This window comes from Dipodomys spectabilis, unplaced genomic scaffold (genome assembly GCF_019054845.1).
Source record: "Dipodomys spectabilis isolate Male_0828 unplaced genomic scaffold, ASM1905484v1 ptg000177l, whole genome shotgun sequence".
In the NCBI taxonomy this organism is placed as follows: domain Eukaryota; kingdom Metazoa; phylum Chordata; class Mammalia; order Rodentia; family Heteromyidae; genus Dipodomys; species Dipodomys spectabilis.
The window spans coordinates 1,158,062-1,230,150 of record NW_024870854.1 but is presented as its reverse complement, the minus strand read 5'-3'; positions in this window follow the sequence as shown (position 1 = coordinate 1,230,150).

Here is a 72,089-nt window from a genome sequence, read left to right as displayed (position 1 = left end):
GGAAAAAGTATTCAAGGGATTTATCTGTGTTTTTATAACAGCATAAAGATCCATACTAATCTCATATCTAGAAAACAGAAGTCAATACTGAATGTTTACATTGACAAATATTGTGGGTCCAAGCTTGAGATGAAATATACCTTGTTAATTAGAAGGCAGCGATTTAGAAGACTGATATCAGGGCCAGTTCTGAAAAATAAAAATTCATGAGAAACTACAAAAACAAAGAAAGCTAGATAGAGTGTAATTTCCCTGTTTTCTCACATTTATGGAAGCCATAGTTAAGCGATCATTGCTCAAAGATGGCTTGGCCTGAAAAATCAGCTAAAGTGGTTAGAACCTTAGCAACAAAAATAATTCTGTCTCGTGCTTCACTTTTAAAATTAAACCCACCACTTCTCTTTGTCCCAACCTGTTAAAACAGGAGTGATTATAAACAAAAGCACTGGTCTGAAGCCTCAAAATCAGTCTGTGTGGACCAAACAGTCTCTAACATGAGGTTTTATTTAAATTAACAAGCATGATTTTAGATTTTGCAGAGTGGGATGATGCATAGTCACAGGCAATGTCTGATTTGTCAGGTAATCCAATCTACTCTTTCACAAATTACCCAATAGCCAGGTTTCAACACAAATGACTACAATGAGATTGTACAAATAAGACTGAGACTTTTCCCTCTCCTGAATCAAAATTCTGTCAATTGATTTCTGTATTCCACCTGTTTACATATTTCTCACAATCTTTTCTATTACTTTGTCTTCATTATTGATGTCCATATTACCTTTTGTTGTTGTCTTATGTGTATATGCCATTTTTAGGGATGGAACTCAATGTTTAATGGTCTTCCTTGAAGTTTTTGTTCATGGCTGATGACATTCTATTCATGAGCAACATTCTCACCTTCTGGTTCTGGCTGGATAATTGGAGATAAGTTTTCATATTTTTGTCTGTTTGGGCTGACATTGAACTGAGGTATTCAGGTCTTAGCCTCCTGAGTTTCTAGGATTCAACACATGAGTGGCTAACACAAATCTTTGCTTTACTGTTATTTTAATTATGTGATAGAGGAAAGTGGAAGTATATTTGTGTTAAGTGTGCAATTTTCAAATGCAAATTTGAATCAACTAGATATAATGTAATTGTTATTCAATTTTAACAGTTAAATCAATAACTATTACACATTCCCACAGAAATATAATTGAAAATAAAAGGCATAATTTTTTTTCTTTTTGCATTTTTTTTTAATAGGATCAGTCATAGGGCCTGAACTCTGGGCTTGGGCACTGTCCCTCAGCTCTTCAACTCAAGGCTAGCACTCTACAACTGAGCTACAGTGCCACTTCCAGCTTTTTTCTTTTTGCTTATGTGGTGCTGAGGAATCGAACCCATGCCCTTAGGCATGCAAGGCAAGTGCTCTACCACTGAGCCACCTTCCCAGCCCTCATAATTGTTCTCTTAAAACAAGTAATAGAACCATGAATTTCTTTCACTTTACAAATCATGTTTTATAAAACTTTAATTAGCAGACTTCTATGATTAAAATAAATCTATTAATTGTATACCACAATTAGCAAGGCGATTATAGTTAAGAATAGCTATTTCATCACAGCCAGAAGATAAGTTTTTGAGCATTCTCACTAAAAAGGAATGTTACATGCAGAAATTAATAGATATGATGTAGCTTGATCATTACACAACATATAAATTAAGGGGATTACCACTTAATACTTCATGAATATGTAAAAAATAATTATGTAGGTAGGCGCCAGTGGCTCATGCTTTTAACCCTAGCTACTAAGGAGTCTGAGAGCTGAGAATCATGGTTCAAAGCCAGCCTAAGCAGGAAAGTCCCTGATAAACTTATCTCCAATGAGCCAAAAGAAAACTGGCAGTGGCTCAAGTGGTAGAACACTAATCTTGAGATGAAGAGCTGAGGGACAGTTCCAGGTCCAGATTTCAAGCCCCACAACTGACAATAATTAAAAATAAACAGTTACAGATAAACAATATTTTGACATAAATGTTAAAATACATATTCTAAAAATTTTCAAATCCTCACTAGATATACTAGTTTATATAAATACATAGAAGTGTTTTCTGGTTTTAGTTGTTATTGAATCAATTGTGTGAATCACACATTTCTCATTCAATTCATATTTGTAGGTTTATATACATATATGACACAAATGTAATAAGTGATACGTGATAGGCAGTGCTGTTTTAGGAATCCCCCTTGGCATTCTAACATTAACACTTCTCCCCAAAAATCGATATGCCCTCCAACCTTATAAGAGGTTTCATCACATTGGAGCAGAAAAGTATAAGCCATAATCATCGTTTGGAACAACTGTAACATTTTACATGTATTACACTTAGTTTAACAATGGAAACATTCAAGGCATCTTAACCATGTCAATAATAGCAAAATGTCTTCTGAGCTTTTCAGTCTCTTAAAAGATGAAAATCTTTAATTATACATCTATTTTTTTCTACCTAACATCCTATATCTTAGGAAGATTTTTTTGTGTAACCATGTGTTCCTAATTAGAAGACCGGAACAGAGGAAATAATGAAAATAGTGAAGGAAAATACTTGAAAACAATTTAAAAAGCAATCAGAGACATTCTTTTTTTCACCAGTTTCAATGAAAATATACGTTAAAATATGACGTTTTGTCATCATTTAAAGAACCATAATTAAACTTTAATTAGCAGTGAAGAAGGGAACAGAGTAACCTCCATACTGATTTCCAAAGTGGTTGAACAAGTTTACACTCCCACCATCAATGAAGTAAGGTTCCCTTCTGTACACATCCCCTACAGCATCTTTTGTTGTGAGAGTACTTGATTTTTGCCATTCTAAATGGAGTGAGGTGGTATCTCAATGTTGTTTTGATTTGCATTTCTTTTATGGCTAGGGATGTTGAGCATTTCTTCATGTGTCTATTGGCCATACTTCTTTCTTCTTCAGAGAAGTTTCTCTTCAAGACTTTAGCCCACTTATTTATTGGGCAGTTGTTTCTTTGAGAATTTGTTGTTGAGGGATTTAATTTTTTGAGTTCCAAGTATATTTTAGATATGAGACCCTTGTCCGTTGTATGGCTAGTGAAGATCTTTTCCCAGTCCGTTGGCTTTCTATTGATCTTTTGAGCTATGTCCTTTGCCATGCAGAAGCTCTACAACTTCATGCAATCCCAGCCTTTCTTTGATTTGTTGTGTTTCTGGGTCTCTATTCAGAAAATTTCGGCCTGAGCCAAGGAGACCTAGGGTTTCTCCTATTCCATCCTCTAATGTTTTCAGAGTGTCTGCTTTGACTTCGAGGTCTTTGATTCATTTGGAGTTGATTCTGGTGCAGGGTGATATATAAGGATCTAGCTTTAGTTTTCTACAAGTAGTTAACAAAATTTTGCCAGCACCATTTACTGAAGAGGCTGTCTTTCTTTCATTCTATTTTGTTAGCTCCCTTATCGAAGATTAGATGGCTATAGGTCTGTAGGTTCATTTCTGGGTTTTCAATTCTATTCCATTGGTCCTGAGGTCTGGTCTTATGCCAATACCAAGCTGTATTGATTACTATAGCTTTATAGTAGAGTTTGAAATTTGGTATTGATATTCCTCAGCAGTGTTCTTTCCATTGAGGAGCGTTTTTGCTCTTCGGTGTCTTTTATTGTTCCATATGAATTTTTGGATTGCCTCTTCTATTTCCTTGAAGATTGAGGTTTGAATTTTGATAGGTATTGTGTTGAATTTGTATAGAGCCTTGGGAAGTATTGCCATTTTCACGATGTTAATCTTTCCAATCCAGGAGCATGGGAGGTTTTGCCATTTTCTAAGTTCTGTTTTGATTTCCTTTTTCAAGATTTTAAAGTTTTCATCATAGAGGTCCTTCACTTCTTTGGTTAAGTTAATTCCTAGGTATTTCATTTTTTGTGGGGCTATTACAAATGGAGTTGCTTTCCTAATTTCAGCCACACTTTTCTCATTGTTGGCATACAGAAAAGCCATTGATTTGGGGGGTTAATTTTATACCCTGCTACTTTGCTAAGGTTTTTAAACAGCTTGAGTAATTTGGGAGTGGAGTCTATAGGATTCTTTAAATACAAGATCATGTCGTCTGCAAAGAGGGTGTGTTTTATTTCTTCTTTCCCTATTTGGATCCCTTTTATGTCTGCATCTTGTGTTATTGCTGTAGCTAGGCATTCTAATACTAGGTTGAAGAAAAGTGGAGAGAGTGGACATCCTTGTCGTGTTTCTGAGTTAAGAGGGAATGGCTTTAGTTTTTCATCATTAAATATAATGCTGGCTGTAGGTTTGTCATATACAGCTTTTATAGTATTGAGGAATGTTCCATGGATTCCTAATTTTTCCAAAACCTTCATCATAAAGGGGTGTAGGATCTTGTTGAATGTTTTTTTTTGCGTCTATTGAGATAACCATGTGGTTCTTATTCTTGCTCCTGTTGATGTGATGAATAATATTAATTGATTTGCGCATAATGAACCAGCTTTGCATCCTTGAAATGAATTCTGTTTGATCGTGTTGTATGATTTTTTGGATGAATTGTTGAAGCCGATTGGCCAAAATTTTGTTGAGAAGTTTTGCATCAATGTTCATCAAAGAAATGGGTCTATAGTTCTCTTCCTTTTATGAGTCCCTGCCTGGTTTTTGGATGAGGGTTATGCTGGCTTCTTAGAATGTGTTCGTTAGTGAACTTTCTCTTTCAATTTCATTGAAGAGTTGGAGGAGTATTCGTGTGAGCTCTGCTTTCAAGGCCTTGTAAAATTCTGCTGTAAAACCATCTGTTCCTGGACTTTTCTTAGCTGGGAGGTCTCTTATTGCTGTTTATATTTCAGTGCTTGATATGGGCCTGTTAAGATGGTTTAACTCATCTTGGTTTAGTTTTGTCATGTCACTATTTCCTAGGAAAAGGTCCATTTCTGTCAAGTTCTCAAACTTATTAGAATAAAGTTTTGAGAAATATTCCCTTATAATGTTCTGAATCGTGGTTGTTTCCGTGGTGATGTTTCCATTCTCAACTCTGAGTTTATCTATTTGGGTGTGTTCTCTTCTTTTTCTGAGAAGATTTGCTAAGCATCTGTCAATTTTGTTAATTTTTCGAAGAACCAACTCTTTGTTTTGTTGATTTTTTCCATAGTTTTTTTTGGATTCTAATTCATTTAGTTCTGATATAATTTTAATTATTTCTTTCCATCTACTGGATTTGGGTTTATCTTGCTGCTCTTTTATAAGGAGGTTTAAATGTGTCATTAAATTGTTGGTTTCAGATCTCTCCAATTTGTTGATGTAGGAGCTCAGAGCTATAAATTGCCTCTGAGTACTGCCTTTGCTGTGACCGAGAGGAGCTGGTAATTTGCGTGTTCATTTTTTTTTGAATAGCATGAACATTTTAATTTCCTTTCTAATCTCTTCCATGACCCACTCGTGATTCAGCAGTGTGTTGTTCAGCCTCCATGTGATACCAGACTTTCTTTAGTGGCTTTTGGTGTTGAGTTCTAATTTTATTCCCTTGTGGTCAGAGAGATTACAAGGTATAAGTTCAATGTTTCTGAATTTGGACAAATTTGCTTTGTGGCCTTTAATGTGGTCTATTTTAGAAAATGTTCCATGTGCTGCTGAGAAAATCGTGTATTCTGATGCTGCTGGGTGAAATGTTCGGTAGATATCTGTTAAATCTAGTTGTTCTGTGCAGCTGTTTAGATCTGTGGTTTCTCTGTTGAGTTTTTGCCGAGTTGATTTATCTAGTGGGGAGAGTGGTGTGTTAAAATCCCCAACAATTAATGTCTTTGGATCTATATGGGATTTGAGGGAAAGTAGTGTTTCTTGGATAAATTTGGGTCCTCCGTTTTTTGGCGAATAGATATTTAGAATTGGAATATCCTCCCCAAGGAGAGATCCCTTAATTAGTATATAGTGACCTTCTTTATCTCTTCTCACGAATTTTAATTTGAAGTCTATTTTATCTTATATTAGGATTGCAACTCCCGCCTCTTTATGGGGACCATTTGCTTGGTAGATATTGTTCCAGCCTTTAACATTGAAAATGTGTTTGTTTTTACAGGCAAGATGTGACTCCTGAACACAGCAGATAGAAGGGTCTAGGGAGACAGTCTATACAGTCTATGTTGTTTAATTGGAGCGTTAAGTCCATTAATGTTAAGAGATAGGACTGAGAGGTATTTGGGAGTTCCTGCCATATTATCCCCCTTCTTGGGGGCTGCGAAAACTGGGTTTTTCCTATGGTTCTTGGATTCTCAGTTCGGGTGCAGTTTCTTGGCCTTATTGTGGTCTTGTTGGTTTTCTATGTGTAAGACATCTTTAAGAATCTTTTGTAGGGCTGGTTTGGTGGAGATGTATTGTTTTATTTTTTCTTTGCTATGGAAGGTTTTTATTTGGCCTTCAGTTATGAAGGAGAGTTTAGCTGGGTGCAGTATTCTTGGTTGATAGTTGTTTGTTTTTAGGTCATGGCATACATCATTCCAGGCTCTTCTTGCTTTGATTGTTTCTGCTGAGAAATCTGAGGTGATTCTAATTGGTTTCCCTTTATAGGTGATTAATCTTTTTTCCTTGACAGCTTTAAGGATCTTTTCCTTGGTCTGAGTTGATCCTGTGTGGATTATCATGTGACTGTGGGATGTCCTATTCTGGTCTGGTCTATTTGGGGTTCTAAAAGCTTTTTGTATCTGAATAGGCCTATCTTTTTGTATGTTTGGGAAGTTCTCTGCTAGGATCCTGTTAAACAAATTTCCTAGACCATGAACTTTGTTTCTAGGTGCTCCTCTACACCCATTACCCTTAGATTAGGCCTTCTGATTGTGTCTTCCAAGTGTTTGATAGATCTATCATATTTCTTGGACTTGTCTTGCATGATTGTATGTTCTTTCTTTATAATATCTAGGCTGTCTTCAATCCCTCAGATTCGATCTTCTGCATGGTCTAACCTGCTGTCAAGACTTTCTACTTTGTTTTTTTTTTTTATCTCTTTTCCTTCTAATTGGTCAGCTTTGATGGCTTCAAAATCTTTGTTGAAGCTTTGTTTTAGATCTTGTATGAATTTCTTTACTTCCTTAATTTGGTGTTCATTGATTATTCTCAAATGACTTATTCTCAAATCACTTATTCTCAAATCTATTTAGAGAAGAACGTGAATATATTGAGAGAAGGGGATGGATATAAAGGAGATGTGAAAAACTTAAAAATAATAATGCTTAAAATATTATATAGCTATAAAGAGGTAGTACTGCTATTAAGGAATTTAAGTCTCAGAGGTTTTGAATTGAATAATAAATTTGAGGATTAAGTGTGTACACAATGAGGGATAGGGTCTAATAGTCAATTATGGGTTTATCTGAGGATGTGCAGGACAAGAGTTAAGTCACATAAAGAAGAATGAAAGAGAGGAAAAGGGGAAAAGGATGAGAAAGGAAGAAAAAAGATCAGAAGTTCAGTAAAGCTAAACAGAAAACAAAAAGATAATTAAAAAAGAAAAAAAGAGAAAGAAAACAAAAAAAGAAAGAAAAACACACACTCACGTATCCCTAAAATAAAAATTATAAGAGGAAAAAAAAGTTACTGGAATACAATTTTTTTTTCAAAAAAGGCAAAAATTAAAAAAAATGTTTTAGAAAAGAAAATTTTTCTTTATATATAAGATACAAAATAAAGAAGAAGAAGAAGAAGAAGAAAAAAGTTCTTCGATTTTTTTAGGAGGAGTGGGTAAAACCCTGTATCTCCCTTGTTTTGTAACCAGCCTCTGGTTGGAGTCTCTGGTCTGTTTGTGGTCCTGTGGCTTGGTTGGTTCTTAAGTCAGTTTGTTCAAACAGGCAGAAAAATGCTCTGCTTTACCCAGGATTTTGTGACCCTCTTCCCAGGCTAGTTCAATGGGAGGCAGATCTGCTTTGAGAATCACAAAAGAGGTTGAGGCAGGGATGAGGCAAGGTTCTGGGTAGAGTTGAGGCCTTTCAACAAACAGTAGCTTTTCCTGGAGGCTAGTTTGTGAGAAACTCACAGAGCCCAGCCTGGAGCCATTCGCAGGGTTTCTGTTTACTGATTTTCAATTGATTGTCGAGGCTGCTAGAGGCTGCCTGTGGCTCTGATTACCCAATTAGGAAAGCCACTCCTAGGGCTGGCACCGGAGCTGGGTGACTTTTCCCTGGGTGGAGCTGAGTCTGGCAGGTCAGGCAGCCGTTAAGTTCTTGTGACCTGCTAAATGACTCGTTTTATTATGTGAGAGCTTGTTTACACTCCAGCTTCTCCTCCATCATCTTCGTGGAACTCCGTAGCTTATTTTTATATTTAATTTTATTCTCAATTTAATATATAGAAGGGGTTGCAGTAAATGTAAGGTAGTGAATATCAAACAAGTCAAACTTCTTATGCCCTCCCTCATATTTCTCACACTTTTCCTTTACCCTAATACCCCTCACAAGTTGTAAATTTCCTACATGTTGTCTTGTGAGTATTGCTATTGCATTGGTTTGCCCTTTGTCCTTTGTCTCACCATTTTGTTCTTCCTCTTCCATTGCCAAATTAAGATAAATGTGTATATAATACACAGGATACTGAAATCAAATACAGCAGAGGATAAACCATAGGGGAAAACACAAAATAAAAAAAGAAATCACATAGTACTTTAAGAACAACAACCACATAGAAAACCTCTGTTTCCATATCTAGGAGTTCATTTTGCTCAGCATCCTCTTATATGGTCATCTATACATAGCTATTGAGCAATTCTGCTCATCTGATAGGACTAACCTAGACATTACTTACTTATTACACATGAGGGAAACTATGGAATCTGTTTCTTTGTGTCTTGCTTGTTTTCTGAGTAGCATTTTCCCAAGTCTTTCCATTTCCTTATGAATTAGAAGCATAGAATTCCACCATTTGTTTGTTTAATTGATTCGTTCATCTTTTGAGTAGCATATTAGTTTAAAACATGATTGCATGTAAGTATCATTAGGGTCATTAAAAATGACAGTTTTCTAAGTAAGATTGTATGTTGGTACAAGTGTTGACATATCTGGATAAGCCTAATGTATTTCTTGAACTGAGTTAGGCAGGAAGATATCATATAGGATAAAAATATTAGTGACAAAATATTCCCTTGAGAAAGGTTTAGGAGGCTGCCAGACGTATGAAGAAATACAGATAATTTTAAAGAATTTAGAAATGCAAGCTCAAGTATGTCTTTTTAAATAAAAATTATGTAAGTGGAAGGGCAAAAGAAGGGGAAGAGAAGAAATAACTGAAAACATATCATTGTTCCAAGTTAGAGTATATAAAGACACAATCTATAATTTCCCAGGTAAACAGAGACCAATAAAATACATCTCACTTCATTTAAGTACATGCAAAATATTTACTTGGCTGTTTCCTACTTTAATGCTCCAAAATAAATGAAGAGTTATAAGAAATATTATGTGATTGCCATTATTTCAACCAGAACACTAACTGTGATGAACCCCCTTTTTCTCATTTCGCACTTGGAAAATAATCCCTAAATTGATGATGTTGTGACTGATTAGAGTCAGATTTAGGGGCTTCTACTTGCACAATTATCCCAGAATATTTTACAGCAGTTTTCCCCCCAAGATATCCAACTACATTGTCTGAAACTATACTTTGAACACACCCTCATACCTGAGTACATAATTTCCTTGGCACCTTCTACTTTGTGCCTTTGTCTTTTTTGCACATTCCTTAGTTCATAGTTGCTATATTTCCATTTCATCTTTATAAACTACTAAGAACATTGTTCAACTATCACTTCTTGTTTGCACACACCCAGTCTATGTATGAAGGTACTTTGTTTATGTTAAGCAATAGGGTAGTACTCACTCTCAGAGGAGAAACATTCCACAGTATAACCCTATGCCCACACTACAGGGTGTAGAATTTCAAGCATTTTGAGGCAAACAGTGATATTAGAATTGAAAGGCTTCCTAGGGACATTTGCTTGGAGCTCATTAGTTTTCCCAGGAGAAATATAAATATCCACAAAATTTGGAGCTAATTAGTAAGTAACCAAATTAACACTAGATCCTAGATGTTGTGTTAATTCAAGTCACCATTGTATTATTGTTACATCAGAATCCTTCCCTACTTGCCAAAGTGTATGAGACAATGAAAGAAAGGCATTAACACAAAATGTCTTATGATTTTAGGCATTTAATCCTAGTGGTGAGGGTAATGTCTGAACTCTTCCATTGAATAAAAACTTGAAGTTTATAAGAGCACTTCCTACATATATGAATTTGTGGTAGGTTGATTGACAGGGTTATTTTTAGCATGGAGATATACCTAACAGTAATTAGATTTCAATAGAGTATATGGCAGTTATGATTTGTCAATGGCTATTGAGGCATTTTCTGTTCTCAAGAAGAATCAATTCAAGGAGTCTTCACTCACATCAGTAATGCTGTATGTTCAACCTAATACTTGTTACTTGTCCTGCACTGTAATGCTTAGGCTGATAATATATCCAAACACATCTAAATTCATTTCAATAAAATCCCATACTGATGTGGATACATGAGTCACTCATTGGAACTGTAGGACAAATTAGGCTTGTCTGTGCTGTAGTTCAATCTCTAATCTCCTTGCTAAACAAAGTCTTCAAAAATATTCACAGGATACCTCTAAGGAAAGTTCATGAGAGTTATATCTGTATAATTCCTCTAAGTTCAGGATAAAAGCATTTGTTCTCAGCATTTAAGATCAACAGGATCTGTTGAATTCATGGATCCAGAATTTTATGGCTTCGCATTCATATCTCAAAATTTTATCAATATGACTCACCAAAACACTGTCCTTATTGAACTTGTCTATGTCCTTTTATTTTTCAAATCCAAATAGCCTATTTCTTTCAATATTTTCCTGCAAATTCTCTCCTTCCTTTACTTCTGTAAATCTTTGTGTATTACTTTTTTGTTTCCTTATTTATCTCTTTCTTCCTATCTTGTCCACACTGCTGCTCACATTGCTCACACTTGTGTCAGAACTTTCCTTTTTCTACTCCTTTTAATAATGACTCCGATAATATTATACTTTTTCATATTAATGGTCGTGGATTTTTGGTGATGTCTAAATAGACCTATCGTTGCATCTTTTTAACATAAACTTTAGAACTATCTGAGAGCTTTTCCCTCTAAATCCATCATTTCCACCTGTAGTCCTTATCACCAAGAATATAACTAACACAGTTGCCAGCCAGAGATGTGTTTGCACTTCAGATTTCTTCTTACCTTTCTACTCCCTCCCATTAGATAAGATGAATGATCAAGATTTTCGCAGTTTCTGCCACTAATACAATTTCTATGTACTCCTTTTTATGCACCTGACACCAGCCTGTTTCAAGTACTCATCACTGGTCACCTAGTCCTAAAACAACCATTTACAAAGTATGCTTTTTTCTCCATAGTCTTTTCATATTGCTCCTCTCCATCACCCAATTATTCTCCTTTTAAGTACACAGAGTGAAGAGCTCAGATACGAATTCTAGTATCATTATTTGTTCACTACAGTGAGTGTTGGCCTTATATTTCTCAGCTGTAAATGCATGTAATCTACCAGAAATATTGAAGAATATTTGTTGACTTCTGGAGCAAGAAAAAAGAAAAGTGAAGAGTCCTTACATTTTCCACCTTAGCTTACAAATAAGGAAAGAGTCAAATTCAGTTTGTTGGTATAAAGTCACAAATTTTTTCACGCAGAAATAAAAATAAATTTTAATCCCTGGCTCTACAGATTATGTCCTTTTATGGTAACTACAGATATGTAAGTGGTGCTATGTAAATTGTATCATATCTTTACAGCTGTACTGAAGAACAGACTCTTAACAAATTATTGGAAACATTGGTTATTATATACTACCTGTAAGAGAGTGTTATTTGAACTAATCACACTTGGTTGAAAACTATATCTTAGTCCATCAAAATTTGGAAATAAACAATTTTATTTATAAGAAAACAATACCATCAAGAAAAGTGAGTATACATTAAGAGACTGCAGAAATAACATTAGGGTTTTTACTGTCTCTACCTGTTTATGTAATTTTATGTCTTGGTATTGAAACTCTCCTCTTGTTTTTCTTATTGTATGTAATGCAACACTGTTTATAACTATGTATTCAATGTGGGAAGTCTAGCTTCAAAGATGTCTAAAGTTTTTTTCCGTTTCAATCACAACATTATAATTATCAGGCTACACTGTGGTCATCATCAACATCTTCATCAAAATTATTATTAGCATCATAATTGCTAAGTATTGAAAGTCAGATATGCTATTATTTTTCTTTTGATTAATAATTTTAATGTTACCACTGTGTACACATCCATATTAAAATTTTGAACAAATAAAGAAACACAAAAAAACTAAACCATATCAGGTAGCTTGACTATGTGCTTATAACAAATTATGGAATAGATTTGTGAAGCATTGCTAATTCCTTACCATTATGAATTAACTTCCTCTCTCCCCTCACTACACACAAATATTTAAGAGTTTGGACAGAACTTTTTCAAGTAATATAATGTAAATGTTACTACAATATCATATCTATATCTAAAATTCCCTTGAAAGTAATCAGCTCGACTTTCTATTGAAATATTAGTTATTTTATTCTAGGAAACTTTTAGAAAAATAGATTGTATATCTTTGAAACGTAAAAGGTCAATATAGTAGCAAAGTATTTTAGAGGGAGACTGTTCTCAGAAATATATATATATATATATATGTTATGTGTAGAATTACATACATTTTTAGAGATTATTTGTCATCAGAAATACATACACTTATCTACATTGATGTATAGAATGATGTACACTATAGTGAAACAAAGATCTTAAAAACAAAATTAAAATTAAAAAATACATCAAACGAAGTGCCAGTGACTCACTCTTATAATTCGAGCTATTCTGGGTAATAAGATCTTAGAATTGTGATTGAAAATAGCCCAGACAGAAAAGTACTTGTTAGATTCTTATCTCCAATTAACCACTGAAAAAAGGAATCAACTCTGTGCCTCAAGTTGTAGATTGATAACCTTGAGCATAAAAAAGCTTAGGGACAATGCCAAGTCCTTGCAAACAACAACATCATCAACAACAACAACAAAATGTATCACATTAATTTCACAAAAGCATCTTTTAACTGCTGAGAACATTTCTTAGACACATGAATACATCCCCCTAGAAAATGTTAAGTAAAAATTATAGAAATTTACCTCTGTGTTAAAGACATGACTATGTAGATTGCTAAAGCTGGTTTGCTCTAAGAATATATTTCTTTTCTTGTTCTAGTTTTCATATGTTCAAAAAAATTAAAATTCCAAAAATTCATTGGATGTTGGCATTCAGGAACATCTTCATAGATACTAATATTGGAGTCCCTAAAGTGGAATTGTTTTATTTCAATTGTTATTTTCACAAATAATTCAAGACTATTGTGTATTTTGTTTATTTTCACTGCTATTGGCTCCTATCTTCAGAATACTTTTTTTCACTAGCAAAGTAGAGAAAAACAATTGGATTGACCAAATAACATATGGTTTTCATAAAATGCAGATGCATAGATTTGTGTCTTCTGTAATTTGCTAAAAGTTTCTTCCAGAAAAGGTTATCAATTATTTATAAGTGATGCATAATTCCTAGGTATTCCAGTTATCACATACACTTTTTGATTGAGTTATCTCTGAACAAACTCAAAATAAACAGACAATAAAACCCTCAAAATGAACAGAAATCATATCTTTGTTTTAAAAGTTACAGTTTATGAAGTTTATAAGCCACCACCACCAACATATTTTTAGGTATTCTGCATTTTGTGTGAAGTATTTTTAACAATAGTTTTTTGCTGACAGTAATTCACTTGCAATATATTATCTCCTTTAATTGTATACATTTTAGTGCTTTGGAAGTGAATCGTATAATCATAAGTTTTCCAGGCTTAATTTTCACAAACTTGCATTTCTTCAAATAGAAATGTTGTAAATTTTAGAACAGACATTAAAATAGATATAAAATTCAGTTACAGGAATTTGCCCAGCATATATCCTCTATATTGTGCCTTTTCAAAATTTGTTTTTAGGCATTATTTCCAGGGTCTCACACATAGTATTCAAGTGCACTGTCAATGAACTAAATTCCATGTCCAAACAAGTTTTTCTTTAATTATCTTTAATCCATGCATAGGAGTGTAATGGATAGAAACTATACAATTCTCTTTGACCCTTTGAAAACTTGCTTGCTTTAATGATTGCAGTATTATACAAATTGATTTGCTATGTGGAGTATATCAATTTCTCCACAACTGCATGACTATATTTTGTGTCATATTTTTATATTATGGTCCTACTAGTGAGTTTTCTTTTTATTTATACTTGGATCATAAAGAGGAGCTTATTTCATATGCTCCTACTATTTACATCTGTTCTTTAAAGAAATATCCTATTCGGGAAAAAAGTTATATAGAATTAGAAGATATAAAAATACTTGACTCAGAATTATTGTAGCATTAGGATTGTAGCATTAACAAATATGTTAGATATGTTTTCACTTTTGTTATGTTGTCCTTTGAAATATGAAAGGTTATCAGTTGATATTATCCAGTTTATTCTTGCTTTTCTTTACCCACGAATGCTTTCCATGTCATTTTTTTAGAAACCTTTACTGATCCAATATCATTAATTTTTACGTTTATGTTTTATCAGATTTTAGATCTCACATTTTAATAATAATTTTTTATTTTAAATTTTTATATAAGGATTAAGGTAGTAGGCTAAGATCTTTTTTTTTTAATCTAGGGTGGCAATAGTGCCAATAAACCCATTTAAGATTATATTTTTATTTCATAAATTCATGCCATCCTTTTCAAAATCTATTGACCATAAAACTGAGAATTTTTTATTGTGAAAATACTGTACAGAGGGGTTACATTTACACAACAGTATTAACCAAAGCATGCTATTTGCAGAGGAGTATTTAAAACGTGTAATTGGCTATAAAATTGAACTTTTAATCCAAGAAAATGAATACCAGGAATCTATCACTTGGAAGATGTGAGTGGAAGTCAAAGGGAAGGAATAAAGAGAGTAATGATGGAAGAGAGTGAAGGCATAATATTCAATGCAAATAGTATGAAACTAGAAAAAATGAGAATGGGGTAAGGTTTGGAAGGGTGTGGGAAAGTTATGTGAAGATCCATTGTACTTATAAACTGATTTGTGGAATGGAAATTCTTTTGAACAACTATTTAATAAAAATATAATTAAAAACAATGGAGACATCTGATCTTAAACTGCATTCTCTTAAACCATGAGTCAATATAACAGTTTCCTCTCCAGAAATTTTCTTTGCAGGTATTTTCCTCATAATTTCAGAAAACTGAGCAATGTGATGTATATCAATACATCACATTGCATATTCAAAATAGACAAAATATAAAAATCACAGTAAAAATGTTAGAATTCATCACATAATAAAATAACAGGACCCTAGATAAGGTTCTCCCCTCATCCTTGGTCATGGTGAACCATCTTCCATGTCACAAAACATATGTCAGCCCCCCAAACCTCATAGCTTCACAGCCCCTGCCCTGCCCTCTCACCCATCTCATTCCCTAATTATGTTTGGCAGACACATTCCTAACCCATGAATTACCTCCAACTATACACATGAGAGCAGAGTGTCTGGCTGGAAGAATGTGGCTGTGGTCACACACACCTCACCAAACTTCTGGCTGGTGACAGAAGGACAGGTGTCCACTCTAGTCCAGGGTTCACACAGGTCTCCTAGCGGAGGACCACGAGGGCCAGCAGCTACTGTAGGGCTACAGAAAAGGGGGAAGAGAGAGGTGGAAAGGGGAGGAAAGGAATGTCTACTGAAATCTTCCATAAAGGAGCCATGAAACTGTGAAGGAGAAAACAAATATTGTGGCTGGGCTTGTACTTGGTATTCATGAAAAAAGAACAACAACACATACACACACAGAGAAATAAAATGCTTTTGCTGTTTTTAGACATGGTGACTTAAATATATTTTCATTGCTCTCATCTCCCTGCTCTCCCAACACACACACACACACACACACACACACACACACACACACACACACACACACACACATCCAGAACAGTGACAGAAGACTCTTCCATGCAGCACCTGCAATTTTCTAACTGATCACTCACCTAAGCACAGCAGGCTGTACAAAAGTTTTTCTGTCTCTCTCTCTCTCTCTCTCTCTCTCTCTCTCTCTCTCACACACACACACACACACACACACACACACACACACATACACACACACACACACACACACACACACACAGACTCAGAGTAGTGCCACTCCTAAGTTTGTTGGTTCCTCATGTGGGACAATGTACAAGCTGAAGGACAAAGGTTCCCATACACTGTTCCTTTGTAAAAACCAAGGGCTCCCACCCATGGGGTGCACTACTGTAATGACATATCATGACCCACCTCTCCCCTTCTCCAGGGCCAGACCCTTCCCCTTGGAAACAACTACTCATTCACCAGAACCTTAGGCCAGGACATAGGGTGAAGGAATCCCCAGACATGTGACTACTCAGAGGCAAGACTGAAAACAAGCAGGGGGTCATGGGGTTCCCAAGGGAGTGTCTGATCCTGGGTGGGGGCAGTGTTGGGGAAATTGATTGGGTCCTGAAAGCTACATATATGGACAGACTCCCTACTTCCAGCCTAGATGCTTCTGGGTGACTGGATGGATTCGTGGGAAGGCCAAGGAGACCAGATGGACTGGGAGCACCAGCAGATGCTGGCAGAGCTGGGAAATGTGATCACCCAGTGAGTAGTGTTGACAGCTAAGGTGGGGAGGACAGGCCGGGTGTACATGTGTCGGAGGGGTGTGTTCCTCCCAGATATTCACCTTCTATCTGACCCCCAGTGCCATCACCTCCCTAGTGGGTTTTTCTGGGACCCTCCTGTGGTGAAAGGGTAACTGAGCACAGAGGACAAGTGCTCACACAGCAAGGTGGGGGGCTATCTTCTGCATCCAACATCCCCCACCCCCAGAAAAAAGGAAAAGACCCAATAAGGCAGGTGTAGAGGTGCTGCTCCTCACCTCTGACTAAAGCCACCAGGTTTCCACCAGGGAGAGGAAGGGTGCAGACGTGCAGCTCTGTGACTCCTATTGCTCCAGGCGCCCCATTCTCACCCCCATTCCTGCATCTCCCTGTTTCCTGGGACGCTGGCCACTAGGGATGGGGGTGGGTTCCTCAAGTCGACATCTACTCCCCCACCCCCAGTCCTGGGTTGCATTTGTCTCAGACTCAGGGCTGGCCTGCTTGGTGCTGGGGAGTTGTGGTTAGGACACGAGAGGAGAGGTGATAGTCGCTGGTTTGGGTCTGTGGGGGGGGAGGGGGGGAGAAAGGGGTGCATAGAGGGAGTTCGTGAGGTGTTGGCCCATGGGGCAGCACTCATGTGTGCTTTGGGGAGAAGCTGTAGGCTGTGGTTCCAGGTGCACCAGGCAGTGATGGCAGTGGCGTGGTGGACACTCGGCCCAGAACAGAGGACCGGGGGCTGGGACCAGGTCAGGGCCCCAAGCCGGCCAGGTTATGATTGGGACTATGATTGGGACTGGTGTTGTTGCATTCCCACATCCTGCGAGGCCACCACCCATCTGCTCATGAAACTCTCTCTAAATCCTGCACAGGCTATGCAGTGGTCTGCATTCACCCCTTCCCAAACCAGCAACTTTACAAACTGATCTTGGAGGTTCCCTGCCAGCAGCTTGTGGTTAATACTCTTTTGGGCTCAGTCTACAAACTCAGCTAGAGGCTCACCATATTTTTGTCTCACTCCTGCTATAGGGGATTCAGTGTTCTGCCTGTCTCACCTGGTCATGGTAGGGGCCAGGTATTGTGGCCTGTTGGAAGCCAGTGGAGTACCTTTCCCCTGTCCCTGTTAACATGGCATAAGTAATAGGTATTGCGGGTTGAGCTTGCCAGTTATTCTCCGCCCGCACTCTGGATTCTTCATTAAAGAAGGCACATCATTTAATAAACTGAGAACTGGTGAGGAGGGCTTTGGCCACATCCCCCCAGACACACAGGTGATAAACGATGTCATGTAATAGGGTCTGGGCCCAAGGAGAGTTCAGGCCATCCTCCACCATTGCTTTGTGGATCTCTTTCAGATCTTTAGCTTCCCATGGATACCATTCCAAGGGCATATTACCTCCTGGTGCCAGATTGACCGGATAAGCTTGGGGAAGTGAATCTTGTGGCCTAAGGTCCAGACTCCTGTGTGGCACTTCCCTTAAATGTCAGGACTCCAAGTAGGTTACTTCCCCAGCCCTCGGCCCCTCTATGGAAGGTTGGTAGTGGTCCGGGTCTTGCAGGTCCCTCTTGCAGGTCCCATAGGGCGCCTTACCTTCCCCCCCAATCAGAGGAATAGTGTGGGGACCTAGGACCATCAAGGGCACCTGAGTCATAGAGGGTAACTTTCACCCTCATTTTGACTTCCACTGAGCATTTTTCGGTGCATTATTGGTGAAATTTGACTCATTCCATTTCCTTCTCACTTCCCAAGTCCTCCTTTACTCCCTCTTAGCCTAATGTTGCCTCCTCCTCCTTCTTCTGTGAAATAGCATTACCCATACTTAAGGTTTCACTTACTCTGAGAGAGCGCATAGCCTCAGCCGGTATCTTTTCCTTTCAAGCCCCATGTGCGGAGCCAGATGTCAGGTCTTCGTTTGTCCCACAAAAGACGGACAGGGACCAAGGAAAGGTAAGTGCGGCCACTTGCCCGTTCCCCAGCCTCCCTTAGCCTAAGAGACAATCAGACACAGTGAGGATTCAAGTCAAGTAGGGACTCATTTATTAACACAGAGCAAGCCATTTTTAAAGCAAAAGACTGCGCAAAGGTCACACCTTATCATGCACCTAAGATTCCACAAGCTGTTTACACACTGAACTTAAACAAATCAGGCTCTGACCACTCAACTTCCTCTCAGGGCCATTTTTGATGCCTGTGTACCCACACTGTCCTCATAAATCTTGTGACGTGCTCCAATTGTGATGTTTTAGGCCCCTTATGAGCTCATAAACTTTTTCAACTTTATAATTTTTCAGTTCTGATTTGTGATATCAGAAATCCACTGTGACATCATGACCATTGTGACATCATACTGACAGACAACATCACACTGTGGCATCATAATCCTCCTACGACTTCAACATATTTGCAACAACACATGCCTTTGTAGATACCACAGTCCATTCGTGAACCCATATATTCTGATTTCATGAACAATGAGAACCTTTATGCCATTTGGAAATCACCAACCAATTGTGACATCATAGACCTACTATGACCCCTTACCTGTATGGCATCACCAACTAATTGTGACATCAAAATTTTTGTGATGTCACAATGTGACATGATGATCATGACATCTGTCAGTGTGATGTCAGAATGTTCATGATGTCAGTGGATTTCTGGTATCTCATGTCATACATGAAATATGTTGAAAAATTATGAGGGCAAAAAGGTCTAAGATATCACAATATTAGCATGTCACAAATTTATGAAGACAGGAGATGTTTGTGATATTAAATTGTGTTAGTGATATCACAATGGCACTGTGATATCACAAAGTGATTATGATGTCAAAATGGTTATATAGGCACAAAAATGTGTTTCTGATATCAACTTTCATGCCACACTTGAAATACAATGAAATCACAGAATAGGCATTCACAATGTGTCTATGATGTCACAATGAGAATTGTTGTCATAATGCGATTATGTCATTGAGTTTGGTGATATCACAATGAGCTCATGCTCTCATAATGAAAATGTGATGTCACACTGAGGATGCCACAAACACTTTTTGATGTTATAATGGCAGGTCTGATCTCAATTGTCAGATAACAACAAGGATATGGGTACACAAAGGGACTGTGTTGTTGAAAAGGGCATGGATTTTTCAAAGGAGCTAAGAGGTCATAATAGATTGGAGATGTCACAATGGAATGTCACAATGGCAATATTATCACAATGGGTTTGTGATGTCGTGCTGATAATGATGACAAAATGTGTTTGTGATGTCACAACAAGTTTGTAATATTACAATCAAATTTCCAATTTCAATTGTTACTAGTTCACAAGGAGGATACTGTAATAATCAGCAGGGCCCCAATAATCTATAGGGTCCGATAATCAGCCAAGCACCATCTCCTGGCTAGCTGGAGAGGACAAAGTATGCCACCAAAGAAGGTGGGGCATTCTGTGGGAGGGGCTGGTGCATTAACCACCACATGTTGAGCTGTTAAGAAGTGATTGGGCTGCGGGCAGCTTGGGATGTGACAGTTGAAAATTGTTAGGCAGTTGGTGTAGAGAAGGGGTACAGACTTTATATAGGGTACTTGTTCAGAGCAATAAAAGGAAAGAGAAAAAGGGAAAAATCCGGGAAGGAAGGAAGTGGTGTGATAGCAGAAGGGGAAAGACCTTGGAGGAGAGGAAGTTGAGGGGGGCAGGAGGTGAAGGATGCAACTGACGACCCAGGCAAAGCAGTTCAGACCTGTGGAAAGTGGAGAGACCTGAAGAGAAGAAGGAACTGGTAGAAGGGAACAATGGAAAGACATCGAAGGATGTTTAGTTCTGTATCCAAGGAGAGACAAAGGGAAGGGAGAAAAAGGCTTGCCTTTTGATGTTTGGAGCCTTGGATATCATAATTTTGGGGTTTGGTGGTTTGGAGAACATTTATTATATTAAATGTGTCTCGATGGATTCTCTTGAACTACAGAGTTCCTAATTTTCAGAAACCCCATCAAGATAATCAATTTGGATAGCATCAGACCTTGGCCCCAGGGAAAAATCCCCATAGGTGAAAGTGTCAACCCTCAGGGTTAAGAGTCTACCTCAAGTGTTTGCCTCCAGAGGACCAACATTGACAAGTCATTTAGGTTCCTCTAAGGGTGCATCTGGGAAAGCTTGCCAGCCTGTTTTGGGGACCCCCTCTGGAGGTCATTTGTAGCTTCTGGGAACTCCTTGAAACGTCATGTAGGGCTTCCTTGAGAATCCATCTGGAACCTCATCAAGAGTACATCTGCGACTTCCTTGAGCAGCCATCTGAAACCTACCTTGGAGGTCATCTGGGGCCTTCTCCAGGTGCCATCTTGGACTTTCTCCAGAGGTCATTTGGGGCTTCCTCAGGAAGCAACCTGAGACCTGAATCTTTGGGCTTCCTTTAGAAGCAATCTAGGACCACCTCCTGAGGTCATCTGGAACTTCTTTGGGAGGTCAGCTTGGGTTACCTTGATGAGAAATGTATGACCGTCTTCAGACATAATCTGGGACTTCATTGAGAAGCCATATAGGACCTTCTCTGGAGATCATCTGTGACTTTCTCAAGAGAGTTATCTGGAACCTCCTCTGGGGTTCATATATGGACTCTCTGAGTGGCCATCTGGTAGCTATTCGTGAGTTAATCTCAGCCTCATTGAGAGGATATCTGGGACCTCCTTTGGAGGTCATCTGACACTTCCTTGGGGATCAATTTGGAACCTCCATGAGAGATTATCTAGGGCCTCATAGGGAGGACATATGTGACATGTTCCAGGGGTCATCTGCAGCCTCCTCAAGAGGCAATCTGGGACATTCTCTCTGTCATCTGGGACCTCCTGTAGAGGTCAACATTGAGAGATATGGGACATGTAAGTTAAGTGTCTGTGGCTATTGGTCTGTTTGTGTAGGCTGATACTTCTATCTGTGTCCTGTATGTACCTCTGTTTACTCCTTTTCTCAGGATGGGAGAACAAGGCCTAAAGTTCCTATATCCAAAAAATATTCTCCCGCAGGTTTATAGAGTCCCTCAGAAGAAGATGCATTGATGTACTCTCTCTCCTATTCTTTGCTATCAACACCTGTAATGTTAAGTGCTCCCATACCAAAAGGGGTTACTTTTACCAGCCTGAGGTGGTACAATGTGGTATATTAATATTATTACCCTTGAGACAGGAACATGAAAGAGATGGGGGGCAGGCCCCCTTTTTAATATATGTTCCCTTTACAAGTAGTGACCTGTATAACTGGAAACAGCAAACTCCATACTTTACAGAAGAAAAAAAAACAGGGGCTCATTATTTCATTAGAGACAGTAATTTTCACACACAAGCACATCCGGAATGAGTGTCAGCAAATTTTAAAGGTGCTTTTCACCTGGTAGAAAAGGGAGTGAATCCTGCTCGGTGACTTGAAAAGAGTCCTTGGACCACACAGTAGCCCCACTATTAACCAGACCATTTGGAGAAAGTCTTTCCACAGACTTACCCAAGCTGAGACTAACAGTGATCGAGGTATGGAAGTGCTTCCTATTATTGCTAAGTTTGATTAGCAGGGATGCTTCAGTTGCTAGAAAGCCAAGTCATCAATCTAAGGTGAGTGAGATGGTACAGTTCCTCAGTGAGTATCCTAATGCTTTTCTGGAACTTCCCCAGAAGACTATATTACATATAGGCCTATAGATCTTGAAGCCCTGGAGAATCAAAGAACCCTAAATATGGCCTTTGTTACCCAGTCAGCCCTAGATATTAGAAAAAAAAGCTTCAAAAGTTAGCTTTTTAGGAAAAGGTGTATTCTAAGTTGGAAGTGGTTGCCCAGTAGGTTTTTGATAACAGAGATACCCTGCATAAAAAAGACTATAAAAAAGGGGGTTGAGTTTTGATAGGAGCACCAGGATAGGGATTAAGAAACCCTTGGCAAAGACAGTACAATTCATTTGCAAATGGCAGTAGAGAACCTCTAGGACCAGATGAGTGGGAAAAGGAATGTCCAAGGAGGAGAAAGATAGAAAAGGACAGGTTATGTAATCACATTAAACACCTGGAAAATGTGTGCATATCTCTGGAGTGATATGCAAAGGAGCTTGGGGCTCTGAATTCTAACTGTGTTCAATTTAAAAAGCAGCCCTCTGAACTTAAGAAGAAATGTGGAAAAGAAAAATTCATATACTTCTATCTCAAAACACAGGCTTATAACAGACTGAATCTCCATTATGTGCCAGTCAAAACCAACCAAGAGGTTAAAAGCACATAGAAGAGCACATTGGAGAAAACAGAGAGAATTATTTGACATGAAGAAAAGATTTGAAGATATAAACTTGTGAGAGTGAAAAATGAGAAGAAAATCCTCAAAAGGAACCTAGAAAACACTTAGAATCAAATGAAATTCAAATACATTAGCCTGGATGAATATGAAGCAAATTAGGGGACCACAGGCCGACAGAAGCACAAGACAGCAATGCTGTCATCCTTGCAAACCTCATGTGAGGCCAGGAAGAGATCCTCATGCTGCATTAAGAAATCGTGGACATGAAAAATGAGCTAGACCTGATTTAAGAATGTATTAGGCTGAAGTATATGTCGATTATAAGCTTTGAAAGTTGTCACCAGAAATTCAAAGCAACAGAGAGAGAAGGAAAGAGTAGTTAGTAGAGAAGACGGGTAAGTGCTGTGTCATAGAAGATGAGGCCAAGAAAAGTGTACAGAAAAATATCAAGCTCAAGAAAGAGATTGTTACTCTTCAGAAAAAGTTAAAGGGCCACATGCTCTGATAGAGAATGCTGGGGAAAGGGAAAGAGCATTAGGAAGAAAAACAGAAAGGCTAAACAAACAGTTGAAACATCTGTCACAAAAATACACTGAAGTGGAAAACTAGAAAGAGAAACTGCTAGAGTAAAAGCCCCAAAAGACTGCTGAGATCTTCGCCATAAATGTAATGCAGAAGCATCGTGTCCCTATGGAATAGGTGGAGGTGGGGAAAAATACCTCCCAATAGCACCTTTGTGAACTTAAGGGAGCAGTTGAAGAGCAAGCAAACGTGTTGTGAGAAGGAGCAGCAGTTGTCCAGTCAAAGGAACTCTCCTGTGACCCTGCCAAAACAGTTACAGTTTAAGGAGCACATTGAGAAGGAGAGAGAGATTTTGAAAGCAAGTTTGAGAGAAAAGGAGGAGAATAAAATGGAAGAAGTGTCCAAGGTTCAGAGTACTGTACAGGAGTTAAAGAAACTAGAGACCCTAAGATACAGGGAAACATCTTAGCTGATCAGGTAGCTTGGGAGATCACTCTAAAACCAGTGGGGTTTCTAGAGCTACTGGTTGTTAAAATTAAAGGAAGAAGCAAAAACAGTTGTAATAAGTGAAATGTTAACGCTGAACTTGTGAAAAAACCATACAGGCTCAAGGTTTCTGTCAGTTTACGTGTAGATATTTGCACCCTGGTAAATTTCCCAAGCCATTACCTAAAACTGTTCTGAAAACCAGTGGGGCCTTAGCATGACAATACTTTGTAAGGTGTGTAGGCAATTTCCAACAGGTAAATGCTGAAAAGCTGGAACCTATGGAAAGAATTCATATGTGAGGAACCTCAGATGGTGAATTTGGAAAAGTGGACTTCACAGAGGTAAAGCCTGGAAAGTATGGGTATTGGTATCTATTCGTAATACTGAACACTTTTTCAGGCTGAGCTGAGGCATGTAATAATTCCTTGATTTGGCTTACCCTTAGCTGTGGGGTCCAAAGATGCCCATGCATTCATGGCCCAAGTTTTCAATTATTAACTAACATTGTAGGAATAAATTGGAACTTACAATCCATTTATAGATCTCAGAGTTCAAGGCATTAGAAAGAATGAATATGCCCTCAAAGGAAACTAACTAAATTAAATACAGAGACTGTCCATCGCTAGGTGAGCCTCCTCCACTTTGCTTTCTTTCGAGCAAGATGTAGCCCTTATGTTAAAGGATTTAATCGCTTTGAAATAATTTAGAGTAGACCACCCCCTTTGGTTCCTAAATTTGGGAAGGCTATATTAACAGAAATGTCTAACTACAATCTGCAGGCTTTACAACATATTCTTTTATGGAACTATCCTTTGGTAACCAAGGCCCACCAGCCATCTAAGAAAAACTCCACCTGAAGGGGAGGGGCCAAGATGGCGATGGAACAGCAGAAATATACCACAGCTCTCCCCAACGAAATAAAATTTGGATTTCAATGCTCCATTTCTGCAAGTGACCCACAAAAAAAAAAAAAAAAAAAAAAGGCGATTACTCAGAGAGATACAGAAAGTGAGAAAAGAAAGGGAAAAAACCTGCACAGACAGTAAAGTGGGAAGACCCTTGCACCACCCCTTGTTGGTGATGGGGCTCCCCGCTAAGCAATTTAAGTGGTGGAGCTTTGTGCCAGGTTGCTTAAGTGGCCTGGCTCTGGACCCTCTGAGGACCACACACCCACAAGCATTCCAAGGCTCACAGAAGACTCCCAAAGTCCAGTGCCAGCCCAGAGAATACAAACCAAAATCTCAGAAGACAGAGCCAGCATGAAGATTCCCCTCACCCTCCTGGCATGGCACCTATGCCTGGCTGGTTCAAGCAGCCCAACACAGTCAAGAGCAGCAGCAGCTGTCAGCAGTGGCAAACAACACTAGACTGGCAGTGTAGCACCTCTGTCCTGCTGGTGTAAATAGCATAGCCTAACCTGGATCAGCAGCAGCAGCTGGCAGGAGTGGCAAACCACCCAGACTCTGGGCACAATGCCTCTTGGCACTAGCCCACAGGATCAGCCCAGACCAGCCCAGGGCGGCAGTGATAACTGTTGCAGGGACAGCTACAGTGAACAACTCCAGACCCATGGCGGTTTGTGCCTCTCCATACTGGCCCACATAAGCAGCCTAGCCCAGCCTGAGGCAGCAGCACTGGTTAACACCTGACTCGTGTTGGGGTGGAGCATCTCTCCATACCGGCTTGCATAAGCATCCCAGCCCAGCCCATGGTGAACAACCCCAGATATGACGCAGGGTGTGGTCCTGAAAACCCCCAGAAAAGCGTCATGAACCCTCCTGCCTGGTCTGGCTTTGAACCTGAATACAGAGATCTGAGCCTCCTGAGTAGCTACAATTACAGGCATTCACACAAGCAGGGTCTAACTCTTGCCAGCCCCTTCACTTTTTCTACAATAGATAATTTCTTAGTTCATACAAGGAATTTAAGCAAATACAAGAGGATTGACATAATACCCTGTATTCTATCTGACCATAGTGGAATCAAACTAGTTCTCAATAACAAGACATAAAGTAGAAAAAACTTAAACACGTGGAAATTAAACTGCACTAAGTTGAAAAATACATGGTTCACAGAAGAAGTTAATGAAGAAATTAAAAAGTTCCCACAATTCAGTGAAAATGAAGAAACATCACAAAGAAACCTATGGGACTCAGCGAAAGCAGTCCTGAGGGGCAAATGTATTGCTCTCAGTGCACATATCAAGAAACAGAGACCAAGTAAACAATCTTATGATACAACTAAAACTGCTACAGAAACAAGAAAACAATTAAACCTAAAGTTGCTAGACAGAAAGAGATAGCCGAAATAAGAGCTGAAATTAATGAGATAGAGACTGAGAAAATTATAAATAAAATTGACAAAACATAAAACTGTTTTTAAGAAAAAATCAATAAAACTGAGGCACCAATAGCAAGAGTAACTAACAAAATAAGAGAGGAGACCTAAATCAATATTATCAGAGTTACCACAGGAAAAATTACAACAAACATCCAAGACATCCAAACAATCATAAAGAAATAATTCCAGACTCTACTCACAAAGGAAGGCAAACCTAACAGAGATGGATGAATTTCTACAGAAATACAAATTGCTATCCCTCCTTTCCTTTTTGGCCCTGCTTCTCCACCATGTACGGTGGGGGCAGCAGTTCGGTAAATAAACTTCTTTTCCTGCCTTAATAGTGTGTGGTATACTTTTCATAGGCTACCGAATGAAACCTACCTATTTAATATTCTTTACATATGATGCTGTGACTCAGATGGGGTTTTTGAGTTGGAAATGGTAGAATTTCCTAACCACCTGTTTTCTGTGAACTAAACTGCAATGAGACACAACGCAAGACTTTTCACCAATACCATTGCTGGCCTTGACATCCACGTCCACACCACTTCTCTTCTCTGGTGAGTGAAACTACTCTCTATGGCTCTCTGTTGCTCAATCTCTGTTCTGATCTGGCACCATGTCAGAGAGCTCCTATGTCCTTTAGCGGAAAGGCTGGTCACCTCTGAACCCGAGGATGCTCGGTTATGGGGTCTTGGCCATTTCTCTCTACAGTGCTCTAGGGGAAGTAGGGTCATCGCTTCTGTCTGGTCAGCTGTCCTTCACTGACCAGACTGACTCTCCTACACATTTAACGGGGTGCTACGAGTCATGCCCAAGCCATGAAGCCCCTCTGAAATGCCACCTGTGCTCCCTGGATAGCCAGAACACCTAATTTTTTATGCTTTTCTCAGATTTAGACAATTTTTTCCTCTGCAATTGTAAATGGTAAGAAGTCTGTTCACTTGCAGGATCTCTTTGCTCTCTGTTAATCATGTCCAACTTTCTATATCTCTCCCTTTCTTTTCTACAACTATTTGTATTGTGCCATGAAGCATGAGACATGGACTGGGTCCAGGGGACCCATTCTAGGTTCCCTCTAAAAGGCTAGACAAACTAGGCTTGATTTTTTTGTTCAGGCTTTCTTCCCATTTTTTTTAGAAATTTGCAATCTTGAGTTCGCCATCTTGGCCAAATGGTGGGTTAAGGATTTGGCCCCCTCCAATACTTACACTTCCACCTAGCTTACTTCTCCTCTATCCATCTATTCAAATGTGCCTCGCTAAAAAGTTGCTCTTTTCAGAGACTCTGGTAAGTGAGGCCCAACCATCTGATGTGTTTTGTTAGCAAAGATGTCTAAATATTATTCTCTAAAATTTTAGGATTTGAGTTTTGCCTTTTTTGTTTTGTGTTGTTTAGTTTAGTACTGACTTGTGAGTCTAAAATATTGGGCATATCTTTGCTAAGATTCTCCCATCTAACAGGTTTTGTCATTGCAGAATATTTGGTCAATTCTTGATAAGGACCAGGTAAGCTCTTCTTATTCTATTTGATCTCCTTGTTGCTTTAATTGGAAATAGCAAAGTGTTTTCATGACAAAAGTTGCAATTCAAATCCAGCCTGGGCTGAAAAATCCCTAAGACTCCATCACCCAACTAATCTGCAAAGAGCCAGGCTGGAAGCCTGGCTGGATCCTCTTAACTCTAATCAGCAAACACTGCAAGTGGTACTATAACTCAAAGTGGTAGAGTGCTAGCGTTGAGCAGAAGTGCTCAGAGACAGTGCCCAGGCCTTGAGTTCAAACCTCTTTGAATACCAACTGGGACAAACCATGCCAGCAACGACACTTTGACTCAGCCAGTCTGCAGAACAAAGGAACATGGAAAGGAACAAGAGGAGATGATACACATCAGCCACTATGTGCCTGCCCTTTCAAAATTAAAAAGAGCCGGTAGTTCAATAGAAGTAAGAAGACTGCCCATCTAATGTCCATACCAGGCGACCTTTCAACTGGACAGGAATTTATATTCTTGCCTTTGTCACTTGACTTCCTTTCTACCCAGTCTACAGATGTCAGAAGTAGATAGTGATATTTCTACCAAGATTTTCAGCCCCAAGTCCTACCTCTTGCCATTTATTTGCTCTCGAATATTTTTTTAGTCCCTCAATGCCTCATGAGACTTCTCCATACTTCGTCCAAGAGACTTGCCTCCTCCAGAATTCATCTAAGGACTCATTGCCCAAGTGACAGCTGTTGCCTGCTGCCTTCTCTCAGATGGGATCTCATTTCAGCCTTTTACCCCTACTGTTGATACCCCTTGCAAACAGGAATTAGCCAGAGAGAATCTTCAGCCTTTTTCATATTATCAAAAGGCTGGAATGTAAGGTCTGAACATGAACACCTCCCTCCTTCTTGGCTAAGTTTCCGCCCAATATCTGTTACATAGGTAACTAGCAGACCTGGAAGCAGTCAGTTTCCCCTCCTGCTAGGTCACATCCTGAGCCACCTCTGGTCACAAGCCTCCCATCTGATCTTAGGAGGTTCGCAAACCCTGAAGTCACTACGAGATCCAGTGTGGCCACACGTTTCCTCCACCGGGTCACCCTTCTTCCTTTCCCTAGCCTAGATAAGACCTGGCCCAGAGGTTTGTCTCACCCCTTCCTTTTAAGACATGCTTCTCCACCATGCATAGTGTGGGCAGCAGTTAAGTAAATAAACTTTTTTTCTGCCTGAACAAAAAGAAATACAAATTGCCCAAACAGAACCAAGAAGAAAGAAATCAATTAAACATGTCAATTACCTACAATGAGATAATAGTAGTAATCAGAAATCTTCCAATAAGAAAAGCCCAGGACCTGATGGATTCACTACAGAATTCTATAAGGCCTTTAATGAGGAACTAATACCCAAACTCCTCAAGCTCTTCAGAGAAATAAAAACAGAGAGAGTAATCTCAAACTCATTCTATGAAGCCAATATCACATTTATCCCCAAACCAGGCAAAGACCCAACAAAAAAAGAACTACACACCAATCTGTTTTATTAAGACACATACAAAGCTCCTGAATAAAATTGCAGCCAAAAGAATCCAGGAACATATAAAAAACATCATACATTATGACCAAGTGGGCTTCATCCCAGAGAAGCAGGGATGGTTTAACATATGTAAGTCAATAAATCTAATCCATCACATCAACAAATCCAAGGTAAAGAACCATATGATTATCTCCATTGAGGCAGAAAAGGCTTTTGATAAAATTCAGCACCCATTTATGTTAAAAGCTATGGAAAAATAAGAATAGAAGGAACATTACATAAGATAATAAAAGTCTTACATGGCATATCAAAGGCCAATATTATACTTAACGGGGAAAAACTACAATCAATTCTCCAAAAACAAGGAACAAGGCAAGGATGCCCACTCTATCCACGCTTCTTCAATTTAGTTCTGGAATTCTTAGCCAGAGCAATAATGCAAGGGAAAGACAGTAAAGGGATCCACATAGGATCCCTTTGCAGAAGGCATTATTTTATAAATTACCAATCCTTAAAGCTCCATCCCCAAACTCTTAGAGCTTATAAACCAATTTGGCAAAGTAGCAGGATACAAAATTAACTCACAAAAATCAGTCGCCTTTCTGTATAGTAACAATGTACAAATAGAAAGGGAAATCAAGAAAACAACCCCATTCACAATAACCTCAAAAAAAAAAAAAAAAAAAAAAAAAACGTATCTAGGAATTAACCTAACCAAAGATATACATGGTCTGTTTCATGAAAATTATAAAAGGCTAAAAAAAGGAATTATAGTGATTACCAGGAAATGGGAAGAAATGGGAAAAAAATATTTACCAGCAATATAACAGACAAGTGTCTATTATCCATTATATTATAATATCCATTATAATATTTATGGTGAAGTCAAGAAACTAACCCTTCACAATACTAACAAACCAATCTTGAAATGGTCAGGGAAGCTAAAAAGAGACTTCTCAGAAGAAGAGATAAAAACGGCAAAGAAACACATGAGGAAATGTTCATCATCCCTGACTGTAAGGGAAATGCAAATAAAAACAACTCTGAGATACCATTTCACCCCAGTCAGAATGGCCCACATCCTAAATTCAGCCAGTGACAAATACTGGAAGGGATACAAAGAAAGAAACATTAGTGCATTGCTAGTGGGAATGTATACTAATACAACCACTTTGGAAAGCAGTCTGGGGCTACATTCGAAAGCTAAATATCCACCTGTCATATGAACTGGCCATACCACGCCTAGGCATCTACTCTGAACAACAGGAACCAGTATACATAGACATATACACCTCTATGATTATTGCAGCACTGTTCACAATAGCCAAGATTTGGAAACAATCCAGATAAGCCACAACTGATAAGTGGATCCAAAAAATGTGGAACCTATATACAATGGAATACATGTAGCCATTAGAAAGGACAAAATGATGGTATTTGCAGGGAAATGAATGGAGCTAGACCAAATTTGAGTGAGGTAAGCCAAAACAATGAGACAAATGGCATAGAGTCTAGCTGATTCGTGGATGCTAAAGCCAAAATGCAAGAAGGTATGACAAAATAAACAGGACTCGAGAAACAAAGGACAGCCAATCATTTTGTTGTATCACCATTAATGACTCCGTGTTCTCGACTATGTAGACAGTAGAAATATGCACGCAATGGAGGGAAGCCAGGAGGAGGAACACAATAAGTGGGAAATGGAACAACATAGAGCAAAGGGGCCCATCAGTTGCACTGGATATAGAAGAAAAATAACTAAGCAACCCAAACACAGTGATGGAAAGAGATGAATGAGAGGGCAGGAGGGCAAAAGGGAATAGCCTACATTAAGCAAAAGGAAAAAAATGTAAATATCACCTGAGGTGGGAAAAATAATTTGGATTGTAAAAGCTCATAGAATTAACAAACTTTGGACCTTGATAACAATAATTTGCCTTGTCAAGGTTAAAATGACTTTAACTAAGTATCACAATTCCACAATACTTTGAAATATATGTAATAACCTATCTCAATTTTTACAAAAAGTATGAGAATGGAAGGGTTAGTTAGGAGGGATGGGTGGCAATGTTGTCAGATACCTTGTATTTGTGTACTGTTTTGTAGAATGGGAACTTCTTTGTACAACTATTTAAAGATAATAATAATAAAAACTGTTTAAAAATAAACATAAGGATGAAAATAAAAATTTCAAATATAAAATAAGAAATTAAATCTAGTTGGAAGGAAAATTTCTTTGGAGAGAGTATTTTAGTTTATTCTATAGCAAGTCTCACTTCAGAAATAAATTCAAAAACTAGACCCCAGGTAAGTGAAATAAACTAAGAAATGGAGTTGAAAAAAGAAAATAAGAAACTCCACCCACTCTTTCTTTCCTGGACAGCTGGTGTGGGTAAAAATGCATCATGCTCCTGAACTGGAACCGAAGTGGCAAGGACTTTACTTGGTGGTGCTAACTTCACTGTCGCCTATTAAATTAGCACAAAAACAGCATTGGATCCATCAGTCTCAAGTGGAATACGTAGTGGACCAATTACAGAGAATGCTGCAAGATGGACTGTTAAGGATAAGACTTACTAAGTGTTAATCAGTGCTAACTAGTGTGTTTCTATAATTTACTTGTTTTCTATTAAATTTACCTTTTAAGCCTGTTCATTGGGTGGAGAGAAGGGAATTTTTAGGATTTGGTTAGAAGGAATCAAGGATTTGATTGGACATGAAAAACATTGGGGGATATATGAAGCAGCATGGTCCTAATAATGAGCAGGGCCCACTAATCAATGCTGTCCCATGACCTGGCCCACTGGAGTGCATGGGGCATGGCACCCAAGTGAGCAGGGCATGCTGCTGGAGGGGGCAGAATATCATCCTCACACGATGAGCTGTGAAGAATTGATTAGGGAACAGACAGTTTGTGAAGTGATGGTTGAAAACTGTTAGGTAGGAGAACCACTGGAGTGATGGAGGGGTTCAAACTATATATAGGCTGCATGATCAGAGCAATGGAATTGGAGAAAATCAAGGGAAGACCTGCAAGGAAGGAAGTGGTGAGACAGCAGGAGGGGAAAGACCTGGGAGAAGAGGAATTTGAGGGAGAGCAGGAGGGGAAGGAAGCCAATTGGCCACCAGGCCAGAGAAGTGTAGTGGAGAGCCCTAAAGAGAAGTGATGTAAGGGAAAAAGGGAAATGAAGGAAAGGTCTATAAAGAAGGAAGGAATAAAGGAAAAGGAAAAAGCCTTACTTATTGAAGTTTGGAGCGTGGAGATGGTAATTTGGGGAGTTGGTGTTTTGCAAACCAATTAACTATGCCTATTGGATGTCTGAATTTTAGTGGTTGGGCCTGGGCTGTTACTGAGTGTACAGCCCAGGACAAGGTAAATACAGGCCCATTTCTAGTGTAAATAAAATTATCTTCAATATGCCTCATTGGATTACTTTGTGTTTTATGCATCATAAGTGTACAAGTTCACAAGTTAATAGTCTCAAAGGCCACGATTTTTGTAAAATGTTATGAGGTCAAAATAGGTTTGAAAAACCCAATGGAACAATGATAACACAATGGCAATATGATGTCACAATATTGAGTGATAATAATATTTTGATGTTATAGTTAGTTGATGATGCCATAATGGTGATGAGGTCATAATGGGTTTATGATGTTACAATAAGTCACAATAGGTTTTATTTTATTGTGAAAATACTGTTCAGAGGGGTTACAATTACATGGGCAAGATAATGTGTACATTTCTTATCAAGCATTATAGCCTCTTCCTTTGTTTCCCCTTGCCATCCCTTCCCATACTTACTTGGCAGGGGAAATACCACAATAACATAATATGTTTATGATGTCAATTATGATGTCTGTTCACCCAGGAGAAACTCATCCTGCCCAGGCAGAAAAAATCTGTCCACAGAGAAGTGACTTTTTTCACCAGGTAAACACAGAAAGAGACTGCCCCTCCCTACAACAGTCTAGACAAACAATTGAATGTCAGTAAACATAAACCCCGAGAAAAGCTCCAAGCTGGGCTCTGTGAGTGTCTCAGGAGTTAGCCCCTAGGTAAAAGCTACTGTTTGCTGAAAGACCTCAACCCTACACAGAACCTAGGCTCATCACAGCATCTCCAAACTAGAGAAAACAGCCATCTCCCTCTTTTGTGATACTCCAAGCAGATCTCCCTCCCACTGAGCTAGCCTAGGAGGAAGATCGAAAAACATGCCTAACAAAGAGCAGATTCTGCTGGCCCAAACAAACTTAAGAAACCAATCAAGCCATAGGAAAACCAAACACCACAAGCAGAACCGAGACTCCACCTAGAGACTTGTTATGTACACAGGGGAGATATAGGGTTTTCCCATTCACCACCACCCCCACCAAAAAACTAAGAAACTCTTTTTTGAAACTTTTCTTCAATTTTTATTTTTTCAAAGTGTTTTCTGTTGATCTGTTTCTCATAATTTTTATTTTTGGTGTGTGTGTGTGTGTGTGTGTGTGTGTGTGTGTGTGTGTGTGTGTGTGTGTGTGTGTGTGTGTGTGTTTAAATTCTTTTGACCTTTTGGTCCTTTTTTATTGTTGTCATTTTTTTCTCTCTTTTTTTTTTGTGTGACTTAATTGCTGTTCTGCTCATCCATAGATACATACCTGTCATCAATTATTAGACCTTATCCCCCATTGTGTACATAGTTAATCCAGAAATTTATTATTCAATTCACAAACTCTTAGGCTTAACTTCTTTAAAAGCATTATCATCTCTTTATACCAACATAATTATCAAGTAACTAATTTTAATTTTTTTAATTTTTTTTTTGATTTCATGTTTCCTTTCTATCCCTCCCCTCCTCTCATCCTATCCTTTTCTTCTCTCAATATCATTTCTTTAAACGTACATAATTTTTAAGTGTTTCACTTCTTAAATTTAATTTTTATTTTTCCAATTTTCTTTTTTTATTTCTCTCCTGTCATTCTGTCCAATCCATTTCCCTCTCTGAGATTAGGAATTGGATAAATTTACTCTCCTTTTACCAATCCACATCCCTCTAGTCCTTTTTGTCCCCACATATCTCCCTAAAGCTAATAAATTGTTTTGCCAAATCCTTTTTTGCTATTTGTAACACATTAATACATAGTTGTTTGATGTTGAATAGATTGTATCTGTTGAATTAGATTGTATCTGCAGCCATTTTGATTGTGCAACTACAGGACTCTGGTTGATGCTTGCCTTAAAATAGTGTTCTAGCACAAAATTGGTATTACTTTCATACCAAATGGGCAAAACAAGCCGTAAAGCACAACAAAAATGGCAAGCACAGGTATCTCAACTCCCACTCATGTTAATCAGGTGACAGAATTGTAATGAATAATCCAGAGGAGTTTCATAAAAACCTGTACAAATGCTACTGGTAAACATGGTGAATGAAATGTTTGAAAACTTGCAAAGGACTCAGTGTGAGCGTGATAGGGAGCAAGAGGGGGCAAATGAAAATTAATACAGGAATCTTGTAAGCATTAGGAAGCTACTTAAAGATTAATGCAGGAATTGCATAAGCAGGTTGACAAGAGTCAAAGAGAAATACAGGAAATGCATTAGCGGACTGAGCACAGCCATAGAGAATTACTAGAATTGTGTGAACTTGACTAAACTAATCAAAGAGTAATACAGGAATTACGAGAGCAGGATGAGAATAGACAAAGATCAAAGAGGCATTCATGGAATCCATAAACAGACAGCTGAAAGAAGTCAGGGAGATCACCAATGGAATGCTGAATGGAGCCAAACAGAAAGAATGAGTGTCCAGTGAAACCATAACCAATCAACTAAGTGATTTGAGAAACTGAACACCAAAGTAAGGAAGTAAAGAAGTTCATACAAGATCTAAAACAAAGCTCCAACAAAGATTTTGAAGACATCAAAGCCGACCAATTAGAAGTTAAAGAAATAAAAAACAAAGTAGAAACTCTTGACAGTAGGTTAGACCATGCAGGGGATCGAATCTCGGGGATTGAAGACAGTGTAGATATTATATAGAAAAACCATACAACTATGCAAGACAAATCCAAAATGATAATCCAATATGATAAATCTATTCAACATTTGGAAGACATCATCAGAAGGCCTAATCTAAGGATAATGGAAGTAGAGGATCACCTAGACACAGAAGTTAATGGTGTAGGAAATTTGAGTAACAGGTCTCCGCGTGAGTAGCAAGACTCGGCATGAGTAGAAGCCCGATGTACTCACTCCTTCTCAGGGAGCAGAGGAGGGAAGGCCACCCCTCCCCCCCAGTACCAGAGATCTCCATCTTGGATACCGACAAAGCTCGGCGGAGCTGCTAGCTCCAACTCAAGCCTTGGAATAAAATGAGTTATATAGCAGGTCACAAGAACTTAACGGCAGCGTGACCTGCCAGACTCAGTTACACCCAGGGAAAAGTCACTCAGCTCGGGCGCCAGCCCTAGGAGTGGCTTTCTTCGCTGGGTAATCAGAGCCAGAGGCTGTCCCTCCCACTAGCAGCCTCCACAATCAATTGAAATTCAGTAAACAGAAACCCTGAAAATGGCTCCAGGCTGGGCTCTGTGAATTTTTCACAAACTAACCCCCGGTAAAAGCTACTGTTTGTTGAAAGGCCTCAACTCTACCCAGAACCTAGCCTCCTCACTGCATCCCCCTCTTTTGTGATTCTCAAAGCAGATCTGCCTCCCATTGAACTAGTCTGGGAGGAGGATCACAAAATCCTGGGTAAAGTCGAGCATTCTGCCTGTTCGAACAAACTGACTTAAGAAACCAACCAAGCCACAAGATCACAAACACACCAGAGAGTCCAACAAGAGGCCTGTTAGAGACCCAAGGGAGATACAGGATTTTTCCCACCCCTCCCCCAAAAAATCAAAGAACTTTCTTCTTCTTCTTCTTCTTTCTTCTTCTTCTTCTTCTTCTTCTTCTTCTTCTTCTTCTTCTTCTTCTTCTTCTTCTTCTTCTTCTTCTTCTTCTCCTTCTCCTTCTCCTTCTCCTTCTCCTTCTCCTTCTCCTTCTTCTTCTTCTTCTTTCTTCTTCTTCTTCTTCTTCTTCTTCTTCTTCTTCTTCTTCTTCTTCTTCTTCTTCTTCTTCTTCTTCTTCTTCTTCTTCTTCTTCTTCTTCTTCTTCTTCTCCTTCTTCTCCTTCTTCTTCTTCTTCTTCTTCTTCTTCTTCTTCTTCTTCTTCTTCTTCTTCTTCTTCTTCTTCTTCTTTTGCTACCTTATATAAAAAAATTTTTTTCTTTTCTAAAACTTTTTTTAATCTTTAATTTTTGCCTTTTAAAAAAAATTGTTTTCCAGTAACTTTATTTTCCTCTTATAATTTTTATTTTAGGGATATGTGAGTGTGCGTTTTTCTTTCTTTTTTTGTTTTCTTTCTCTTTTTTTTCTTTTTTAATTATCTATTTGTTTTTTGTTTGAATCTACTGAACTTCTGAACTTTTTTCTTCCTTTCTTATCCTTTTCACCTTTTCCTCTCTTTCGTTCTTCTTTATGTGACTTAAATCTTGTCTTGCACATCTTCAGATAAACCTTTAGTTGATTATTAGACCCTATCCCCAATTGTGTACACACTTAATCCAAAAATTTATTACTCAATTGAAAACCTCTGAGACTTAAATTCCTTAATAGCAGTACTACCTCTTTATACCTATATAATATTTTATGTATTTTTATTTTTAACTTTTTCACATCTCCTTTATATCCCTCCCCTTCTGTCAATATATTCACGTTCTTCTCTAAATAGATTGTTTTTCTTCTGCATAATATTATTAATTTTTACTTTTCTATTTTTTCTGTTCTCTTTTCTTTTCCCTTCCTTTTCTTCTTTCTTTCTTTCTCACTACTTTCATCCTACCCAAACTATTTCCTGCATTGAGATTAGGACTTATTTAACTCTCCCTGCGCCTCCCCACATCAATCTATTCCTATTTTTTACCCGCATCTCTCCCTAACCCTAATTATTTTTGGTCTTCCAAATTCTTCATTGCGGTTCGTAGCCCATTAACATATAGTTGTTTGATGTTGAATAGATGTATCTATTGAACTTGATTGTATCTGTAGACTATTGACTGTGCAAATTCAGAATTTGGTTGATGCTTGCCTTAAGATAGTGTTCTAGCACAAAACTGGGCTATTTTCATCTCAAATGGGCAGAGTAAGTCGGAAAAACACAGGAACAATGGCAAATCCGGGTATCTCAATTCATAATCTTGATAATCAGTGGACAGAACAGATAATGAATTCCAGAGGAGAGTTCCCAAATAGCTCTACAAACACTGCTGGCAAACATGATAAATGAAAATATTGTGAACATACAAAGGACTCTGTATGTGGGTAATAGGGAGAGAGAGTAGGCAATCATAAAGTTTATACAGGAATATCATAAGCATGAGGAAGCTACTCAAAAACTGATACAGGATTTGTGTGAGCAGCTTGAGAATACTCACAGAGAAAGGCAGGAATGGCAAGAGCAGGCTGAGAACACTCAAAGAGAATTACAGGAATCCCTCGAACGGGAAGAACCTAATCAAAGACTAATACAGGAATTGAGAGCCCAGGAAGAGAATACACAAAGATCACTAAAGGCATTCATGGAATCCATTAACAAAGAGCTGAAGGAAGTCAGGGAGACCATAAAGGGAATGCTGAATGGAACCCAACAGAAGGAATGGTAGTCCAAGGAAACCATAACCAATCAACTAAGTGATTTGAGAATAAACATTGAACACCAAATTTAGGAAGTAAAGAAGTTCATACAAGATGTAAAACAAAGCTTCAACAAAGAATTTGAAGCCATCAAAGCTAATCAATTAGAAGGAAAAGAGATATAAAACGCAATAGAAAGTCTTGAAAGCAGGGTAGACCATGCAGAAGATCGAATCTCAGGGATTGAAGACAGCCTAGATATTATAGAGAAAGAACATACAACCATCCAAGACAAGTCCAAGAAATATGATAGATCTATCCAACACAGGGAAGACACCATCAGAAGGCCTAATCTAAGGATAATGGTTGTAGAGGAGCACCTAGAATCAGAAGTTAATGGTCTAGGAAATTTGTTTAACAGGATCCTAGCAGAGAACTTCCCAAACATAAAAAAGATGGGCCTATTCAGATACAAGAAGCTTTTAGAACCCCAAATAGACCAGACCAGAATAGGACATCCCACTGTCTCACTATAATCCACACAGGATCAACTCAGAACAAGGAAAAGATCCTTAAAGCAGTCAAGGAGAAAAGACTAATCACCTATAAAGGGAAATCCAATTAGAATCACCTCAGATTTCTCAACAGAGACAATCAAAGCAACAAGAGCCTGGAATGATGTATGCCATGCCCTCAAAACAAACAACTATCAACCAAGAATACTGTACCCAGCTAAATTCTCCTTCATAACTGAAGGCCAAATAAAAACCTTCCATAGCAAAAAAAAAAATTGAAACAATACATCTCCACCAAACCACCCCTATAAAGGATTCTTAAACATGTCCTACACATAGAAAACCAACAAGACCACAATAAAGGCCAAGAAACTGCACCCAAACTGAGAATACAAGAACCATAGGAAGAACCCAGTGTTCGCAGCCCCCAAGAAGGTGGAGAACATGGCAGGAACCCCCAAATACCTCTCAGTCCTATCTCTTAACGATAACGGTCAAACTCTCCAATTAGGCGACATAGACTGTCTCGTTGGATTAAAAAACTAGACTCTTCTATCTGCTACCTTCAGGAGTCACATCTTGCCCATAAAAACAAACACAGTTTCAATGTTAAAGGATGGAACAAAATCTACCTAGCAAACGGCCCCCATAAACAGGCGGGAGTTGCCATCCAAATATCAGATAAAATAAACTTCAAATTAAAATTTGTGGGAATAGATAAAGAAGGTCGCTACATAAAAATTAAGGGATCTCTCCCTCAGCAGGATATTACAATTCTCAGCAGCACAGGGAACATTTTCTAAAACAGACCACATTTTGGGCCACAAAGCAAACTTGGAAAATTCAGAAACATTGAAGTTATACCTTGCATTCTCTCTGACCTCAAGGGAATAAAATTAGATCTCAACACCCAAAAATCACCAAAGAAAGTCCGGTATCACAAGGAGGCTGAACAACACACTGCTGAATCAAGAGTGGGTCATGGAAGAGATTAGAAAGGAAATTCAAATGTTCATGATATTCAACAAAAATGAAGACAGGAATTACCAGCTCCTCTGGGACACAGCAAAGGCAGTACTCAGAGGCAAGTTTGTAGCTCTGATCTCCTACATAAACAAATTGGAGAGATCGGAAACCAACAATTTAATGACACATCCAAACCTCCTTGAAAAAGAGCAGCAAGATAAACCCCAATCCAGTAGACGGAAAGAAATAATTAAAATTAAATCAGAATTAAATGAATTAGAATCCAAAAAACTATAGAAAGAATCAACAAAACAAAAAGATGGTTCTTCGAAAAAATTAACAAAATTGACAGACCCTTAGCAAATCTTATCAGAAAAAGAATAGAATACACCCAAATAAATAAACTAAGAGATGAGAATGGAAACATCACCACGGAAACAACCAAGATTCAGAACATTTTAAGGGAATACTTCTCAAAACCTTATGCTAATAAGTTTGAGAACTTGACAGAAATGGACCATTTCCTAGCAAATATTGAAATGCCAAAACTAAGCCAAGATGAGTTAAACCATCTTAACAGGCCCATATCAAGCATTGAAATAGCAACAGCAATAAGAGACCTCCCACCTAAGAAAAGTCCAGGACCAGATGGTTTTACAGCGGAATTCTACAAGGCCTTCAAAGCCGAGCTCACACCCATACTCCTCCAACTCTTCAATGAAATTGAAAGAGAAAGTTCACTACCGAACTCATTCTATTAAGCCATCAAAACCCTCATCCCAAAACCAGTCAGGGACTCATCAGAGAAAGAGAACTATAGACCCATTACTTTGATGAACATTGATGCAAAACTTCTCAAAAAATTTTGGCCAATCAACTTCAACAATCCATCCAAAAAAATCATAAACCACGATCCAACAGGATTCAAGTCAGGGATGTGAAGCTGGTTCAATATACGCAAATCAATAAATATTATTCATCCCATCAACAGGAGCAAGAATAAGAACTACATGGTTATCTCAGTAGATGCAGAAAAAGGATTCGAAAAGATCCAACACCCCTTTATAATGAAGGTTGTGGAAAAATTAGGAATCCATGGAACATTCCTCAATAAAATAAAGGCTCTATATGACAAACCTAAAGCCAGCATTATACTTAATGGTGAAATATAAAGCCATTTCCTCTTAAATCAGGAACAAGACAAGGATGTCCATTCTCTCCACTTCTCTTCAATCTAGTATTAGAATGCCTAGCTACAGCAATAAGACAAGATGTAGACATAAAGGGGATCTAAATAGAGAAAGAAGAAATAAAACTCTCCCTCTTTGCAGACCACATGACCTTGTATTTAAAGAATCCCATAGACTCCACTCCCAAATTACTCAAGCTGATTCAAAACTTTGGCAAAGTAGCAAGGTATCAAATTAACCCTCCAAAACCAATAGCTTTTCTGTATGCCAACAATGAGAAAAGTGTGGCTGAAATTAGGAAAGCAACTCCATTTGTAATAGCCCCACAAAAAATAAAATACCTAGGAATTAACTGAACCAAAGAAGTGAAGGACCTCTATGATGAAAACTTTAAAATCTTGAAAAAGGAAATCAAACAGAACTTACAAAATGACAAAAGGTCCCATCCTCCTGGATTGGAAAGATTAACATCGTGAAAATGGCAATACTTCCCAAGGCTATCTCCAAATTCAATGAGATACTAATCAAAATTCCAACCTCATTCCTCAAGGAAATAGAAGAGGCAATCCAAAAATTCATATGGAACAATAAAAGACCCTGAATAGCAAAATGCTCCTCAACGGAAAGAACACTCCTGGAGGAATATCAATACCAAATTTGAAACTACTATAAAGCCATAGTAATCAAAACAGCTTCGTATTGGAATAAGAACAGACATCAGGACCAATGGAATAGAATTGAAAACCCAGAAATGAACCTACAGACCTATAGCCATCTAATCTTCCATAAGGGAGCTAAAACAATAGAATGGAAGAAAGACAGCCTCTTCAGTACATGGTGCTGGAAAAATTGGTTAACTAAAGCTAGATCCCTATATATCACCCTGCACCAGAATCAACTCCAAATGGATCAAAGACCTCGAAGTCAAACAGATACTCTGAAAACATTACAGGATGGAATAGGAGAAACCCTAGGTCTCCTTGGCTCAGGCTGAAATTTTCTGAATAGAGACCCGGAAACACAACACATCAAAGAAAGTTTGGACAAATGAGATTGCATGAAGTTGCAGAGCTTCTGCATGGCAAAGCACATAGCTAGCAAGATCAATAGAAAGCCCATGGATTGGGAGAAAATCTTCACTAGCCATACAACAGACAAGGGTCTCATCTTAAATATACTTGGAACTCAAAAAATTAAATCCCCCAACAACAAACCCTCAAAGAAACAACTGCCCAATAAATAAGTGGGTTAAAGACTAAAGAGAAACTTCTCTGAAGAGGAAAGAAGGATAGCCAATAGATACATGAAGAAATGCTCATCCTCCCTAGCCATAAAAGAAATGCAAATCTACACTACGCTGAGATACCACCTTACCCCAGTTAGTATGGCTATAATGAAGAACTGTAATAACAACAGATGCTGTAGGGGATGTGGACAGAAGGGAACCTTACTTCATTGTTGTTTGGAGTGTAAACTTGTTCAACCACTTTGGAAAGCAGTATGGAGTTTCCTCAAAAGACTACACATAGAGCTCCCCTATGACCCAGCAATCCCACTTTTTGGCATTTACCCAAATGCTTACAAACAAGACCACACTAAAGGTACCAGCACAACTATGTTTATTGCAGCATTATTTACCATAGCTAAGATATGGAACCAACCCAGATGCCCCTCAGTAGATGAATTGATCAAGAAAATGTGGTGTATATACACAATGGAATTCTATGCCTCCATCAGAAAGAATGACATTGCCCCATTTGTTAGGAAATGGAAAAACTTGGAAAAATTATATTAAGTGAAGTAAACCAGGCCCAAAGAAGCATAGGTCCCATGGTTTCCCTTATTTGTAATATCTAGTATATGTATGAGTCAAGCAGAAAAGGTCAGATAATGTGATGTTAGGAAAATGAACCCTTAGATATGTATTTTAATGTGTTTTTCTTTCATGCATTTGTTTCTAACGCATTTATAAGATTATCTCTTTGTTGCTCTGTATGTCCCTCCCCCACAGTATAACCCCTGCTTTCACTGTATTTGATATCAGTATAACTCGTGTTGGAGATGGGGAAAAACAAGTCGTTTAAGGATACAGGTGGACCTGTTGCAACAATGAGAAGTACAAGTTGTCATGTCGAAAACGAGCTTTACAACGTTGGTGCGAGAGGGGGGGTGGAGGGGGAGAGGATTGGGTGGGGGTGGAGGCTGGGAAGGGATGTGAAGCGTAAACAAAGGAGGAGGGTGCAATGCTTCATAAGAAATGTATGCATTATCCTGCCCATGTAATTGTAACCCCTGTGTACAGTATGTTTCCCCCCCAAAATAAAATTAAATTAAAAAAAATCTCATGAAAAGAGAGAAGTATTTTCTGGAAAATAATAGCTTAACAAATGGTGGTCAAAATCTTTCTAGTACTGACAAAATTGCATACCTATTTATTTAGATCCAAAAAAAGACCCCAGCTACTCAAGCTGATTTAAAAATTTGCCAAAGTAGCAGGATGCATCTGTAACATTATTATGGATGTTGACTCTGGAATGGAATTCATTTCCTCTTTGATCTGACAAATGAATATATGAAAGAACCTAACTTCTCCAACTAAATATCAAGGCTTAATTAAACATACCACCAGAAAAGTATTATGTAAGCCGTATTGCAACTGGGGTAAAAGAAAAATCAGTCGTAGTGATTCTGCATTTATTGTAAATGTTGATGGTTTTTCGTAAATTATTTCCTTTAGTTGGCATTTTTAAAACATTGTGAGACATGTTGTATATCTTGGTAACTAATTTTGGATGCCTCCTTAAATTTTGTTCTGAGTATAATGTCTCTCTTCAGTTCTTAACTCATGAAATGATGTTGATTCCAAAACCATTCTAATAACCACTGTTTATAATACACAGAATCTCATAAGCATGACACCAGTAAGCACTGGTTAACATTTTGATACCAGGGTCTCATGACTTATGAGGCCTATCTGCATGAGTTGCATTGTACCTAGATTCCTCAGCCTAAATTTAGCCAGTTTTAAAAAATGTTTATATCTTGATTTGTCACCCATCAGAGATTAATCTGAGTATAAAGCCTAAGGAAAACGATAAAGTAAGAACTTAGATTTTCTGGATACAAAGTAAACAAAATGCAGCATAGAGTAACTCACTGGTTTAAAGTCAACCTATTTCACCAAAACATTGTAAGCATTACCTTACAATGTGTATTATTCCCATGAAGGGCATGGGGAATATGAGAAGAGGACAAACTAAGCACGGTCTTCAAATATATATAATTTGGATTTATTTCTATATTTTGCTATAAACATTTCTGATAAAACTGTTTGAATAATTGATTTATAATATATCTTACTTTCATATACCAAATTACATTCAGAAAATGGGATATAACTATTAACTAAAGAATGTCCTGGCAGAAAAAATGACACTCTATACTATGTGACACCCAATTCTGAGGTATTTCATTATGCCTCCATTTAATGAATGTGATTGTTTAAGTGTTTCATAAAGTACTAATTAAAATTGATCAGTGTATTATAATCTAATTGTTTACAATTTTATCCTAGAATCATTTAAGAACTTTCCATTCAATCATGACATACATCACATTCTATTGGTATTCATATGGATAGGAATGAGTTTCTTAGGATCTCGTGCCATTTGGAGGTGGCAGGACCAGGATTCGAACTGTGGGCTCCAGCTCCCACCACTTCAACCCGAGGATAGGGACTCACTGGTCTGTTCAAGAACATCAGCAAGACCAATGATTAGGAAGGCACCAGTGGCTCTCAGAAGTCCTCCTTGATACTTACAAGGCTGTGATAGCAGGATCATGGTCAAAGTCACCCTAGGCAGTAAAGTCCTTGAGAGCCCTGTCCAACTTCAGGGCCAACAAAGCCAGAAGTATAGCCTTATGACTCCAGTGTTAGAGGGCTAGCCTTAAGTAAAGCAGCTCACGGACTGCACCCAGATCCTGAGTTCAAGGTCCAGGAGTGTCAACAAACAGACATACACAACAATCTGTGCAGCCATCTGCCTAAAGCAGGTCACCCTCAGCAGCCTTTATTTACATTTTATTATGAGGCCAATGCAGGAACAGTCACAAACCAGGCAGGGGAAGATAAAATCAGGTTTCTTGGAAGTAAACAGTATTCAGAAAATTAAAATTGGGGATATATAATGGTAGCATACTTATGTAAAAACTACCATTAAGAAAAAGATGAGGGGGCTGGGAATGTGGATTAGTCAGAGAGTGCTTGTCTAGCATGCAAGAAGCCCTGGGTTTGATTCCTCAGTAGTACATTCAAGAAAAAGCCAGACTTGATCTTGGATTTCAGGAGGAAAGAAGGGAACACTCCCCAGTCATGAGGCCTTCTGCAGTGTGCCAGGACACCAACATGGTCTTCACACAACCACAGAGCAGGAAGACTGTCTCCCACTTCTCAGACATTCGAGGGCCCCAGAGTCAAGAGGGCAAAGCCAGGTTCTAACTCAGGTGCTTGGAGCCAGAAGAGAAAGGTCCCTGCCTCTCCTTGGACTGGGGATTTGCATTGTTGATGTGGAGAATGAAGGAAGGAGAATGGACTGGCAGAGGTAGAAGAAGGGCCTTCAAATCTGACAGATGGAGAGTCAAAAACCCACTCCCTAAGACCAAAAAGCAAGGCTCTCTATTGTTAACCTAAAGATAGCCCAAGGTTCCCTTCACCTGAGGGAGGAAGTTTAATTAGTCATTGTTTGAAGAAGCTGAGAAAAGCCTGATCCTTGTGTAACTCTGACAAATGTTTCAGGTTTCCCCTCATTGCTGGCCGTGTCTGGAATGAATGAAGTTGTTTTGCAGCTCACTTCCCTGTTGAGTGTGTACATTCGGCCTTCTAATCCTGTAGGTCTAGGTCTCTTCGCCTACTCTGGCTTTTGAAACTGTTTTCTGCCTTCAAATATTGTTACACTGGAGTTCTTCCTGCTAACAGGACTAGGGCTTGGAAGCTGAGAACTTCATTTGAACCCATGATTGTTCAATGATATTTATTTCCTGCTTTTATAACTCAAGAACTCTAAAAACATTTAGAGTGCAAGCAACTTCTCATTACCAAGTGAAACACAGGAAGCTCTTGAACATCTGATATTTCAGCAGTAGAAGTCAGAGTGTCATAGACTTTTCAGCCCTGGCTGGCTTCATCCTGTGATCCTCAGACTTCAGCCTCCTGAGCTAGGGTGATGGGCATGCGCTACTGGTGCTCTTCTAGGTTCAGAACTGTAATAATGTGGCATTACAAGTCAACTGCTTATCACAAAGGGCTTGTGCAACATATTAGGCCTTTCAACATTGGACCTTTCAGAACCCTGTTAGACACAAGGTTATAATGCTAGACTCTGAGAGGCTTTTCATATGGATGGGCTGCACTTTAACCTTGAGCTCTAACTCCAATTCTGGTGTACATAAACATTCATTTTTCCAGAGATTGTGCTAATTAGCAAAAAGGAAAAGTACTTTGCTTAACCCTCACGTTTTTTTTTTCCAGTTTTGTGTCTCAAACTCAAGCCTGGGCACTGTCCCTGAGCCCTTCAGCTCAACACGAACACTCTTCCACTTGACCCACAGCACCACATGTGGTCTTTTTGTGGTTCATTGGAGATAAGAGTCTAACAGATTTTCCTTGCCTAGGCTGTGTTTGAACTGTGGTCTTCAGATCTCAGCCTCCTGAGAAGCTAAGGTTCCTGTTGAGAGCCACAGGCATCTGGCCTGTTGTTTTTGCCAGACCTGGGGCTTGAACTAATGGCCTGGGTACTATCTTTGACCTCCTTTTTCTCAAGCTTAGCGCTGTACCACTTGAGCCACTCCACAGCTTCTGGCTTTTTCTGAGTATGTGGCACTGAGGATTCAAACCTTACCATTCATGCATGCTGAGCCAGCTCTCTACCACTAAGCCACATTTCTAGCCCCAACCTTACAATTTTATCCCTCAACTTGACTATCCCCAAGAAAAGGATTCTGCGTATAAATCGTCTAAAGAAATTCCTATAGGAAGGTTCTAAAGATAAAGAAGACAAAGTTCATACTTGGAGAGACTCTAAATATGTGAAGACTGTGACAAATGCTTCCATTTAATTATGTATCATGTTTCAACACTTAATAAAATATTAATGAAAAAACAGTCAATGTCCTATATTATTCTGTATAAATTTATAATAGAGGTACAGCATGTACTAAATATTATGTGTTTAATAGTACTAAATGCAATAAACAATGAGTAAATGAAAAGTAAAAAATAAAATAAATACAAAATCAATAATAAAAATTATAATATGTAATAAACATACATATGTAAATATATCATATATTACACATAGATAGAAATATCTTTTTCCATTGCAGGGCCTTCCTTCAGATGCTGGGAACTCTAGACTGAATTTCTTTTCCTCAAGGACAGTGAGTTTTCCCTTCACCCATGGTGCAAAAGAGTTACCTGGATGGTCAGATCAAATCCCAGCAATGATGGAAAAACTGGCCCCAGTTCCAAGACAGTGACTTAATTTTTTTTTAAATGGAAGCAGTTATGTTTATTCATTTACATAATCAACATTAAAAACAACGCAGTGTAGAATTTTGTACATCTATTCAGACACCTTTCTTTTACCTCCAAAATGCTTGTCTGAGCACTACTTTTTTTCATTTTTTTATTGTAAAAATGTTGTACAGAGGGGTTACAGTTAAATGGGCATGGTAATGAGTACATTTTCTATTGAGCGTTGTTGCCTCCTGCTTTGTTTCCCCCCTACCATTCCTTCCCTCCCATCTCCACAACTACTCCCCCTGCTGAGCTCAGTGACTTAATTTTTATTTTTGGATTTGCATGGGGTTTGAACTCAAGTAGTGGCAAATCTGCACCTTCCCTCACAGTGCTACATATTTACCAAGACCCTGAGTTCAAATCCCAGGCTAGGAAAGAAAACTGGTAGAAATTCAAAACCAGGGAGCTTTATTTCTTTTTTGATTTAGTTAAATAATTAATTAATGTTGTTATTTATTCTTTATTTTGCCAACACGGGGCTTGAACTCAGGTCATGGCAACTCTGCTTCAGCTTAAATTGCCCTAGGGTGGGGCACCCTCGGACCCATAGCCAATCCAGGGATCGTAGGCCCAGAGGGCTTTCAGGAAGGAAAAAACAGTAGCATAGCACAAAAAGTGGCAAGCTGCAGAGGGCTGAGGGTTTTACATTTTTTTCTTTGCACAGTGACCATCCTGGTCACTGGCTGCAAAGTGGACCTGACCTGCCCTACCTGAAGGCTGGCTTGCTATCAGGGAATCCATAGGCCAAACTGTGAACATCGGCACCGGGTGTAAATCCCAGTACTGACACCTACCAATGGCAGGAGATCACAAAAGACTCGTTCTTATGCATAGGAATACCAATTAAAAGAGTAGTTCATGCTTCGGTCTAGTCTAAAATTGTATACAATAATCCTAGGATGCTGATTGATCTTAATTAATAGGTTATTATGCCTGAAAAGAAAAATATTCCTTCAATGGCAGTATAATAAATGCCTAAGAGTTGGTAGGAATGTAGTAGGTGACATTCAGTCATAGATAGACGGCTCTGGCACTCCTTATTAAAATATATTTATTTGTATACCACCCTCTGTCTATACATATATCACTGTTTTGGCCAAACCTGGGGCTGGATCTCAGCACCTGAGAACCACCTCACAGCTTCATTTGCTAAAGGCTGCCATGCTTACACTCATCCATTCGTGAATTGGGCTTGCTAAACCCTGAGTTCACATCCCAGCACTGCCAAAATTTCAACCTTGGAGTAAGAAGCCAAGTGTGACACATGTTTTCCTTTTCTGTGAGAGTCATGGGTGTCAGGCATGATTGAGAACATATTTACAAATCGGGATGCTGTGATAGGATGTAAACAATGTAATAAATGGTAGAGGGGTCATCAGAGTCAATGAAATAAATGGTAAATAAGTGAATAAAACAAGAAATAAAATGAATAACCACACCCAACAAAATATGGACTGACTATGTGTATGGAAGTATAAATCCTATCTTTAAAATGGATATAAGGAGTATGTTTTCCATCCCTGAGGCTTGAATTCAGGCCTAGGGAACAGGCCTGACTTTCTTGTCTTCAAGCATGTTCAGATTCCCTTCTGTCACGGTGCTGTATATATACCCAGACCTTGAGTTCAAATCCCAGGCCTGGCAGAAAAAATGTCATGAATTGCAAACCAGGGAGCTAAGTATTTTTTTTTAATTGAAGGATATTGGAGAAGCCATAGTCCTGCACAGCAACATAGGCCTACAGTTCGAATACAGTCATACCACTTCCAGATGGTGGGAGATCCTAAGAAATTTGTTCCCATCCACAGGAATAATGATGGAATGTTATCAATATCACAGTTGAATGACATGTTTATGAATGATACTTGTACACAATTAGATTTCATGATTTCAGTCGGCTGATTGATTTTATTTAATATCTTATGAAACATTAAAGAATACTATTTCTCACAGGGACACAATAATTTCAGGACGCTGATTTACTTAATAGTTTATTAAAGATAAAAATAATAACATTAATTACATGGAGGCATAATAAATATCCAGGAATTGGTAGGAATGTAGGCTATATAACTGAACAATGAATAGACATCTCTGGCACTCTGTAAAGATATATATGTATATATATATACACATATATTAGGGTACTACGATCTGCGTGTCAATCTGTTCTTATTTTGTCAACCCCTTGTGCTCGATTTCAGATTCTGGGAACTGCCTATCAGCTCAATTTGTTCCAGGATGGCATGCTGACACACCCCCATTCATTAATTTGGCCCTCTAGGCCTTGAGTTCAGATGCCATTACGCCCAAACAATGAATCATGGAGTAAGAAACTGATGGTGACACATGTTTTCCTTTTCTGGGAAAGTCCTGGGTGTCAAGAATAAGTGGAATTCATAAGCAGATCTATATACTAATTAATCAATGTAACCAGTGTTCTATGTGCCATATTAGTCAATAAAATAAACAGTCAATACATGTTGGGTCTTTGTTTGTCCCTGAAAGATGGATGGTGCCCGGGAATGGTAAGTGCGCCACTCGTCCATTCCCCAGCCTCCCTTAGCCTGGGAGAAATTCAGACACAGTGGGGAGTCATGTCAAGCAAGAACTCGTTTATTACCACACAGCAAGCACGTTTTAAAGGGAAAAACTGGGAGACATGGAAGGGGAGGAAAATGAACCAAACAATCACTGTAAAGGTCATACACTATCAGATTTTAAGGTAAACAATTGGGCTGTGCCCACTCAACTTCCTCTCAGCACCATCTTTGCTGCCCATGTACCCCACAAACACATGAATAAAACAAAAAATAAAATGAATAACTACACTGAATGCAATATGGATTCAACCTATGTATGTAAATATAAATCATATACTTAAAATGTACACAAATAGGTTGTAATCTAGTGCTGGGGATTGATTTCCAACCTAAGGAAAAGACATGAATTTCTTGACTTCAAGAAGGCTAGCTTCCTCTTTCCACACAGTGCAACAGAGTTACCCAGACCATGAGTTCCTATCCCAGTCCTAGCAGAAAAAAATGGCACCTTTATACTATGTGATGCCCAATTCTTAGGTATTTTATTATGCCTCCATTTAATGAACTTGATTGTTTAAATGCTTCATGAAATATTGATTAAAATCCATCAGTGTCCTATAATATAATTCTGTATAATTTTATCCTAGAATTATTTAAGAGCTGCTCATTCAATCATAACATATATCACGTTCCATTGTTATTCATATAGATAGGAATGAGTTTCTAAGGATCTCCTTCCATTTGGAGTTGGCAGGACCAGGATTCCAACTGTGGGCTCCAGCTCCCACCATTTTAACTGGAGGATAGGGAACTCACCGGTCTGTCCAAGAACAGCGAGACCAATGATTAAGCAGGCACCACTGGCTCTCAGCAGTCCTCATGGATGTTTACAAGGCTATGATAGGAGGATCATGGTCAAATTCACACTAGGCAGGAAAGTCCTTGAGATCCCTGTCGTATTTCAGTGCCAACAAAGTCAGAAGTAGAGCCGTGTAGCTCCAGTGGTAAAGGGCTAGCCTGATCCAAAGCAGCTCACAACGCCCCCCCCCCCACACACACACACTGCAGTCTAATTATCTATCTGTTTATATATTGGCCATTCCTAGGGGTTGATTTAAGGTCCTCAAATTTGCCCGCCAACTTTTCTTGCATCTGACTGGTGTGCTAATGTTTACCCACTCACGAAGTGGGCCTGCTAGGCCCTGAGTTCAAGTCACAGAACTGCCAAAAACTTAATCCTGGTGGAAAGCCAATTGTCCCACTTGGTTTCTTTATTGGTGAAATTCCTGGGACTCAGGAATGATGTAGAATACATAGACAAATCTATGTCTTATGTAATAGGATGCAAAAAATATTATATGTGTAATCATATTCACTAAAATATATAAGAAACAAATAAAACACAAAATAAAATAAATACATTAATTGCAATATGCAGTAAAAATGTGTAGGTCAATAAAAATCATGTACTTAAAATATATACGAATATTATTTTTTTGAGTGCTAAGACTTGAATTCAGGCCCTAGAACCAGGCCTGACTTTCTTGTCTTTCAGAATGGTGATCTTCCCCATCCCCCACAGTGCTGCAGATTTACCCAGACCCTGAATTCAAATCCCAGGCCTGGCAGAAAAAATGGCATGAATTCCAAGCCAAGGAGCCTCATAATTTTTTAAAATATTTTTAATGTATGTACGTATGTATATATGTATGTATGTATGTATGTATGTATTTTTCTTTTGTCAAGCACAGGGCTTGAACTCAGGTCATGGAAATTCTGCCTCAGCTTTGATCAATCTAGGCTGGGGTGCAGCCACTGGACCCACAGCCGAACCTGGGTTCCTGGGACCCAAAGGCTGACAAGAAAAAAAATAATTAATGTGACACACACAAAAAAAACTGGCAACTTGAAGATGGCTACAGGTTTTACATTTGTCTTCTTTGCAAGGTGACCATCCTGCATCTGAATGACACGGTTGAAGAATGTTGGTAACTTGGCATTGCTTAAGGCTGGCAGGCTACCAGGCTACCAGGGAAGCCATAGGCCAACATGGCAATACAGGCCCTGTGTTTGAAGCCAGGTCCTGACCTCTACCAATGGAGGGAGATCCTAAGAGTCTCCTTCCTATTCATAGGAATACCGACTGATGATTAGGAATGGCAAGGTTGAATTAGTTGTTTCTGAATACTACTATATAAATAGAGTGATTTTAGGAGGCCAATGGATTTTAATGGATATTTTTGACACATTCAAAGAATACTATTAATCACATGGACACAATAGTTTCAGGACAGTGGTTGATTTAATTAATAATTAAGGATGAAAGCAATAATATTATTACATGGAGGTATACTAAATACTCAAGAATTGATAGGAATGTAGCCTATGTAACCGAATAATGTATAGATATCTCTGGCACTCTATAAAAATCAATATTTATTTGTGTACTACCATCTACTTGTCTATCTGTTCTAATTTTGTCAACTCCTGGAGCTGGATCTCAAGTTCTGGAAATGCTTGTCAGCTCAATATGCCTCAGGCTGGCATACTGACACTCATCCATTCATGAATTGGTCCTTGTAGGCTGTGACTTTAGATGCCAGCACACACAAAAATTGAATTGTGGAGTACGAAGCCCATGGCGAAACATGTTTACCTTTTCTGTGAAAGTCCTGTGTATCAAGTTTGAAGTTTCATACTAGACAAATCTATATCCTATGTAATAAATGCAACAAATATTTCATGTGTAATAACAGTCAATAAAATAAATGGTAAGTAAATGAATAAAACAAAAAATAAAATGAATAAATACACTAAGCGCAATATGGGGTCAACATACGGGGTTCGATTTCAGGGCCTGGGAAGTGCTTGGCAGCTGAATTGGCTAGAGGCTGCTGTGCTGACAGTCAGCCATTCATGAATTGAGCCTGCTAGACCCTGAGTTAGATCCCACCACTGCCAAAAAATGTAATCTTGGAGTGAGAAGCTGAGCGTGACATGTGTTTTCTTTTTCTTTGAAAGTGCTCGGTGACAGGTAGCACGTATAATTCAGATGCAAATCTATATGTAATATATGCAAATCTATATGTAATAGGATGTCATAAATGTAAAAAATGTCATAGGTGGAAGAATTGTCACTACAATAAATGAAAAACAGATTGAATTAGTAGTGAATCATACTAGGATAAAATTAGATACAAAAACTGTAGGATTTGGATTAAGTTTAATATTTTATTAAGTATTACTAGAATAAAAATTGTATGGAAACATAAATACCGAATAATTGGTAGTAACACATGATGCATAATTTAATAATATATAGATATCTGTCTCATCTTATAAAATATGAAATTATGTGTATGGATGTATGTACATATATGATAAAAAATAACAGGATATCGAGTAATTTAGTTAATGCTTTCTTAATTGTTAACTGGAGCACATCATTAAATGGAGACATAATTTGATAAGTAATAATTGGTAGTACTATCTATAAATTAATAATATACAGACATCTTTCTGTGTATATGCTTATATACATCAATCTCTACCTATTTATGCCTCGTTCACTCCTGGAGCTCGGTGGTTAAGTGCTTACCTAGTGAGCATGAAGCCCTGGATTCGATTCCTCAGTGCCAGATAAATAGAAAACCCGGAAGTTCTGCTGTCTTTCAATCAATTGACTTCTACCCTTGAGCACAAATGCTTAGGGACAATGTCAAAACCCTTACTCAAGCCCCAGGACTGCCGCCAAAAAGAGGTACAATGTTCTTACTGCAACTATAGAAGGACAGGACTCCAAATACCACATGACAGAGCAAGCTAGGAGTCTGGTACTGACAGCTTCCACCTAACCTGACTTAGCCTGATATAAACTGCTGCAACCCAGCTACATGGGTTACCCCCATCATCCTGGCTTACCCTGGCTTTCCCCAATATCCTGACCTCTCTGGGGCTTTATAACCTAGCAGGAAGTCTGCTAGACTCTTTGAAATATGGCTCAAATTGTAGAGATCTAGCCTTGTGCAAATGTTATTAGAACAATAATATCCCCAAGCTTTAAGCTCAAGCTCCATGCCTAACCCCCCCCCAAAAAAAAAAAATCCCACTAAACTGTTAGGTGTGAACTTGTGAGATTGTGAAGTGTTCGTCAAAGAATGGTGATATTGATTAGAGCGCCCTAAGTCTAATGACAGCTTGTGGAACAGAGCTATGTGCTGAGTCCTCCATAGGGTTCTCTGTGCTGAGTCCTGCATTGGGTGCTGGGTTCTGAGTCTTTCACAGGATGCTGTGTGCTGAGTCATGCAAAGAGTGCCATGTGCTGTCCTTCACCAGGTGCATTCTTTCATTGGGTCCTTTCATTGTGTCTCCCCACTGAGATGATGATGCAGACAAGAATATTGAGGCTCAGATATGTCTCCATGGCAGGGACAAATTATGTATTACTGAAAACTACTGAGTTGTCTACTGCAGGCAATTGTTTTGTTTTGTTTTTTCTCAGTCATGAACCTTGAAATAGGGGCCTAAGCTCTGACCCATATGTCTTAGGCTCATGGCTAGCACTCAGCCATGTGGAGCCATGGACCCCCTTCAGCAAAGGCCACAGTCTAGGGGTCTATAGCTGAGGTCTCTCATCCTGCCTTCTCAGGAAGCTGAGATCTGAGGATCTGGGTTCCAGATTATCCCAGACACAAAAGATCCCATGAGCCTATTATCTCCAATTCACCACTAATAAACCTGAAGTGGAAGCTAGGTGCTTGTCACTCATGCCTGTCATTCTAGTTACTCAGGAGGATGAGATCTGAGGATCATACTTCAAAGCCAGCCTGGGAAAGAAAGTCCTTCAGACACTTACCTCCAATGGGCCACCAGAAAAGCTGAAATGGTGTTTGGCTCAATTGGTAGAGCACAAGACTTGAGCTCAAGGACAGCACCCAGGCCCAGACATCAACTCCTACAATAATAAACAAAGAGAAACTAACAAACCTAAAGTAGAGGGCTGCGATTGTGCCTTAGGGGTACACTGCTTTGCAAATATGAAACACTGGGTTTGATTTCTCTGGACCACAACAGTAAAAAAAAGCCTGAAGTAGCTCTGTGGTTCAAGTGGGAGAAAGCTAAGATTGTACAAGAGAAACTAGGTACAGTGCTCAGGTCCTGAGTTCAACCTCCAAGAATGGTTTATGTGCCCATGCCCCTGTGCACCCGTGTGCATACACTCTCTCTCTCTCTCTCTCATACACACACACACACACACACACACACACACACACACACACAAACACACACACACAGACTAGAAGTGATGCTGTTACCCAAAATGATAAATCACTGGGCTTCGGCACTGAGCTCATGGTCAGCACCCTGGCCCTGTGTTCAACCCCAAAACCTAGCCACCCAGGTCCCAACTAGGAGAGGTCAAATGTTTCAAAACCTGATGAGATTCACCAGCCCCAGATTACAGGAAGCTTTGTAATATAAGTTATGTGCTTGGATTTCCCAATCTTCCAGAAACCTAGGAGAGGCATCATAGGCCCATCATCACAGGCAATGAAACATGTAATTAAATTCAGTGACCTAGTTGTCTGCCAGGAGGACGCTTGAATTATATTCAGCACTGTATCTGAACACCGGAATATAGTCTCACAAAGGCAGGATAAGTGCACAGGACTTGCCCTGCCATGGGAGGTGGCACAAATGAAGGCTTCCTGTCAAACCAGAGCACTGGTGAGAGAGATAGTTTGGTGTATAAACAGACCTTTTTCTCCTGACCTTCAGAGCCTGCCCAAAATCATCCTCACTATCTGACCCAGATGGAGTTGTTCGTTACACAGCTGTACAAGGGTGAGTGCTTTTGTCTGCCTGTCCAGACAATGAGAGAGACTTCTTCCAGCAGGCCTGGGATGCAGAGAAACCCTCAGGCTACACTGGAAACAGTGAGGGGGGCCCTGGATTATGCACTGTCATGAAAGCAGTCTCTGTTACGAAATCATTTTATTGGATACAAATTTCCTAGCTTTGTGCCATTCATCATAACTACTCTGGAGCTTCACCTATAGGAATACATACATACATACCCAAAGACATGGGGGTACAGGCTCTTTTTGAGGGGGTAGGTCTTGGGGTTGAACTATGAGTCTAGACATTGTCGCTGAGCTCCTTTTGCTCAAGGGTATTGCGTTAACTTTGCATCACAGCCCCACTTCTGGGTTTTTCTGTGATCTCTTAGAAATAACAGTGTCATGGATTTTGCTATACTGGCTGGATTCCAACTCAGATACGCTACCCCTCAGCCTCCTGAGGAGCTGGGATTACAGTGAGAAGCCATTGGCACCTTCTTTCTTTTCTTCTTCATTTTTTAATCTGGACAATCTGACATCTTAACAAGGTCATTCCAATTGTTTGAATTTATAAATTAACTACCCAATGTTCTTTAAAGCTGTTTGCCCTAAGAAGGATTTTTTTCTCCTCATCTTCTCCTCTCAGTCACAGATTTGAAGCCAAAAGTGAGAAACGAGTGTCACAGGATTTGGGAGCAAATGTCCATAGGACACGTCAGTTCTGTCACTTAGCATTGAACTGCACTGAATTTGCTGTCTCAAGATGAGAGGACCAAAAGCTGGAGCGATCCTCATACTGTCTTCATTGCTCCTTTTGTCTGTAAAATGATCTAATAATTATGAGTGTTGTGTGTCTCCAACCTTAATATCTAGAAGACACTAGACACGTCTTCATGTATCTCTTTTTCTCTAGTGCATCTCGAGATTTAGACTAAGGGTTTGTGTGGAGGGGCTCTTTGTTGTATTCCTGAGGAAAGCCGCTTGAATCCTGTTCACGAGATTGCCGTTCAAATTGAGCCTGAGCAGGAATTCTGTGAGAATCTTATCTCCAATAAACCACCAGAAAACCAGAAGTGGAACAGTTGTCCAGAGAGTAGAGCTCCAGCTTTTTTGGGTTAATTTTTATTTATTTTTTATTGTGGAAATACTGTACAGAGGGGTTATAATTATATGGGCAAGATAATGAGTACATTTCATATCAAGCATTGTAGCCTCCTCCTTTCTTTTCCCTTCCCAGGCACCCCTTCCCCTCCAAACCTCCCCTCCTCACTAAATTGTAAAGGTCGTTTTTGACAATAAAACTTGGACTTCTCATCTTTGCAACGGGTCCACCTTTATCCTTATTTGAACGACTTGTTTTTCCCTTTCCCCTCCACAAATTATACCGACATCAAATACACTGAAAGCAGGAGTTATACTGTGGGGGAGGGACATACAAAGCACCAAATAAATAATCTTATAAAAGCGTTAAAAACAAATGCAGGAAAGAAAAAAAGATATAAATACATATCTTAGGCTTCTTTTTCCTAACATCACCTTATCTGACCTTATCTGAACTTTTCTGCTTGACTCATACATATACTCATACAAATAAGGGAACCCATGGGACCTATGCTTCTTTGGGCTTGGCTCACTTCACTTAATATAATTTTTTCCAAGTCTTTCCATTTCCTAACAAATGGGGCAATGTCATTCTGTCTTATGGAGGCATAGAATTCCATTGTGTATATATACCACATTTCCTTGATCCATCATCTACTGAGGGGCATCTGGGTTGATTCCACATCTTAGCTATAGTAAATAATGCTGCAATAAACATAGTTGTGCTGGTAGCTTTAGTCTGGTCTTGTTTGAAATCATTTGGGTAAATGCCCAAAAGTGGGATTGCTAGATCATAGGGGAGCTCTATGTGAAGTCTTTGAGGAACCCCCATACTGCTTTCCAAAGTGGTTGAACAAGTTTACACTCCAAACAACAATGAAGTAAGGTTCCCTTCTGTCCACATCCCCTACAGCATCTGTTGTTATTAGAGTTCTTGATTATAGCCATTCAAACTGGGGTGAGGTGGAATCTTTACGTTGTTTTGATTTGCATTTGTTTTATGTCTAGGGAGGTTGAGCATTTCTTCATATATCTATTGTCCATCCTTCTTTCTTCTTAAGAGAAGTTTCTCTTTAAGTCTTTAGCCCACTTATTTATTGGACAGTTGTTTTTTGAGGATTTGTTGTTGGGGCATTTAATTTTTTGAGTTCCAAATGTATTTTAGATATGAGACCCTTGTCCGTTGTATGGCTAGTGAAGATCTTCTCCCGTTCCATATGCTATTTATTGATCATGCTAGCTATGTCCTTTGCCAACCAGAAGCTCTGCAGCTTCATGCAATCCCATTTGTCCAACCTTTCTTTGATTTGTTGTGATTCTGGGTCCCTATTCAGAAAATTTCAGCCTGTGCCAAGGAGACCTAGGGTTTCTCCTATTCCATCCTGTAAGGTTTTCAGAGTGTCTGCTTTGACCCCGAGGTCTTTGATCCATTTGGAGTTGATTCTGGTGCAGGGTGATGGATAAGGATGTAGCTTTAGTTTTCTACAAGTAGATAACCAATTTTGCCAGCACCATTAACTGAAGCGGTTGTCTTTCTTCCATTCTATTTTGTTAGCTCCCTTATCGAATATTAGATGGCTATTGGGCTGTAGGTTCATTTCTGGGTTTTCAATTCTATTCCATTGGTCCTGAGGTATGTTCTTGTGCCAATACCAAGCTGTTTTGATTACTAGAGTTTGAAATTTGGTATTGATATTCCTCCAGCAGTGTTCTTTATGTTGAGGAGCGTTTTTGCTATTCGAGGTTTTTCGTTGTTCCATATGAATTTTTGGATTGCCTCTTCTATTTCCTTGAAGAATAAGTATCGCATTGAATTTGTAGATAGCCTAGAGAAGTATTGCCATTTTCATGATGTTAGTCTTTCCAATCCAGGAGCATGGGAGGTTTTGCCATTTTCGAAGTTCTGTTTGATTTCCTTTTTCAAGTTTTTAAAATTTTCATCATAGAGTTCCTTCACTTGTTTGGTTAAGTTAATTCCTAGGTATTTTATTTTTTGTGGGGCTATTACAAATGGAGTTGCTTTCCTAATTTCAGCCACACTTTTCTCATTGTTGGCATACAGAAAAGCCATTGATATTTGGGGGTTAATTTGATACCCTGCTACTTTGCCAAAGTTTTGAATCAGCTTGAGTAATTTGGGAGTGGAGTCTATGCGATTCTTTAAATACAAGATCATGTCATCTGCAAAGAAGGAGAGTTTTATTTTTTCTTTCCCTATTTGGATCCCCTTTATGTTTGCATCTTGTCTTATTGCTGTAGCTAGGCATTCTAATACTAGATTGAAGAGAAGTGAAGAGAGTAGACATCCTTGTCTTGTTCCTGAGTTAAGAGGAAATGGCTTTTGTTTTTCACCATTAAGTATAATGCTGGCTATAGGTTTGTCATATACAGCCTTTATTGTGTTGAGGAATATTCCATGGATTCTAAATTTTTCCAAAACTTTCATCATAAAGGGGTGTTGGATCTTGTCGAATGATTATTCTGTCTCTATAAGATGGTTTAACTCATGTTGGTTTAGTTTTGGCATGTCAATATTTGCTAGGAAAAGGTCAATTTCTGCCAAGTTCTCAAACTTATTAGCATGAAGTGTTGAGAAGTATTCCCTTATAATGTTCTGAATCTTGGTTGTTTCTGTGGTGATGTTTCCATTCTCATGTCTGAGTTTATTTATTTGGGTGTGTTCGCTTCTTTCTCTGATAAGATTTGCTAAGGGTCTGTCAATTTTGTTAATTTTTTCGAAGAACCAACTTTTTGTTTTGTTGATTTTTTCTATAGTTTTTTTGGATTCTAATTCAATTAATTCTGATTTAATTTTAATTATTTCTTTCTGTCTAGTGGATTGGGGTTTATCTTGCTGTTCTTTTTCAAGGAGGTTCAGATGTCTCATTAAATTGTTGGTTTCAGATTTCTCCAATTAGTTGATGTAGGAGCTCAGAGCTATAAACTTGCCTCTGATTACTGCCATTGCCGTGTCCCAGAGGAACTGGTAATTTGTGTGCTCATTTTTTTTGAATAGCATAAACATTTGAATTTCCTTTCTAATCTCTTCCATGACCCACTCATGATTCATCAGAGTGTTCTTCATCCTCCATGTGTTACTGGACATTCTTTGGTGACTTTTGGTATTGAGTTCTAATTTTCTTCCCTTGTGGTCAGAAAGAATGCAAGGTATAGATTCAATGTTGCTGAATTTGGACAAGCTTCCTTTGTGGCCCCAAATGTGGTCTAGTTTAGAAATTATTCCATGTGCTGCTGAGAAAAAGGTATATTCTGATACTGCTGTGTGAAGTATTCTGTAGATGTCTATGCAATCTAGTTGATCTATGCAGCTGTTGAGATCTGTGGTTTCTCTGTTGAGTTTTTGCCGAGTTGATCTACCTAGTGGGGAGAGTGGAGTGTTAAAATCCCCAACAATTAGAGTCTTTGGAACTATGTGGGATTTGAGGGAAAGCATTGTTTCATGGATAAATTTGGATCCTCCGTTTTTTGGCGAATAGATATTTAGAATTGTAATATCCTCCTGAAGGAGAGATCCCTTAATTAGTGTGTAGCAATCTTCTTTCTCTCTTTTCACGAATTTTAATTTGAAGTCTATTTTATCTGATATTAGGATTGCAACTCCTGCCTGTTTGTGGGAGCCGTTTGCTTAGTAGATTTTGTTCCAGCCTTTAACATTGAAAATGTGTTTGTTTTTACGGGCAAGATGAGACTACTGAAGGCAGCAGATAGAAGGATCTTGTTTTTTAATCCAACTAGACAGTCTGTCGCTTAATTGCAGAGTTAAGGCCGTTAACATTGATACATTGGACTGAGAGGCATTTGGGAGTTCCTGTATGTTATCCACCTTCTTGGGGGCTGCGAAAACTGGATTCTTCCTATGGTCCTTGGATTCTCAGTTTGGGTGCAGTTTCTTGGCTTTATTGTGGTCTTGTTGGTTTTCTATGTGTAGGACATCTTTAAGAATCTTTTGTAGGGCTGGTTTTGTGGAGATGTATTGCTTCAATTTTTCTTTGCTATGGAAGTTTTTCATTTGGCCTTCAGTTATGAAGGAGATTTTAGCTGGCTACAGTATTCTTGGTTGATATTTGTTTGTTTTTAGGGCTTGGCATACATCATTCCAGACTCTTCTTGCTTTGATTGTCTCTGCTGAGAAATCTGAGGTGAATATAATTGGCTTCCCTTTATAGGTAATTAATCATTTCTCCTTGACAGCTTTAAGGATCTTTTCCTTAGTCTGAATTCATCCTGTGTGGATTATAATATGACAGTGGGATGTCCTATTCTGGTCTGGTCTATTTGGAGTTCTAAAATCTTCTTGTATCTGAATAAGCCTCTCCTTTTGCATGTTTGGGAAGTTCTCTGCTAGGATCCTGTTAAACAAATTTCCTAGACCATTAACTACTGTTTCTAGGTGGTCCTCTACACCCATTTTCCTTAGATTAGGCCTTTTGATGGTGTCTTCCAAGTGTTGGATAAATCTATCATATTTCTCAGACTTGTCTTGGATTGTTGTATGTTCTTTCTCTATAATATCTAGTCTGTCTTTGATCCCTGAGATTCGATCTTCTGCATGGTCTAACCTGCTGTCAACACTTTCTACTTTGTTTTTTATCTCTTTTCCTTCTAATTGGTCAGCTTTGATGACTTCAAATTCTTTGTTGAAGCTTTGATTTAGATCTTCTATGAGCTTCTTTACTTCCTTAATTTGGTGTTCACTGTTTCTTCTCAAATCACTTACTTGATTGGTTATGGTTTCCTTGGACTCCCATTCCTTCTGTTGGGTTCCATTCAGCATTCCATTTGTGGTCTCCCTGACTTCCTTCAGCTCTTTGTTAATAGATTCCATGAATGCCTTTAGTGATCTTTGTGTATTCTCATCCTTCTCTCTCAATCCCTGTATTACTCTTTGCTTAGCTTCCTCACGTTAATACCATTCCTGTAGTTCTCTTTGAGTGTTCTCAGCCTGCTCTTGCCATTCCTGCCTTTCTCTGTGAGTATTCTCAAGCTGCTCACACAAATCCTGTATCAGTTTTTGAGTAGCTTCCTCACATTAATGATATTCCTGTATAAATCTTTGGTTTGCCTCCTCTCTCTCCCTATCATGCTCATACAGTGTCCTTTTTAGGTTTTCAATCTTTTCCTGCATGCCCATTTGTCTGCCTCCATTTACCTTTTGTTTTCCTCCTCTTGCTCCCTATCACCCTCATACAGAATCCTTTGTATGTTTTCAATCTTTTCATTTATCATGTTTGCCACCAGTGTTTGTAGAGCTATTTGAAACTCTCCTCTGGATTATTCATTATCTGTTCTGTCCCCTAATAATCATGAGTGGGAGTTGAGATACCGGACTTGCCATTTTTCTTGTGTTTATCTGACTTACTTTGCTCATTTGGGATGGAAAATAACACCATTTTTGTGCTAGAACACTAACTTAAGGCAAGTATCAACCAAAGTGTGTATTTTCACAGTCAATAATCTGTAGATACAATCTAGTTCAACAGATACCTCTATTCAACATCAAACAACTATATATTAATGGGCTACAAACTGCAAAGAAGAATTTGGTAAACCAGAAATTATTTTTGTGGGTAAACAATAGGAATAGAGTGATGTGGGAAGGCACAGGGAGAGTCAACTAAGTCCTAATCTCAAAGCAGGAAATAGGTTGAATAGGATGAAAGCAGAGAGAGGGAAAAAAAGAAGAAAGGGAAAGGGGAAAAGAGAGACCAGAAAAAATAGAAAAGTAAAAATTAAAAATATTATTCAGAACAAAATCAAAATATTCAGAATAGAACATGAATATAATGACAGAAGGAGAGGGATATAAAGGAGATGTGACAAACTTAAAAATAAAAATACTTAAAATATTATATAGGTATAAAGAGGTAGTACTGCTATTGAGGAATTTAAGTCTAAGAGTTTTTGAATTGAGTAATAAATCTGTGGATTAAGTGTGTACAAAATGGGGGATGTGGTATAATATTCGACTATGGGTTTATCTGAGGAAGTGCAGAACAACAATTAAGTCACCTAAAGAAGAACAAAAGAGAAGAAAAGGTGAAAAGGATAAGAAAGAAAGAAAAAAACTTCAGAAGTTCAGTAGACCTAAACAGAATAAAAAAAATTTAAAAAGAACAAAGCACACACACATATACCCCTAAAATAAAAATTATAAGAGGAAAAAAGTTACTAGAAAACAATTTTTTTCAAAAAAGGTAAAAATTTAAAAAAAAGTTAAAAAGAATTTTTTTTATAAAAGGTACACAAAAAAGTAAAAAAAGTTATTTGATTTTTTGGGGGGAGGGGTGGGAAAAATTCTGTATCTCCCTTGTGTCTGTAACCAGCCTCTTGTTGGAGTCTCTGGTCTGCTTGTGGTGTTTGATTTTCCTGTGGCTTTATTGGTTTCTTAAGTCAGTTTGTTTGAGCAGAAAAATGCTCTGCTTTACCCAGGATTTTGTGATCCTCCTCCCAGCTTAGTTCAATGGAAGGGAGATCTGCTTTGAGTATCACAAAGAGGGAGAGAGCTTTTTTCTCAAGTTTGGAGATGCTGTGATGAGGTTAGGTTCTGGGTAGAGTTGAGGCCTTTCAGCAAACAGTAGCTTTACCCGGGTGCTAGTTTGTGAGAAATTCACAGAGCCCAGACTGGAGCGACTCTTAGGGTTTCTGTTTACTGAATTTCAATTGATTGTCAAGGCTGCTAAAGGGAGGGGCAGCCTCTGGCTCTTATTACTCAGTAAAGAAAGCCACTCCTAGTGTTTGTGCCCAAGCTGAGTGACTTTTCCCTGGGTGGAGGTGAGTCTGGCAGGTCAGTTTAGGTTTTTGTGACCTGCTAAATCACTCTAGCTTTCTTCCAAGGCCTGAGTTGGATCTAGCAGCTCCACCAAACTTTGTCAGTATCCAAGATGGAGATCTCTGGTAGCGGAGGGGGGGGGGTCCCTTCCCTCCTCTGCTCCCTGAGAAGGAATGAGGATGTCTGGCTTATACTCATGTCGAGTCTTGGTTCCTGGGTCGTCTCTGGTCTGTGAACTGCAGGATGAATATGTCTGCTCCTTGTTGGTTCTTGCTGGTTTTGAGTAGAATCAACTCGCCTGCCACGTCTGGCTCCTTCGTCCCGGATTCTCTGATTTGTAAGTATGGCGGGAATGGCCGTATCTGCCACTGCTTCCACCGCAGCGGCAGCTGCTATCAAGTGCTCAGATCTGTCTCCTTGTCTGGATTTTTCCTCTCTGGCCTAACTCTCTGTCCTGTGATGGCACACTTGGTGTGATTCTCTGTCTTAGGACTGTTTACTGGAACTCTAAAACTGCTTTCTATGCGAGAGCTTGTTTAGCCTCCAGCTTCTCCTCCACCATCTTCTAGAGCTCCAGCTTTAAGAGAGTAAGAGGAGCAGGATTCATAGGCCTCACCTGGAAGGAAAGCCTGGTTGGTACTTATGTCCAATTAATGACCAGATGGCTCCCAGTGGAGCTGTGGCAGTGGTAAAGCTTCAGCCTTGGGGAAAACAGCTGAGGAACGCATCAGGCCCTGAGTTTAAGCCCAAGTATGGCCACAAAAAATTTTCAGTGAGCTACCTACTTAGTCTGTATACTACCTCCCTGAATGCAAACAGACCTTATGCAATGCTTCTCCTTTAATTTACTGATTTATTTTTCAGATATGCTCCTTGTGCATACTGCATTATTCTCTTCGTTTCAGGCCCATGGCTTTTCTCCTCCAGGGTTCCAGGCCTGTGTCCTTATATGATACACTGATGCTCTCAGCAGCCTTTATTTACATTTTGTTATGAGTCCAGTGCAGGAACAGTCACAAACCAGGCAGGGGAAGAGAAGATCAGGTTTCGTAGAAGTAACCAGTATTCAGAAAATTAAACTTGGGGATGTAAAATGGCAGCATACTTAGGTAAAAAACTACCATTAAGGAAAAGATGAGGGACTGGGAATGTGGATTCATGAGAGAGTGCTTGTCTAGCATGCAAGAAGCCGTGGGTATGATTTCTCAGTAGTACATACACAGAATAAGCCAGAATTGGGACAGTGGCTCAAGTAGAAGAGTGCTACAGACAATGCTCAGGCCTTGAGCTCAACCCAAGAACTGGCAAAGATATACCTAGGTGTTGGGTTTTCATCTGTCCCACGAAAGACGGATGGGGTCTGAGGAAAGGTCAGTCCAGTGCTGGCCCATTCCCTATAACCCCTCAGCCTAGGAGACCATCAGAAACAGCGGGGAGCCAAATCAAGCAGGAAGAAAAACTCATTTATTAACAGAGATCAGCCCATTTTAAAGCCAAGAAGGTCAGGTGGCATGACAGGGGAGGAAAAGGCACCAATCACTGTCAAGGTCACACCTTATCATGCACCACGGGCTGGTTACACACTGAACTTAAGGCAAATTGGGCTCAGCCCACTCTACTCTCTCAGAGCCATCTTTGCTGCCCATGTGCCTTGCAGATTCCCCCCCACACACACTTTTATTTTTTGTTTTAACAGGATTACATTGGTAAGAATAGCATTTGCCAGGCAGGGGGTTTGAGGCATGTCTGGGGGTTGAGATTCACCAGACAAGGATAGGGAGGGCCCTTGTGCAGGATCCAAGAGCCTGTCCCAGTTACCTCACATCCCCACCTAGTCTAGTAATAAACATCAGTCCCACCACAATTAGAAATGTCCAAAGCAGTTCAATTAATTCCTGGCCATATATAAAAGTCAGTATCAGTATCTCATAAGGTCGTCCTCTTTAGAACATGGGAGCAGCCTTGGTATTGGGAGTTCCACACATGCGGCAAAGTGCATCCTCATGGGCCCCCACATTCAGGCCATTCTACTATAGTCCATAAAAACAAGGAAAATTTAAAAGAAACTGCAGAAATAGCAAAGCAGTCCTGGGTACCTGGTGTCTTTTAAGTAAGCCAGTTCCTTACACATGCCTTTAAGCTAGCACAGGGGTCAAAATGACCTCTGAGATTTACTGTCATTGGCTCCCAACATCATCTCTCCCATCTTTGTTTAAAGAAGTGAACCCACCTGTCTTAGGTTGGGTGGATCGACTTGTCTGCCTTACTCGTCATCGGGAACTTCTTCAGAACAAAGCTGAAGGCCCTGTCTTAGGTTCGTTAGAGTGACACCCCTCTTACCCATCTCTGGCTGCGATTCCTCTCGGGGGAAAATTCATTCACTTGGAGCTTGATCTTATGTAACAGGCTGGCTAAGCTCATAAGAGTTTTGCAATGCACGTATAATGCAAGGAAGGCATAGAAAAACCATTAGCAAAAGCATTACCAGGCCAGGAAATGTTATTACCAGTCCTTTAACATTAGTGAAGGATAGGATAGCAGTCTTTGCCACTTCAGAGTCCAGAGGTGGGGCTTGTAACAAAAGGTGGTTGTTTACCAATAAGTATGGATTCAATGCCGCTATACAAGCAATTAGTAAAAGAACAATTAAAGCAGGTAATATTAAAATGACATAGGGTGATGATCAAAATGAAGGTCAGGCCACCAAGTCAAAGGGACAGCTTCTCTTGTGGTGCTATTGAAGATTTCCGCATTACCAGTGCTGATCACTGTCCAGGTCACCTGTTGAGAGATTGATGCAGATTCCATAGGGCCATTGCAAGGACTGGGAGGGTCAGGACAGCCAGCAGCTGGAGTATCACCATCTGTAATTGTAAGAGAATACAAGAACTTCTCAAGGGCTGATTGCCCTTGGGGATGGTTAGTGGTTATCTTTCTGGCATTTCTCTTTTAAACACAAGCCTCGGCCATGGCTGTTTTTCTTTCCTTGTTAGTTAGTTTATCCTTGGGCATCCTCCTGTATAGAGGAGATGGGTAAAAACTTAAGGTTCCTGGCAGGGATCCAAATGGGGGCTGTCTCCCCTATGGGAAAAACGCATGCAAATTCCCTTGCCATAGTACTAGTGGGTCAGGTCTTCTCCATTGTTGTGTCAGGGGGATAGAAAAAAACAGTCTTTCACAACCAAGGTATATTCTGAAGGTATAGCAGGAGTCCAGGGCATGCCTCTTAGGGGCATTCCTACTAGCTCCTTCCTTTCATTTACCTTATGGAGATCTTGGAGCATAAGCCAAGCACTGGAGGCTTTTTGAATAACAAATACCGGTGTTAGGTTTGCTCAAGGGCCACTGTTCCACCCAGATTGGGCTTCCCGCCTTCCACCTAATGGGAGGTAATCTGGGGGCAGTGGTCTTTTACGATTGGGGTGCACCTGAATGGGTCCTCTATGTTCTTCTATGTAATTATTAAAGTTAAAAACATCCTTTTCCTTAAATCCCTCTAGATCCTATTTAAACCTTTGTGCTTCATCCTCATCCATTATATCATCATAGGATGCTTGATGGTCTGGTGTGTCCACGGCATCCATTTGTCTTAGCATGTCTTGCCCTAGTAAATTGGCAGTGAGGTTTTTTTTGCCACTAAAGGGCATATCTTTTCCTGTTCTCCATCTGGGCTAGTCCATGTCATAAGGGCAACCATCTCTAGGGACTGGGAGTTGCCCCCTACACCCAATATCAGGAGCCCAGATGCAAGCTTCCCGTCCAAGGGCACTTCCTTCTCCCTGAGTATAGTTTGATCTGCCCCAATGTCAATTGAGCAGTGAAACCTATTTCCGCCTAAGAGAGTATTCATTTTAGGATGGAGTCCTTCCACCAGGGGGACGTTCCAATGGGCCTGGGTCGTCCTGCCACAAGGCTGCCTGGACCTCACAGCAGAGGGGGTTCCTCCTTGAGTTAGTGTGGCTGGAGGATGCCCCTCTGCAAGTTTAAAGGCTTCCTATCTAAATCAAACTTGTATCCCTGCCTGCCCCTGGGGCACAGTGTAGGGAGAGGTTTGCCCCAGGCCGGTCAGCAGGGGATTGTTGTCCCTCTTAAAGTGCTCCTCCTGCCTTCATTTAAAACAAGTCCCTCTCCCAGATGATCTTGGGGTTGCTTTGCCCTGGGCTGCCAATGCCTGGGTAATAGCCTCAGTCATTGCAGATGTCTGAGCCTGTAAAGCTAAAGCTAATGATTGGAACTGGTGTTGTTGCATTCCCACATCCTGGGAGGCCATCACTCATCTACCCAGGGAACTCTCTCTCAATCCCTTGCAGGCCATGAGGTGGTCTGCATTCATCCCTTCCCACACCAGCAGCTTTACAAACTGATCCTGGAGGTTCCCTGCTGGCAACTTGTGGTGAATGTTCGATTGGATTCGGTATATGAAATCTGGTAGAGGCTCACCTGGTTTTTGTCCCACTCCTGCTATGGGGGACTCGGTAGGCCCATCATCCAGTTTGTACAACGCGGCAAGTCCTGCCTGCCTCACCTGGTCACAGTACGGGCCAGGTATTGTGGCCTGTTGGACGTCAGTGGAGTACCCTTCCCCCATCCCTGCTAACATGGCATAAGTAATAGGTATCGCGGGTTGAGCCTGCCAGTTATTCTCCACCCACACTCTGTATTCCTCCATAAAGAAAGCACACCTCCTCAAAGAAAGCACACCATTTAATAAACTGAGAACTAGTAAGGACGGCTTTGGCCACATCCAACCATTCCTTAAGGACACATGGGTTATAAGCAATGTCCTGTGATAGGGTCTGGGCCCAAGGGGAGTTTGAGCCATCCTCTCCCACTGCCTTGTGGAGCTCTTTAAAATCCTTAGCTTCCCATGGATACTATTCCAAGGTCCTGTTAGACCCTGGTGACAGATTGAACAGATACACTTGGGGAAGGGAATCCTGTGGCCTAGAATCCAGGCTCTCGGGTGGCCCTTCCTGTCCAGGGTAGGTCTTCCAATAGGTTACTTCCCCAGCCCTTGGCCCCTCCATGGGGTAGGGGTCTCGGTCTTGCAAGTCCCACTCGCAGGTCTCGTAGGGTGCCGTACCTCCCCTCCAATTGGGGGAATAGAGAGGGGGCCTAGGACCGTCAGGATCATCCGAGTCAGAGGGGTTAACTTTCACCCTCATTTGACTTCCACTGTGCATGTTTCAGTGTGTTCTTGGTCGAATTTGACCCATTCCTTTTCCTTCTCACTTCCCAAGTCCTCCTGTTCTCTTTCTAGGCCTAATGTTGCCTCCTCCTCCTTCTTCTTTGATACAGCATTACCCATACTTATAGTTTCACTTACCTCAAGAGACTGCTTAGCCTCGGCCTGTATCTTTTCCTTTCTTGCCCCACGTTGGGCGCCAGATGTTGGGTCTTCGTCTGTCCTACCAAAGACAGATGGGGTCCGAGGAAAGGTCAGTGCGGTGCTCGACCATTCCCTAGTCTAGTCAGCCCAGGGAACAATCAAACACAGCAGGGAGCCAAATCAAGCAGGAAGAAAAACTTGTTTAATAACATAGAGCAGCTCTTTTTAAAGCCAAAAAAAGGCGAGTGCCCTGGCAGGGGAGTAAGAGGAACCAATCACTGTCAAGGTTACACCCTATCATGCACCAAAGACTTCACAGGCTGTTTCTGCACTGAACGTAAGGCAAATTGGGATCAGCCCACTTTAATCTCTCAGAGCCATCTTTTCTGCCCATGTGCCCTGCACCTAGGTAGAATGGTAGGTAGGTAGGTAGACAGACAGACAAAGAAAGAAAGAAAGAAAGAGAGAAAGAGAGAGAGAGAGAGAAAGAAAGAAAGAAAGAAAGAAAGAAAGAAAGAAAGAAAGAAAGAAAGAAAGAAAGAAAGAAAGAAAGAAAGAAAGAAAGAACGAAAGAAAGAAAGAAAGAAAGAAAGAAAGGAAGGAAGGAAGGAAGGAAGGAAGGAAGGAAGGAAGGAAGGAAGGAAGGAAAGAAGGAAGGAAGGAAGGAAGGAAGGAAGGAAGGAAGAAAGGAAGGAAGGAAGGAAGGAAGGAAGGAAGGAAGGAAGGAAGGAAGGAAGGAAGGAAGGAAGAAAGAAAGAAAGAAAGAAAGAAAGAAAGAAAGAAAGAAAGAAAGAAAGAAAGAAAGAATGAATGAAAGATAGAAAGATGTTAGATGAATCTGGTCTTGGATTTCAGGAGGAAAGAAGGGAACATTTCCCAATCATTAGGCCTTACGCAGTGTACCAGGACACCAGCATCGCCTTCACACAACCACAGAGCAGGAAGACTGTCTCTTTCCCACTTCTCAGGCAGCAAAGGGCCCCAGAGACAATTGAGCAGAGCCAGGTTCTAACTCCAGTGCTTGGAGAAAGAAGAGAAACAACCCTGACTGTAGTGGGCCTGGGGATTCGCAATAATTATGTGGAGAATGAAGGAAGGAGAAAGGACTGGCAGAGATAGAAAGGCCTTCAAATCTGACAGATGGGGAGTCAAAAACCCACTCCCTAAGACCAGAGAGCAGGGTTTTTCTACTTTGTTCCTCCCCTCTCCACCACTAAATTGGCTCTCTATTGTTAACCTAAAGATATCCTGATACTCCCTTCACCTGTGGAAGAAAGGTTAATTAGTCTTTTTTTGAAGAGGCTGAGAAAAGCCTGACCCTAGTGTAACTCTAACAAATGTTTCAGGTTTCTCCCCATTGCTGGCAGTGCCTGGAATAAATGAAATGGTTTTGCCGCTCATTTACCTGTTGAATGTGTACATTCTGCCTCCCAATCTTGTAGGCCTGGTCTCTGCACCTATCCTGGCATTTGAAACTGTTTTCTGTCCTTCAATTTCAATGATACACTGGAGTTCTTCCTGCTACCAGGGCTAGGGCTTGGATCCTGAGAACTTCATCTGAACCCAGGATGGGTCAATAATGTTTCTTTCTTGCTTCTATAGATCAAGAACTCTAAGAACATTTAGAGTGAAAGTACTTCTCATCACCAAAGGAAACACAGGAAGCTCTTGAACATCTGACCTTTCAGAAGTGGAAGTCAGAGTGTCATAGCCTTTTCTGCCTGCTTGGCTTCACCCTGTGATCCTCAGACCTCAGTCTCCTGAACTAGGATAACGGGCTTGAACTACTGGTGTTCTGCTAGTTTCAGAATTGTAATGACTTTGACAATACAAGTCAACTGCTTATCACAAAGGGCTTGGGGAGCATATTAAGCCTTTCAACATTGGACCTTTAAGAACCATGTAGGACACAAGATTACAATGCTAGAGTCTGAGAGGCTGGGCATATGGATGTGTTACACTTGAACCTTAAGCTCTGACTCCAATCCTAGTATACATCAGTGTTCATTTTCCAAAGAATGTTCTGATAATTAGCAAATAGGAAAAGTACCTTGATTAACCCTCATTTTTTTCCCAATTGTGTGTTTTGAACTCAAGCCTGGGCACCGTCCCTTAGCCCCTCAAGTCAAGGCAAACACTCTACCACTTGAGCCGCAGTGCCACATGGGGTCTTTTCGTGGTTCACTGGAGATAAGCGTCTAACAGGCTTTCCTTGATTAGGCTGTCTTTGAACTGTGATGTTCAGCTCTCAGCCTCCTGAGAAGCTAGAGTTCCATGTGTGAGCCACTGACATCTCATCTATTTTTTTTGGCAGTCCTTAGGATTGATTTTAGGGCATGGGTTCTGTCTCTGAGCTCCTTTTCCTCGAAGATAGCCACTTGGGCCACTCCACAGCTTCTGGATTTTTCTGAGTATGTAGTACTGAGGATTAAACCCTGGCATTCATGCATGCTAAGCGAGCTCTTTCCCACTAAGCCACATTTCTAGTCCCACTCTTACAATTTTATCCCTCACTTGCCTATCCTCAGGAAAAGGTTTCTGACTATAAATCATTTAAAGAAATCCCAATAGGAAGATGTCCAAAGATTGTACAAAGCTCATACTTGGGGAAGAATCTAAACATGTGAAGACTATGACAAATGCTTCCATTTACTTATGTATTATGTTTCAACACTTAATAAAATATTAATAAAAATGAGTCAATATCCTAAATTATTGTATAGAATTTTATTATAGATGTGCAAATTGTAATATTGTGTATATAATAATACTAAATACAATAATCAATCAATAAATGAATAAAAGTAAAATAAAATACAAAATCAATAATAAAAACCATAATATGAAATTAACATACATATGTAAGTGTATATCATATATTAAACATGTATAGAAACATTTTTTGCATTGCAGAGCCTTCATTCAGGGCCTGGGAACTCTAGCCTGAATTTCTTTTCCTCAAGGACAGTGAGCTTCGCCTTCACCCATGGTGTAATTGAGTTACCTGCTCAGTGATCTCAAATCCTAGCAATGGCAGAAATACTGGCCCCATTTCCAAGACAGTGACTTTTTTTTTAATGGAAGCAGTTATGTTTACTCA